Source organism: Magnolia sinica, chromosome 18 (genome assembly GCF_029962835.1).
Source record: "Magnolia sinica isolate HGM2019 chromosome 18, MsV1, whole genome shotgun sequence".
NCBI classification, from domain to species: Eukaryota; Viridiplantae; Streptophyta; class Magnoliopsida; order Magnoliales; family Magnoliaceae; genus Magnolia; species Magnolia sinica.
Genome location: NC_080590.1, coordinates 32,861,203 through 32,933,291, shown reverse-complemented (window position 1 = coordinate 32,933,291; position 72,089 = coordinate 32,861,203). Strand labels below are relative to the sequence as shown.

Below are 72,089 nucleotides of genomic sequence, written 5' to 3'. Positions count from 1 at the left end.
GGAAGATGGATCGATTGCTCTGGAGAAGATTCATACAAGTGAGAATCCTGCAGACATGTTGACCAAGGCGGTCACACGAGACAAGCTAAAGCTCTATTCAACTTTGATTGGTCTTCAGGCTTGAAGATGGGGAGGTGGTGCACTCCGGATGAAGAAGACAGGTTTATGGCGATGTGTCTCTGAGTGGGAGATTGTTGAGAAGTGGAGCCATATCTAGGGCCGCGCACGACCCGTCGTGGCCCCTGCTCGACCAGTCATGGAGCCCGCTCGACTGATCGTGACCAGTCGTGGATTGGCACGACTCGAACTCCAACGAGCATCAATTTTTTGGGTCTGAGGTGCTCAACTGATCATGGGCCATGCACAACCGGTCGTAGGGTCCGCTCGACCAGTTGTGCAGTCTGCTCGACCGGTCGTGGTTACGCAGATTCGTTTCCGAATCTGATGTGGACTGCGAATTTTTGTATCGTCTTTCGCAAGGGTGCGAAAGGGAAGTTGTCAAAACTATAAATTAGGGTCCCTGGGGCTATTCTAAGGTTAAGGTGAATATTGGGATATATTTTTAAAGTGTGGGTAAGGGATTTTCTCTGTACTTCTAAGGGAGAGGTTAGTATATTGCCTTGTAGTCTTCGTTCTTCATAGTGGAAGTTTGCATCTGTGGTTTTTTATCCTAGATTGTAGTTTTTCCACGAATATCTTGTCTTGTGGTTTGTTTTGGATTACTTTGATCTGTTTATAGTTTATATTTCTTCCTGTTTATCGTTTATGGGTGAGGCCTGAGATGGGACCCACCCTCATATATATATATACACAATAATATATATATATATATATATATATATATATATATATATATATATATATATATATATATAAAATGGGGCCTACCATCATGAGCATGGTTTTATTCTGTCTTATCATTTGTTCATTCCCGTGTTAGGTTGCAAGCCTAAAAATCGAGTTAATCTAAAACTTAAATGGGCCACACCACGAGAAGTGAGGTGGGGACACCCACATTGGACTATCAAGAGAGAAATGATTGGATAGACTAATTCTGTAGTCACTTTCTTTCTATTATGGATGTCAGTGAGCCCAAGCTTGGCCCATTTATTCATTGGTTAGAAATCCATGCCTAGGCCCATCTTCTTGCTGGGCCTATTATTTTAGGATCATCCTATCTACAGATTGGATGATGTTTACTCGTTCAACCTTTATTCTTTTTAATACCATCCACTTTTAATAGTCAAATGGATGGTTTGATGGGTACAGCTCAGAGATCAAATGGGACAAACTCTCTTTTTTGATATGTTTACATCAGATGGTTTTAGAGTTATGCTAAGCCCATGCACGTACAAGGTTGCTCATGCACACGCTACACAAATGCCCTCATGGCATGTGTGTGTGAGATCTAATCCATCCAGAGGAAGGGTACCACCACGTAGATTCGTTGGGCAAAACTTCAGGACGATCCACTTGTTCGGTTGGCCACAATTATCTGAACAACGTACGGTTGTGGGAAAAAAAATGGGTCCAAGTTTTCTAACCCATCCACCTATTTCTAATATTTGCACTCCTGTTGGGTGCACTACCTTCATCTTTTGGCAATAACATCTACACGACAAGGTCCACCTGGAGGATGGCTTGGATATTGCACCTATCTGCCATGTTGAGATGTGGAGCCACATCTGGGGCCGTCCTCGACCGGTCGTGATCCATTCTCGACCAGTCATGGGCCCGTTCGACTGGTCGTGGACCGGCTCGACTCAAAGTCCAGCGAGCATTGTTTTTTTGGTCCCGAGGTGCTCGACCGGTCGTGGCCCATTCACGACCGGTCATAGGGTTCACTCGACCAGTCGTGCAGGCTGCACGACCAGTCGTAGTTACGCAGATTCATTTCTGAATCCGATGTGGACTGCGGATTTTAGTGTCGCCTTTCGCAAGGGTGCGAAAGGGAAGTTGCCTAAACTATAAATAGGTGTTCCTAGGGCTATTCTAGGGTTAAGGTGAATATTGGGAAATATTTCTAAGGTGTGGGTATAGGATTTTCTATGTTCTTCCAAGGGAGAGGTTAGTGTATTACCTTGTAATCTTTGTTCTTCATAGTGAAAGTTTGCATCCGTGATTTTTTACCCTGGTTTGAGGTTTTTCCACGTATATCTTGTCTTGTGGTTTATTTGGATTGCTTTGATCTGTTTCTAGTTTATATTTTTTCCTGTTTATCATTTGTGGGTGAGGCCTAAGATTGGATCTAGGCTCACTGTGTTGTTGGCGTGCTGCGCAACAACTGGTATTAGAGCTATTGGTTTTAGTTCTATTGGGAGCGATGATAGAAGAAGGAAAAACTAGAATTGAGAAGTTTGATGGCTCAAACTTTGCCTTCTGGAAGATGCAGATGGAGGATTATCTGTATCAGAAGGACCTCTATATTCCTCTAGGAGGAAAAGAGAAGAAACCAGAAAAGATGACAGATGACGAATGGTTTTTACTAGATAGGAAGGCTTTAGGAACGATCCGACTTTCTTTGTCTAGGAGCGTCGCCTTCAACATATCCAAGGTAAAAACTACAAAAGAATTAATGGAAGCCCTAGCCACCATGTATGAAAAACCTTCTGCTTCCAACAAGGTTCATCTTATGAAACAGCTATTCAACATGAAGATGTCAGATGGTGGGAGCGTGGCTGAACATCTAAACAAGTTCAATACAATCACGAGCCAATTGGAATCCATTGGCATTGTTTTTTAAGACGAAGTTAGGGCGTTATTAATCTTGTCCAATTTGTCAAACAGTCGAGATGGTTTGGTGATTGCTGTAAGCAATTCTTCAGGGTCGACAAAGCTAAAATTTGATGATGTGGCCGGTCTAATTCTCAGTGAAGAATCTAGAAGAAATGCATCAGGAGTTTCAGGGGATTCAGGGAATGCTTTAAACGTTGAAGAAAGAGAAAGATCGCTGAACAAAGGAGGCAATAAACATGGTCGTTCTAAGTCAAGGAAGAAGTCCAAGGGACCGAAAGACAAAGACGGGTGTTGGCATTGCGGCAAGAAGGGGCATATGAAACGTGATTGCAGGGCACTCAAGAAATAAGAAGAAGCTTTCAAGACGGGAAGGATTCAGTGAATCTATCTGAAGAGAGTGATACAGAGGCGTTGATCTTGTCTCTTGATGCGAGGAATGAGTCTTGGGTTATAGACTCAGGTGTTTCGTTTCATGCCACTTCGTGTAAGGAAGTTCTGCGTAACTATGTATTAGGTGACTTCAGGAGAGTCTACCTGGGTGATGATAAGCCGTGCGGTAATGTTGGAGAGGGAGACGTTTATATGAATCAGAAAGACGGAACGGCGTTGAAATTAAAGGATGTCAGACATGTACCGAGTTTGAGAAGGAATCTGATCTCAGTGGGGCAGTTGGCCGATACCGGTTATGTGACAATATTCACCAGTGATTCCTGGAAGATCACAAAAGGTGCCTTGGTGATATCTCGAGGTAAAAAAGAAGGTACTTTGTACGTGACTTAAGGATTGTATAGTTCACTCGCAGTCGCATCAACTGTAGTGAATGGGCAGTTATGGCATCAGAGGTTGGGACATATGAGTGAGAAAGGGATGAAAGTGTTATTGTCAAAAGGAAAGCTACTAGGGTTGAAATCTATTGACTTAGATTCTGCGAGGACTGCGTGTATGGTAAGAAAAAGAGAGTAAGTTTCAAGAAGACGAGACGTGCTCCAAAGACACATCTGTTGGAACTTGTACACACTGATGTGTGGGGACCGGCACAAGTATTATCTCTTGGTGGCCCACGTTACTTTATTTCTTTTATTGATGATACTAATAGAAAACTGTGGGTCTATTTCTTAAAGCATAAATCTGATGTATTTGATATATTTAAGAAGTGGAAAGTTATTGTAGAAAACGAAACAGGTAAAACAGTAAAATGTCTCAGATCTGATAATGGGGGAGAGTACTGTTATAAGAGGTTTGAGGAGTATTGTACAACAAATGGAATCAAATATCAAAAAATGATTCCAAGGACACCGCAGCAGAATGGTGTGGCTGAGCGCATTAACAGGACCATCCTTGAGCACGCCAGGAGTATGAGGTTACATGCAGGGTTGTCCAAGATCTTTTAGGCGGATACTGTGAATACTGCCGCATATCTCATCAATAGAAGTCCCTCAGCACCATTGGATGGTGAGCTACCAGAAGAAGACTGAACTGGGAAAGAAGTAAACCTTGCACATCTCAGGGTGTTCGGTTGCACTTTATATGTTCACATTGATGCAAAGCACAGAAACAAGCTGGATGCGAAGTCCAAGAGGTGCACGTTTATAGGCTACGGGCAGCATGATTTTGGCTACAGGTTTTGGAATGCAGAAAACAGGAAAATCATCAGAAGCAAGGATGTAGTCTTCAATGAAAAAGTGATGCATAAGGACAGTGTGCAGGAAAATAAAGCCGATGAGAAAGAATTCATAGAGATGAAAGAGTTATAGGACACGGGCGTTACAGGGCCACAGAATGATCATGCACAGGAGCATTATGAGGTAGAGGCGAATACATCGGTTGTGAGGAAGTCTACTCGGGAGAGGAGACCCACGGTCCGATACTCACCCTCCTTATATTATCTACTGCTGACAGATAATGGTGAGCCAGAGTGTTTTAAAGAGGCGTTACAGTCAGATACACGGGTTAAGTGGGAGCAGGCCATGGATGAGGAGATGGAATCTCTTGAGTTTAATGGTACATGAGAGCTAGTCACTCTACCTAAGGGTAAGAAAGCTCTTCATAACAAGCGAGTTTACAGACTAAAGGAGGAGCACGATGGTTCAAAATGGTACAAGGCCAGATTAGTTGTGAAAGGGTTTCAACAAAAGGCAGGTATCGATTTCACTAAAATATTTTCACTTGTAGTGAAAATATCTACGATTCGCATGGTCTTAAGTATAGCGGCTTCAGAGGACTTACATCTAGAGCAGCTAGATGTTAAGACGGCCTTTCTTCATAGGGACCTTGAAGAAGAGATATATATACATCAGCCGACAGGATACGTGGCACCAGGAAAGGAGAACAAGGTGTGCAGACTGAAGTAGAGTCTATATGGCCTGAAGCAGGCCCCAAGGCAGTGGTACAAGAAGTTCGACAGTTTCATGCCGGGAAACGGTTATAGGAGATGTCATGCTGACCACTGTTGCTATTTGAAGAAGTTTGATACAGCATACATCATCCTTCTTCTGTACGTTGATAACATGCTTGTGGCTGGTTCAAGCATGAAGAACATCTCAGATCTCAAAAGACAACTGTCTATATAATTTGTCATGAAGGATTTAGGAGCTGCAAAATAAATCCTAGGCATGAGGATAAAGCGTGACAGGGAAAACAAAAAACTGGTTTTGTCACAGGCAGAGTACATAACTAAGGTACTTGATCAATTCAATATGGGAGGTGCTAAGCCGGTCAGCACTCCATTAGCCAACCACTTCAAGTTATCTAAGGAGCAAGGTGCAAAGATGCAGCAGGAACGGGACTACATGGCTAAAGTCCCATATGCGTCAGCTATTGGGAGTCTCATGTATGTTATGGTGAGCACGAGGCCAGACACTGCTCAAGCAGTGGGAGTTGTTAGCAGGTTCATGAACAACCCCGGGAAGGAACATTGGGAAGCTGTGAAGTGGATTCTTAGATACCTGGTAGGTACTAAGGATGTAGGGCTGTGCTATGGTGGATCGAAAATCAAGCTACAGGGCTACGTGGATTCAGATTTGGCAAGAGATATCGACAACAGAAGAAGCACTACAGGTTATGTCTTTACTCTGGGTAGTACTGCAGTCAGTTGGGTCTCTCAGTTATAGAAGATAGTATCTATCAGTACGACAGAAACAGAATATGTTGTAGTTATAGAAGCGTGTAAGGAGATGGTGTGGATGCAAGGTTTCATGGAAGAGTTGGATAAAAAACAAGCAGATTGCAAGATGTACAGTGACAATCAGAGTGCAATACACTTGGCTAAGAATTCAACCTTTCATTCAAGGACCAAGCATATTGCCATTAGATATCACTTTATACGTTCGTTACTAGAAGATGGATCGATTGCTCTGGAGAATATTTATACAAGTGAGAATCCTACGGATATATTGACCAAGGCGGTCACACGGGAGAAGCTGAATCTCTGTTCAGTTTTGATTGGTCTTCAGGCTTAAAGACAGGGAGGATGTGCACTCCAGATGAAGAAGACGAAGGTTTATGGTGATGTGTCTCCAAGTGGGAGATTGTTGAGATGTAGAGCCACATCTGGGGCCGTCTTCGACCGATCTTGAGCCATTCTCGACTGGTCGTGGGGCCCGCTTGACAAGTCGTGGACCAGCTCGACTCAAAGTCCAGCGAGCATCGTTTTTTTTGTCCCGAGGTGCTCGACCGGTCGTGGCTCATTCACAACTGGTCGTAGGGTTCACTCGACCGGTTGTGCAGGCTACACGATCAGTTGTAGTTACGCAGATTCGTTTCCGAATCCGATGCAGATTGCGGATTTTGGTGTTGCCTTTTGCAAGGGTGCCAAAGGGAAGTTGTCTAAACTATAAATAGGTATTCCTAGGGCTATTCTAGGGTTAAGGTGAATATTGAGAAATATTTCTAAGGTGTGGGCAAGGAATTTTCTATGTTCTTCCAAGGGAGAGGTTAGTATATTACCTTGTAATCTTTGTTCTTCATAATGGAAGTTTGCATCCGTGGTCTTTTACCCTAGTTTGGGGTTTTTCCACGTATATCTTGTCTTGTGGTTTGTTTGGATTGCTTTGATCTGTTTCTAGTTTATATTTCTTCCTGTTTATCGTTTATGGGTGAGGCCTGAGATTGAATCTAGGCTCACTGCATTGTTGGCGTGCTGCACAACATGCCAAGTGTACATTAGCTTACTTGTACACGTCCTATGGGGAAGCCCATTGCGTACTTGGTAACTCAGGATGGTAATTCTGTGGGACCCACCATGATGTATATGTCTTATCACGCCATCTATTAGTTTTATCAGCTTATTTTATGATGTCAACTCAAAATTGAAGCATATTCAAAGCTCAAGTGGACCACACCACTTGAAAATGTGCAGAAAATGGCATCCGCAGTTGAAACCTGTCCATAAGGTGACTCAGACATGGATGAAGGAGCTTGATCCAAAACTTTTGCTCCCCCAATAAGTTTTCAACGGTAGGCAATCAATTCACACTATTTCATGTGATGTGGTACACTCGAGCTTCGGATATGCTTTTATTTTTTGTTCATACCCTAAAATGAGCTGGTAAAATGAATAGACGGCGTGGATAAGACACATTCATCATGGTGGGCCCCACAGAGTTTACGCTACAACATACTCGTGTTGCCAAGGTACTGCAATAGGACGCATTGGGACTTTAGCCATTGAATGTGGGTCATATTCCAATGGCCTAAATCATTCCTACGATGACTCTCACCTTACATGTTAGAAAGTCAACAAGCGAAAGCTCTCATGGTCCATTGATAATCGAGCTTTCCCGAGGATGGCACTTCCATGGCTTAATCCAGCCCATTGCCAAAACCACATATATGCTTGATTGATGATTTTCTTCTATTGTTTTATGAACAGCCAACGGTCGTGGAGTCACAAGTCCAGATGCATCTGAAAATGAATAATGTCTTCTTGGGCTAATCTACACAAGGGGGCTAAGCTTGTTGATCAGGAGCATTGATCATATGAATGCATATTTGTTGATCTAGACCATCTATTATTTGGCCTTTTAAATTTATTTTGCTGTTTATCTGTAACCACCCATGAGGATCTTCTAATCTTTGACATTCACCAGAACCTGTGAAGCAAGACCTTATAATTCCTCCAAAATTATTGAGAATCTTATGAAAAGGAGTTGGTTTTAGAGTATGAAAATCATCGAAAGTAATTGACTCATCCTACAGACCAAATGCTTCATACAATGGGCTCAATTGCAATTTGATTCTCCGTTTGGGCGGGTGAATGTAACATTGTTGTGATTTTTTTATTGGATAGACCTCAATTGTTCACCTGTTTTCAGTAGCCTGGGAAATACTAACAATCCATGGGCCCATAAGGTATTATATGTAAATTCTACTCCGTTCATCAGGTGAAAACCCATGTGTGAACCTCATATTTAGAGGATTTTTCGGATTGAAAGCTCCATTGACCACAACAACGAAAGCAATGTTAAATTGCTCTTAGAAAAATCTAGTAGTTTGATAAAAAGCTTCATTGGCCACAACAATGAAAACGATGCTAAATTACTCTTAGAAAAATGTAAATTCATGTGGTGTGGCCTGCATGAGTTTTGTATTAGGCTAATTTTTGTATAATTCTTTTCGAACTGTAAGTCAAATTAAGATGTTTGATAAAAGATGCACAGCATAGCAATCATACACACAAACCTATAGTTGACACCCTAGGTGAAAACTAGATCGTTTAAAATGACATGCACAATCAATTGAGATGACAACAAAGATCAATGGCAACAATTGCAAATTGATATATGATAGTTTGATTCAGTAAGTGACTTGGTGATGATAAATTACCTTAAGTAGAGTCGTACTTTCACCCTACAACTTGACAACAGGCCAAGGGTAAGTAACAAGAAAATAATTATAAAAAATAAAAATAAAAATAAATGAGAATCGAATATAAAATCTTTTCTCTTCTCTTTCACATGGAAGAATAAGAATGAAGTTTCATAAAATTAATTAATTAAAAATTTACAATGCATTAATAGTATTTATACAAAATCTTAGACCTAATTAAACTAAACCATTTAATATTCCATATCCTAACTTCTAATATCAGCAATTTATTTCAATGATAAACTGAAAATAAAACAGGTATTCTTGATTCCAGATATGACCATGTACATCCCTTAGAAAGTTTACCATAACGGTGTTAAAATTTTAGATTCACAAAAAAAATAAAAAATAATGATAAAATAAAATTTAACAAGCTTTCAAAGGGGATCAATTTTATGTCACTTTGACATCCCTTGATTGCTTTAAAGTAGTCTACAAGAAAAGTTATGGAAATAATACTTAAAACATTTCCATATCCTAACTCTATTGAAATAAGAAAAACATTTTTAAAAGAAACTGTTGATTTAAGAGTCACTCAACCAGGTGACTTTTCATGTGGGAATTAAGTCCAAATATAGTGGAAACTTAGTATACTTCCATAATTCAATTCTCATTCGATGATCCCAAGAATTTATTTGTGATACATCGGATTTTCATGAAAAAAAAAACTCAAAAAGAGATGATTGAGATCTTACCTTAGCATAATCAAATTGCAAATACGATTTTTCAATGTTAAATTGCTGATGCAATGCTAAGAGATCTCTTTCCAATCTATCTCGAGTAAGAGAAGTGATAAAGTCGTTGCCTACACTTATGATAGGGATTGGGGACTGAAGGAGATGCATACCATCTATGAGGTCAACCCTTCATGATCACACATGTGATGTGGGAAAGGGAAGGGAGAAAGACAAATGAGCTCTCTCTCTCTCTCTCTCTCTCTCTCTCTCTCTCTCTCTCTCTTTTACCCCCCCCCCCCTTAGGGGATCTTTAGGGCTTTATCTATTCTAATTGTCCTCTCCTTTGAGATGGGATCTTATATAAAGAGAGATTAAGGTATCAAGGTGTAATAGGTATGATTCACCACCACCATATGAACTCCAATCTTTCCATTGTCTAAGTCATTCACCATAGATCTAAAACTTATGGTAATCAAGTAATAGACCATTAAATACAGGTCATTAGGTCATCATCAAGTGCGATCGAAACAGTTTTAACATTACAATAAAACTTCAATGATTAAAAACTCTTGAAAATTTGTTAAAATCTTTTAAGTGCCAAACCTAGTAAAAAAACCCACTTAATGAGTCCCTATTCTAATATAATCTAATCATAAAATTTATAGGTAAATCCAATGGATCTCATGTTGGCCCGAGTATGTAACAATAAACCTTGATTGACGTACCCAGCATTACCCACTTTCAATAGCTTCTATGCAACCTTATAAAGTGAGTCATAACTATCCAATCATTATTACCATCTTTTCATGTATTTTAGTATAAGGATTGACCTTTTTTTTCGTAACATCAAGTCATTGATTCAATCAATCATAACTTAGGCTAATGGACCATTAGATTATTGACTTGAACTCAATCCTCCAATGCAGGTATCTAAAGGTCCAATATTAGAACCATTTATCCAAAATACACTTGCACTCCCATGTAAAGTAAGGTCAAAAGTATAACCAACAGTAAGTCAGCCCCTAATGGATGAGACATTTCATCCTAACTCACGTAAGTTCCCTTACATAAGATGACCGTACATCTCATAGTATGATATCCACAGATGTGTTTATATACACCTTACCAGAGACAAAGAAACTATTTCATAGTGATCAAGTTGAGTTTCGAAATAAGACACCTGTTTGACTCATGATTTCACTTGAAAAACCCAATCCAATCAGTTAGAAGCCCCCTAATAGCCTTTAGAGTTAAGATTGATGAAAAATCAAGGGTGATGGTGTTAGTGGGAATCTGATTCTCTCTTGCCATTATTGAGGGTAAATATTGCATATTAAACCCCAGTTATTACTTGGTTTTATGTATATGCTTAACGCTTTGTTTTAATCATGTTTGTGTTGCAAGGTGAATTTAGGAGCTTGGACTGAAAAATGTACTAAAAAGTATAGATTTGAGGCCCAAGAATCACCAAGGCAAGGGACGGATCTTCAACGACTAAGATTGAAGAATTCAAATGTCAAAGATCCGAGAAAATCAAGTGATTGAAGACAAAGAAGCCTAAAAACTGTCCTGAATGTAAGATCACAGGTTCCCACCATCCGTTTGGTATAAGACTTTATATCCAGCCTGAGGATCATCAAGTAACCGTACACTAAAATTTCAGCCATTGGATCTTTGTGAAAGTAACCTAACGGAAAGATCAGCCACAAAACCACCGATTTGGAGCCCATCTAATCTCCGGATATGCCTCAGTTTTGGACTCAACCCCTTACACTATGAGGGAAGATGAATGTACGCTGTGGAATTCCCCAAATACATCTTAGTGGGTCCCATCTGGGAGACACGTGCACACCAGGCACGAGGTCTTAAGGCGCACCAAACCAAGGGAGTCGGTCAGTGTATGCTGACCCGACTCCCATTCAAAAAACAGAAGTTTTCATTTTCATGCTACTGCGAAACCGGATGCATGTCCTCCGTGCGGATTGCTTTGGGCCACCATCATGACCCACTTGGATAATCCAAGTCGTCCATCATGTTGAAGGGAAAAAAGGGTCAAACCCATGTTGAGCCCATGCATCCAAGGACGTGAAGAAGCAAAGAAAGAGAGAGAGAACGTGGAGAGCATCCAAGGATGTGGAGAAGCAAAGAAAGAGAGAGAGAGAGAGAGAGTGCGGCCGGCCAAGCTCCATCAAGAGTTCTTCCTTCCTCTTCCTTTATTTGTTTTGATGTTTTTAAGAGATTCTAGCTTAATCATGATTATGGTTAGCTAAACCTCTTAGCTTGGGCTAAGAGGTGAAGCTTGTAGCATGATGGGATACTTTCTATGACCTTGATTCATATTTATTGAACTCTCTTTAATTCTAGTTTGATTATAAGGAATGCTTTTAGTTTTTAATGGTTTATTATGACTTAAATTACAATAGATCTGTAATAGCTTTGAGCATGTTCTTTGCATTATTGTGATTATGAACATAGGAACCCTTGTTGTTCACCATCGTCTCATTGACACGGTTGGATGATGGAATCCTTCCTAACATTCGTAATTCTCTTAGATTGGTTGTGGATTAGTTAAATTTCATTATTTGTTTGTCTTATGGGCATGGTTTTGTGATGAAATTACTTCTAGTTCTCATACCTATCATTCATAGAAAACTAGATCAAAAGAAGTTCAGAATTAATTTTTAATGAATTATCTTCCAATTGGATGAAGATGGGACTCTGATTTCAGTTGTGTTCTTGAATCAAGCATAGATCTCCCTGATCTCTACAAGTGGATCCTTATAAACCTTAGCTTCCCACCTTTGAATTTTACAAGTTTTAGTTAAATAATTCACCATTATTCTCTTACATTCTCCTGATTTAGATTACATCTTCTTCTAATTCTATTTCTGGTTACTTTCAGAATACGTACAAGGTTCAGTCTCTGTGGATTCGACCTCAGTCTTACCGAGATTATTACTACATCGCGGCCTTATACTTGGGGTGGTGAACAAGTTTTTGGTACCATTGTTGAGGATTGATGGTTGCGTTTTTCTGAGATTAACTAGTTTTAGAATTAGATTAAGATTAGATTTTTTTTTTTTTTTTTTTTTAGAAGCTAACCTAACTTTCTTATGTTGTAGGATCCTGATATAGACTTTCTAAATTGGTAATCTCTTTCTAATTTTTCTATTTTTAGGATTAGGGTTTATTTTCTGTTTTTAGAAACTAACTTATTTTCTAATTTTAAGTTTAGAACTTTCCTAATTTATTTTTAAAAACTTTCTATTTTCTATTTTTTGAAATTTTCCTTTTTATAACTTAGTCTACTTTCTATTTTTTAGGAACTTTCTAATTTTATAATTTCTATTTTTAGAAACTGACTTGTTTTGTTTTGTTTTGCAGGATTTCAATTAGGAACATCTAATTTGGTAACTTCTTTCCAACTCTTCTCTCTTTCTATTTGTAGATTTCTATTTTCTTTCTCTTTTTAGGTTTAGGTTAGAATCTGGGATTGAAGGCTGAGAGTGTTTCATGCCTAAGGGGGTCCATGACAACACTCAACGTCTCTTGAGTGAAGGAAGATTGGTTGAGGGGTTAACTATCTATCGCAGGATTAGACACCACTCGAGATCCCCAGAGTTAATTAAGGTTATAGGTACAATTCAACTGGCCAATCAACCAGAGGGACAACCTCAACCTCAGGTTGGGGAAGTCCAGGATGAGAATGAGATGCATCAAGCACCCCCGCCTCGTACTTTATGAGATTATTTACAACCGGCAGGGGTGAGCACGCCCTCATACATGGTCTTTTCAGAAAATACGAGACACATGGATATCAAGCCAGGGGTGATCCAACTCCTTTTAAAATTTTATGGGCTTGAATCTGAAAATCTATATTTACACCTGAAGGAGTTTGATGAGATCATAGCCACTCTATACTTTCCTAATGTGTCAGACGACACGGTTAGGTTGAAACTCTTTCCTTTTTCTTTGAAAGAAAAGCTAAGATATGGTTACATTCACTACGTCCTCGATCTATTGGTAGATGGAATGACATGACAAGGGAGTTCATAAAGAAATTTTTTCATACCGTAAGACGAACACCCTTAGAAAGTCGATCATGAACTTCGCCCAAAAGGAAGATGAAACATTCTTCTAATGTTGGGAGTGGTTCAAGGATCTTGTCAGTTCATGCCCATAACACGGTTTTGAAACGTAGCGCATCATGAAATTTTTCTATGATGGACTGACATCCCCCATGTGCCAATTAGTCGAGACAATGTGAAATGGAGAATTTATGAATAAAAGTGTCAATGAGGTGTGGGACTATTTTGATAAGCTTGCTGAAAACACACAATCATGGGACATCTCCCCAAAACTAAGCACAATATCTAGGCCGACTCAATCCAAAGAAAGGGGTGGAATGTATCTCCTGAAAGAGGACAATGATATCAGTGTTAAAGTGACTAATCTTACCAAGAAACTCGAGGTCATGAAATTAAAGAAGGATAAGGCTAAGGAAACTATTTATGGTAATTGTGCTTGTAACATTCGCACAACTAAAAATTGTCCAACAATACTTGTCTTTTAAGAGGTGTTAAATGAGCAATCTAATGCCGTGGACAATTACCAAAGACCTTTCAATGGACCTACCTCCAATACATTCAATCCTAGTTGGAGAAATCATCCAAACTTTAATTGGAGGAATGGACAAACTGCTACCTCTCAAGGTTTCTTCAACCAAATTCCAAATCAAGAGAAACCTCAAGAAGACCCGGTTCTAAAGCATCTTCAAAAGCAAGAGCTTTTCAATCAGGGTATGCTACAAGCCTTTCAAGACCTCATAAAGGCCATACAAGGACTTGAGACTAAAAGTATGATTGGGAATAAGAGGAGCCTCCTAGCTCAACCTCTTCCTAATTTAAAACCACAATATGAAGTTAGCGACTCAAGCTCTTCAAATTAGATGGAGTAAGTTAAATCTATCACCACTCTTACTAGTGAGAAGACCATTGACAAGACCATTCCAGTTAGGTCTGAAAAGCCTAAGGACCTGGAAGAGGACAACAATAATAGATCTAGCCATGTCCCACAAGAACTAGAACCGGAACTTCAAGGCAAGCTAGTTGCTCCATTTCTCCAACGGTTGGTTGCACCAAAACCTCTCTCTAACTCTTAGAACATTCTACAAGTGTTGAAACAAGTGAAGGTCAATATTCCTCTACTAGATGCAGTTAAACAAATATCTTTATATGCCAAATTTCTGAAAGACTTATGTACGACCAAAAGATGGCAAAATATTCAAAAGAAAATCTTTTTAACTGAAAAAGTGAGTGTCATCCTAAAGTAAGATATGCCAAAAAAATTTAAAGATCCCGATAGCCTGACCATCGCTTGTGTAATTGAGAATTACCGTATTGAGCACACACTTCTTGATTTAGGAGCAACCGTAAATCTGCTTCCTTACTCGGTCTACAAACAGTTAGGTACCCACCCTAACCACATTACAACTTGTTGATCGCTCAGTTCATGTACCGAGGGGGATAATTGAGGATATGTTGGTTTAGGTTGACAGAATCTACTACCTTGTAGATTTTATCATCCTGGATACAGAACCCATCAGTAACATAAGCACTTAAATTCCTGTCATTCTTGGTCGTCCATTCCTTGCCACTTTAAATGCAATCATTAATTGCAGGAATGAAGTCATGAGTATGTCTTTTGAGAATATGACATTGGAGCTAAATATCTTTTTCAACACAGGTAGACGATTAGAGGATGATGACGATTCCATGACATTACCATGATTGACTTTTTCATGGAAGATAGAACACCTTTGACCTTATCCTCTAACCATCTAGAGATGTGCTTAGCCCACTCCCATAATTTTGATGATGACATGATTAGGGAGATGGTTATCATGCTTGATACTGTGCCGGTACTTGAAGTTAACCAGTGAAGGCCACAATTTGAAGAGTTGCCCCAAACTGATGAAGTGTCTCTACCGTCTAACCTCAAGGCACCGAAGCTTGACCTAAAACCTTTACCCGCTGGTTTGAAATGTGTTTATTTAGGTCAAGATGAGATATATCCGGTGGTGATTTCTTCCCACCTTAAACAAGAACAGGAGAGTATGCTCATATCTACTCTCATTGAGCATAAGGGAGCCCTTGGATGGATGATTACGGACCTCAAGGGAGTTGAACCTTCGATTTGTACTCACCGCATTTATCTCGAGGATAATGCGAAGACCTCTCGGCAATCATAACGTAGACTAAATCCAAACATGAAAGAAGTGGTTAAGGCCGAAGTTCATATACCCTATATCCGATAGTCAATGGGTGAGTCCAACTCAGGTGGTTCCTAAGAAGTCTGGAATCACCATCGTAGCCAATGCCAATAATGAACTCGTGCCAACTAGAGTTACCACTGGTTGGAGAATGTGCATTGACTACAGGAAGTTGAATACCGTCACGAGAAAGGACCACTTCCCTTTGCCCTTCATTGATCAAATCTTGGAAAGGCTGGCTGGTCACTCGTACTATTGTTTCCTTGAAGGATATTTGGGCTACAACCAAATAAAGATAACCCTTGAAGATTAGAAAAAGACCACGTTTACATGTCCCTACGACACCTTTGCTTACTGAAAGATGTCATTCGGACTGTGTAATGCCCCTGTTACTTTTCAGCGATGCATGATGATTATTTTTTCTAACATGGTGGGGCAATATCTAGAGGTCTTTGTGAAGAAAAGAATTTGGTATTCAATTGGAAGAAGTGTCATTTCATGGTTCGTAAGGGAATTGTCCTTGGACATATCATCTCGTTTAAAGGAATCGAGGTAAAAAAATTAATCTTATCTCTAACCTACCTCCACCTAAGAACATACGAGACATGCGATCCTTCTTAGGACATGCCGGATTTTACAGAAGATTTATAAAGGATTTTAGTCTCCTCTCTCGTCCTTTATGTAATCTACTTCAAAAGGATGCACCATACGAGTAGACTGAGCAATGCCAGGAAGCTTTCACTAAGCTTAAGGGCATGTTAACCACTTCACCTATCATGCAGTCACCGGCCCAATTGGAGCCTTCCTTTTGAACTTATGTGCGACACGTTTGATTATGCTTTTGGGGCGGTTTTAGGCCAGAGAAAAGAAAAGAAGCTCTATGTTATTCATTACACAAGTAGAACTCTAAATCCTGCCCAAGTGAACTACTTGACTACAGAAAATGAACTCTTAGTCGTAGTGTTCGCTTTGGACAAATTTAGGTCCTACTTGATCAGATCCAAAATCGTCGTTTACACAGATCATGCGACACTCAAGTATCTTCTTTCTAAGAACGATGCTAAGCCCCGCCTGATTAGATGGATCCTCCTACTCCAAGAATTTGATTTGGAAATAAAAGATAAAAAAAGAGTAGAGAACATAGTGACAGACCATCTTTCCCGCCTTGATCTCCCTAATTCCCTTGAGACGACACATATCAATGATATGTACCCTGATGAACAATTGTTCAAAGTCTCTCATTCACCTTGGTTTGTTGATATTGTTAATTATCTTACCACGGGTTTCCCACTGACACATTGGACTGCGCAAGATAAGAAGAAAATTTTCACTGAGGTGCGTAAATTCTTCTGGGATGATCCATATTTGTTTAAATATTGCCCATACCAAATCTTAAGGAGATATGTGCCAGATGATGAACATCAAAGTGTCATCTCCTTCTGTCACTCTCAGGCCTGTGGTGGTCACTTTTCTACTAAAAAGACCATGGCTAAGATTCTGGTTTTTACTGGCCCACTATGTTTAAGGACACTCATGAGTTTTACAAGGCTTGTGAGCGTTGTTAGAAGTTGGGATCATTGTCTCGTCGAAATATGATGCCCCTGAACCTCATTCTTATTATAGAAGCATTTGATTGTTGGGGCATCGATTTCATGGGACCATTCCTCTAATCTTTTGGTCATTTATATATTTTGCTCGTCATAGACTATGTCACTAAATGGGTCGAAGCGATTCCATGCTGGAACAATGACCATCAAACGGTCATTAAATTCTTAAAAGAGAACATCTTTTCTCAGTTTAGAACGCCTCGAACCATCATTAGTGACGGGGGCTCACATTTTTGTAATAGGTCATTCATAAATCTAATGAATAAATATGACATCTCTCATAAGGTGAGCACTCCATACCACCCACAAACAAGTGGGCAAGCTGAGATTTCCAATAAGGAAATTAAACATATATTGGAAAAGACGATTAACCCTGACTGTATGGATTGGTCAATCCGATTGACCCATGCCTTATGTGCTTACCGTACTACATTTAAGACTCTTATTGGAATGTCTCTCTTTAAACTTGTCTAGGAGAAGGCTTGCCACTTGCCTGTAGAGTTGGAACATAGAGCCTACTAGGCAATAAAAAATCTGAACTTCAATCTGGACAACGCTTACTCGCTACGTAAACTTCACTTGAATGAACTCGAAGAAATTTGGAATAATACATACGAGAACTCGAGAATTTACAAGGACAGGATGAAGGTGTTTCATGACCAATATATTCTTCGAAAATTATTCATGCCAGGTCAAAAGCTCCTTTTGTATAATTCTCAGTTGCATCTCTTTCCGGGTAAGCTTCGATTTCGTTGGACTAGCCCTTTCACTATTATCAATGTTTATCCTTATTGGGCTGTCGAGATTCAGAATCCAAACAATGGCAATGAGTTTAAAATAAATAGACATCGATTAAAACCATTTGTTGAGAAATTTGATTAAGAGGATATGTCCATGCCTCTGACTAATCCTGTGTACCAGGATTGATCTCCTAGTCTGATGGAGGTATAGGTAGGTTTACTGCTTTCATAGGACTAGGGTAGTTTACTTTATGTCATTCTAGGATAGTCGGCTTTATGCTGTTAGGATAGTTTGCTTTCCATTTTTATAGGATAGTTTGTTTTTTGTTGGTTTAATTCTTGGGCTGACCCACTTTCACGTTGAGATCCTTTTGGAAAAGGCTCTTGATTCCTTCTTCAGGTACTACCTTTCCATCACTTTTTCTTTATTTTCGTTGTCTCATGTGCATTGCATGCTTATATTTTTTACATTGAGGACAATGTAGATTTTAGGTTGGGGATGAGAGATTAGGTTACCTAATCAGTGCTTTCTCAATCTTGAGCAAAATTTGTGATTTTTTTTTAATTTTTTTAAAAAATTTTGTGAATTCGAGTGATTTTGAAGGATATTCTTGATTTAAGAAGTATAAGGTAGGTAATGTTGGTGATTTATGATTCTTGGGTTCAGTTACTTGTTAGATTTCACCGATAAGTTCGAATTATTAATCCATGACTAGAAGTTTTAAACATTAATTGAGTCATGATTACACATATTATATCTAGCTTACACATTAAGGTGTCAGATCGATATTGAATTGTTAACTTGGTAATCACTAAGCATGGAAGGAACCAACTTGGGGAATTTATCCATCACGTTCAATGAGTATATTACAAAAAGAAAAAGAAAAAGAAAAGAATACCCAGCTAAAAAATAGTGTCATAAAAAACGACTACCTATTAAAGATCTTTAAAAAGTTGACATAGCGTGAAGCCGTCGATAAAAACAAATCAAAAGCTAGAAGAATAAAAAAGGTTGAACTGTAAGGCAAGTTTCGGTTTAGGTTTGGTATCCGGAATGCCCCTTTTGATTGTCAAGGTTATCGTGAAAATTGAGAATTGAACCTTTAATTGTGATAAGTCGAGATTGCACTCTACACCCATGGAACTCAATGTTAAAAATTATTCTAATTGATGGATTAATACTTCGAACTTAACCATGAAGTTTACCGAGTACTCGAGTTTAGGAGAAAATACGACTCAACATTAATGTATTTTAAAATTCTATTATTTGGATTATTTTCTAAATAACAACTTGAATTTATAAAAATTGTCCTGTGGTTCTCGAAATATTTCTCACATACTTTGCTCGGGACTAACAAAATGCTGGTTGAGGATTGTGTTAAGGGTCAAATATTGCATATTAGACCCTAGTTATTACTTGGTTTTATGTACATGATAACGCTTAATGCTCTGTTTTAATCATGTTTGTGTTGCAATGTGAATTTAGGAGCTTGGACTGAAAAGGGTACTAAAAAGCATAGATTTGAGGCCCAAGAATTACCAAGGCAAAGGATGGATCTTCAGAGATCGAGATTGAAGAATTCACACGCTAAAGATTCGACAAAATTAAGTGATTGAAAATAAAAAAAAAAGCTTAAAAATCGTCCTGAATGCAAGATCACAGGGTTCCCACCATCCGTTTGGTACGAGACTTTATATCTAGCCTGAGGATTATGAAGTAACTATACACGTAAAATTTCAGCCATTGAATCTTTGTGGAAGTGAGCCAATGGAAAGATCAGTCACAAAACCACCAATTTGGGGCCCACCTGATCTCTGAATATGCCTCAGTTTTAGACTTAACCCCTTACACTATGAGGGAAGATAAATGTACGGTGTGGATTTCCCTAAATACGTCTAAGTGGGTCCCATCTGGGAGGCACGCGTGCACCAGGCACGAGGTCTTGAGGCGCACCAAACTAAGGGAGTTAGTCAGCGTGCGCTGATCCGACTCCCATTCAAAAAACGGAAGTTTTTGTTTTCACGTTGCTGCGAAACCGAACGTATGTCCTCCGTGCGGATTGCTTTGAGCCACCATCATGACCCACTTGGATAATCCAAGCCGTCCATCATGTAGAGAGAAAAAAACTGTCAAACCCATGTTGAGCCCATGCATCCAAGGTCGTGGAGAAGCAAAGAAAGAGAGAGAGAATGTGGAGGGCATCTAAAGACATGGAGAAGCAAAGAGAGAGAGAGAGAGAGAGAGAGAGAGAGAGAGAGAGAGAGCGGCCGGCCAAGCTCCATCAAGAGTTCTTCCTTCCTCTTCCTTTATTTGTTTTGATGTTTTTAAGAGATTCTAGCTTAATCATGATTATGGTTAGCTAAACCTCTTAGCTTGGGCTAATAGGTGAAGCTTGTAGCGTGATGTGATACTTTATATGGCCTTAATTCATGTTTATTGAACTCTCTTTGATTCTAGTTTGATTATAAGAAATGCTTTTAGTTTTTAATGGTTTTTTGTGACTTAAATTACAATGGATCTGCGATAGCTTTGAGCATGTTCTTTGCATTATTGTGATTATGAACGTAGGAACCCTTAGTGTTCACCATCGTCTCATGGACATGGTTGGATGATGGAATCCTTCCTAATATTCATAATTCTCTTAGATTGATTGTGGATTGGTTAAATTTCATTGTTTGCTTTGTCTCATAGGCATGGTTTTGTGATGGAATCACTTATAGTTCTCATACCTATCATTCATAGAAAACTAGATCAAAAAAAGTTCAAAATTGATTTTTAATGAATTATCTTCCAATTGGATGAAGATGGGACTCTGATTCCAGTTGTGTTCTTGAATCAAGCATAAATCTCCCTGATGTCTACAAGTGGATCCTTAGAAACCCTAGCTTCCCACCTTTGAATTTTACAAGTTTTAGTTAAATAATTCATCATTATTCTCCTACATTCTCCTAATTTAGATTATATCTTCTTCTAGTTCTAGTTCTAGTTACTTTCAGAATACATACAAGGTTCAGTCCCTGTGGATTCGACCTCGGTCTTACCGAGATTATTACTACATCGTGACCCTATACTTGGGGTAGTGAACAGCCACCATCCATCAATCATAGCCTAACACGCGGCATCCTATGTTGTCATGTGGCAAATGCACTTCAAAAAGTAAGTCTTGGCATGACATCAAGATTCCAATTCTTGATCACACCTGAAGTGAACTATATTGATCACACAATGGTCGAGGGAGGCCTCAGGATTCGTGATCAACCATGTATGTACCCGGTGGGAATCCGATTCCCACCAACCTTGCCTCCATAAGAAGATTATCCCCACTTATAAAAGAGGACTATTTAAAGGAGAGAGAGGTAATGAGGGGAGGTAGAAAACAATTTCGGAGCTGGTTTTTATTTTTCAATGAGAGAAGAGAAAACAAGAAAAAAAAAAAAAAAGAGAGGAGAAAATAGATAGAAAAACAAGAGCCTATGAAGCCAATGAGTTCTGTTGAAGAGTATCGAATCTCCATTTTTTCCTCTCACATATCGAAACAAGAAGTCGCATTTATTTTTCTACAATGTTTCTTTCATTTACTTATGCTAGACTATGATCAAAATCGACGTTAAATGCCATATCTCTGTGATTGTAGCCATTGTCCTTTATATTAGTCCTTTTCTTTTCTTATTTGGAGGCTTGGGCTAACATTGAGCGATTCATCTCTGCAATTCCAACTTCAGTTAAAATAATACTTTAGAGCTTAGTAAATCTCCAAAGTCCCGTAAAGTAAGACCACACATATAAGTGTGTGGCCAAAGAAGGGTTCCTAACCCCTTTCTTCTTTATCACCAAGGCCCTTATCTGGAATTCCTAGTCACAAACTAACCACAAGAGTAATTGAGGTTAGGGATTCTTTTGATTCCCCAACTCATAACGATTCTACAGTGTGTAACCGGTCATGGATTCTAAACTTCATTGGTTTGTGATAACTCCAAATTAATAACATCATTTTCTAAGCTTGCATCTCATTTGCACCTTGAAGGAAGTGGTGAGTGTTACCCCCGTGTATGTTTGAAGAGAGTTGTCCACAATGTCCTAGGTATCTATGATGGTTATGGCATATTAGGATACTAATATCCGTTGATTGCAACTCTCTCTGGTTAATAATTGTTGTATCCAATCTTCATATTTGAAGGATTATAGAGGAATCACTAATCACATAACCCGTATTCATGACAAGTTTAAAGTGACATTACAAATTTGTTAAAGCATATCACATTCTCTTAAAAAGGGCCCACTATCATCAAAATCAATAATTGAGATTGACTCTACCATATTTGGATAACTTGTGAGTATATGATGGGCATTGGTTTTTCAGGGCACAACTCCAACACGGACTTACACAATTATAATCATGGTAGGAATTGTCTTGGCCCAACTACTTCCTATATCACCATCCTCATTGTTCATTATGGTGTCTCTGACTTGAGTTGTAGATATGTTTAATTTTTTGTCCTAAGCCCTAGCATCGATGAGAGAACTTGATAAATAGGGTGGCTTTGACTTATACAAATATCACCATCCTCATTGTTCATTATGGTGTCGCTGACTTGAGTTGTAGATATGTTTAATTTTTTGTCCTAAGCCCTAGCATCGATGGGAGAACTTGATAAATAGGGTGGCTTTGACATATACGACATGGTGGCTCCCAAGAGTTTGGCTGTTTTATGCATTATGTAAAACAAGGTGTTGTAAAAGATTTGAGCTACTCCATGATAGGCCCTAGGTAAACTAATTAGTAGAAATCCGTTGAAGGAAAAAAAAAAGAGGTGTAAGATTTAATGTTTTCTTTTGTTTTATTTGTAAAAGAAATTATTGATTCTATAATTTAATTATCAAACTATGACACTTCCATAATTTTCAAGAACAAGATTAGAAGTCATTCTTATAAAATGAATTTAAAAATTTTCAATTGCAAATCAACATGCAACTTAAAATGGAATCCATTGAAATCCATTTTTCAATAGTACTTGAGAAAATAAGGATTATAGATTTCCTTATTTTGTCATGATTCCCACTTACCAAACATGCCCTTAATGCATACAGTTGTACATAATGCAATCATTTGACCAACTCATTTTAGGGCGTTAGCCAATCCAAAACTCAAGTGGTCCACACCTCAAATAAAGAATGGAGATTGGAATGCCCACCAATGGAACCTTTTAGGGCCCACCGAAGTTAGGGATGAAGCTGATATCCCTGTTCTTCTTCATCATGTTGAGTATTTAACTTTAAGAAAGGGTAACATGGCATATAAATATAACATAGGGTCCAAGAAGGCTTTAATGGTTGGTGTTCTATACCCACTATCACAAGGTACAATTGAGTTTTTTATTTACTTAATTTCTGATGCCACATCATCACATGAGCTATAGCAACTTATTGGCCAAGTGGATGCTAATGACATGGGGCGTGGCATTAGTGGATCCCTAGATTCACTGAAGTGGGTGGATCCTGACTGTGGGGCCCACTGAATGCATGTGCCTTACATCCATGCTGTCCATCCGTTTTTTTCAGGCTCATTTTAAGGAATGATCCCAAAAATGAAGCAGATTAAATTCTCAAGTGGACCACATCATCGGAAACAGTGGTGCTTGACCATTAAGAACTTATGAGCCACACAAGTTTTCGATCAAGCTAATATTTATGTGATCTCTTCATTCGGAACTTTGTAAACTAATCAATAGATTGGATGGAAAATAAACATTCTGGTGTCCCTAAAGAAGTTCTTAATGGTGGGTATTTAATCACCACTGTTTCTTGTGGTGTGGTCAACCTGAGATTTTGATATGCTTCATTTTTGGGATGATGCCCTAAAATGAGCTATAAAAACGGATGGATGGAGTGGATGTAAGGCACAAACTTATTGATGGGCCCCATAGTAAGGGATCCATGGAACCTGCACCTTAATAAGGGGCACGGATTGGGTGCTACCCCCACCAGGACCTAGCTAGAGGTGGGCGATCATGTCAGGGGTTCTATTGGCCCATCGTGATCTATATGTTTTATCCATATTGTCCATCTTTTTTAGATCATTTTAAGGCATGAGCCCAAAAAGGAGGTAGATCTGAGTCTCAAGTGGACTGCACCACATGGAGCAATTGGGATTAATCATTTACTGTTGAAAACTTTCTAGGGCCTATTGTGATGTTTATGTTCCATCTAACTTGTTCATATGTCACATAGACTTGTATATATGAAGGGAAAAAAATAAATAACAGCTTGATTCAAAAACTTTTGTGCCCCATAAGAAGTTTTCAATGGTAAGAGTTCAATTCTCACTGCTTCGTGTTATGTGGTTGACTTGAATCGTCCATATGCCTCTTTTTTGGACTCTTACATTAAAATGATATATCAAAATAGATGGATGACATGGATAAAACGTATTGATTGCGTTGGGCTTCATAATGCCATTGACATGGTCGTTCATCTCTAGCTAGGTCTTGGTAGAGGTAGTACCCAATCAGTGCCTCATAGTACCCAAGCCTACCAATCTATCTTACATGTTGCCCACTAATGATATCCCCAAATAATCAAATTATCAACTTTATCACTGAAATTACTTCACTAGATGATTTGAATACTCCAAACATTGCCCATGCAAATCAATAGTTAAAAATTGTTAATTGGTTGCTCAATTGTAATTCTATGCTTGTCGCCCATCCGAGGCTTAGAATTTTATCATTTTTGGCTAAAGTATATATTTCAACATGCTTATTACAATCATTGCATCAAACACTAGATACATACATTAGTAAGGATATTAAAATTAATTTAGTAATTAAATTCAAACTCATATAAATACACTATATAATGTACTTTTAGATGAATGTGGATCCCGAATCCAGTGTGCGAAACCCAATGGAAGGATTCTGAGGCCCTGATAACATCACGAGCCCAATAGGGCTTTTTCGTACACAGGCTCCTTACAACCGAGTGAAACCTTTGGAACACCTATTTCATTATCTAAAACACCCAAGCTTCATGGAGCCCACTGGTTCTTTATGTCAAATCCGTTCTGTCCATCGAGTTCTATTCTCTATTCTAATCTCCAATAATAAAAATCAGTCAAATCCACAAAATCAGACGAGCCACCACAAAAACAACAATTGAGATAGGATGCCAACCATAGGTTTGCATCTAATGTCAACAAAATGTGTATGATCATCAAACCTGTTAATCATGTGTAACTCATCGAAATGAAATAAAGATACAGGAATGAGCCTGATCCAAAACCCAAGCAGGCCACACCGTTCGAACTTAGAGGTCTTGGGAGTAGTTTTACATCGTTTCCTTGGCGTAGCCCATCAGGCTGATTTTATGTATGTACGGCTAAAATAAGAGTTCCCACCTGATAGACGAAGTGAATTTACAAACACACGGGTGTTCACCACAAAGCTTGGCCGTTAAGCAAGCTAGCTGACACATTACTCTATCCTTTCCAGTGAGGAAAGAGGAGTTATATGACTCTCCTCCGGCCGAGTATGATGCTTGGTGCGCAGGCTCTCAGAAACTCAAACAAAACATGCTACCTGGCCACAATTACAGCATCAGATTGGTCTATTGAAATATTTAAACCTCTGATTCATCGACACTTGTTTGTGGAAAAACGGTCGTTGAATATCCTTTTCAACTGTTCAAAAAAATCTACCAATTCAATGGTCAGATGATCAAATAAATTAAACTTTTTGATTCACGATATATCTGCACTGTTATCGTAATTTAAACGGTTTAATTCGACTAACAGTGTCCAATTAATTTTTAAGAGCCTGCGTGTCATCCATCTTACTCTCTGCGACAGACTATCAAAGTTACTGTCGTTTAGCCGCGTATGTACTATAGCTTCTAGGAAATCGCAATAGGCTGTGCGAGAGAAGCCGCGACTCACAGGGAAAGATTGGTTTATATGCTCTGCTAAAGTTGTCTCCGACACTAGATTTCGGTTCCTCTTTCTCTCTGTCGCTGGTCTATTACAGTCCGCGGACTACATGGCCCGCGGAGGAGGAAGACCACCACAACCAGCCCCCGATCCGGCACCTTCCAGCGGCCATTTCCTTCTTCAACTCCTGCAGAAGCATCCTTCCTCATCTCCTCCTTCCCCTTCCAATTCCATCTCTCCCCATCATCACGATCCAGCCGTCGCTGCCGTGGGCCCTAGCCACCCCTTCCCCCCATGGCCCACCGATCCATCCCCTCGCCCTGACCCCGCTCCGCCTCCTCTTTTCCCTCAATCTCATTTCCCTTTCCTCCCTCCACACGCCTTCTCTAACCTACCCTGGCCCCTCCCCTCTGGCTTCCCTCCACCGTCCATCTCCCCCATCAACGCCCTTGACTTCCCCAATTCCCACTTCTCCGCCAACCCTCCCTTCTTCCCTGATGCCCTCCAGCACCCCCCAGGGTTCCCGCCGCAGCATCGCCCTGGCCCGCCGCATCACCTTCTGCATCAGGATCGGATCCCGGCCGTTGACAAGACGTTAACGTTTGGGTCCTTGAAATGCGAGTTTCTGAACCATGATGGCTTGCCCAATGGCAATTCCGTCAGCTCGGGCGGTTCCAAGACCCATACGAGGTACGGTTCCGAGCAGAGCAGCGGCGGCAGTAGCAGCAGCTCCAAAGGCTCATCGGTTCAGGCCCCGGAACCAGTCCACTCTGGTCATGAGAGAGGAAGAGGTGGTCCAGGGTTGAAGCAGCCCCGCGGCACGTTTCAGCGGGTGTCTGGTGAGCCATGCAGGCCAAAGGGCCCTGGGCAGTGGGTTGCCATGAATGAAAGGCGGGATGGGGAGCGTGGTTTGGAGAAGGCTGATGAGCCGTTGCTGAGACAGCCGGTGAAGAATCTCGTGCACTATGGCAATGTCTTGTCTAAGTTACCGCTAAGTGTCCAGATCGATGATCCAGGCCCGTCTACTGGGAGCAGCCTGCATTCTGTCCCAGCTGCAGATATTGAAGAGTCACTGGCTAACTTGCAAGGTGAGCATGCAGGTAAACGCGGGCCCGCGCAGCAGAGGTTGGAAAAGATGAGTGATAGAGAAGGTGAGATTTCATCCGAACAACTTAAGGGCACTTTGATGATTAAGGACGAGCTTGGAGGCAAGAATTCTGTAAGACAATACAACGATTCTGCACGCAAGAAGGTATGCTCTCAATACTTCCATTTTGTACTTCCTTCTCTTTCCAAGGAAGAAGGGCCGGTTTCATCTTGTATTTTTACACACACACATATCATGACTACGATTTCTTTTTTCGAACTTGTAGTGGAAAAGATGCAAGCGTTATGTATTTTATAATATGGCCAATTAGTTTAGCGTATTTTACATTTTTGTATCACTGTGTATGTTTGAATTGCTGATACATGGCAAACTGAGGCTAATGAAATATTTTGTGTTTTTGAAAGATGGCTGCTGAATTTTGTTAGAAAAAAAAAGAAGAAAATACAGTTCTAACTTCTAAGTGGGGCCAGTGAGCTAGTCAAGGGTGACCCACTCACCACTCCCTCTTTTGCAAAGGAACCGACAACCTTGTTTAAGCCCTTTAAAATAAAACATCGGAAAAATACAACTCTCAACTGAGAAGATGAAGCTCTTATGACTAAGATAATCAGACATATATTTCAGGGAGAATCGCTGCCACAGCCCACTATATGGTGCTTGTGTGAGTCTCCGTTAATGATCATGGCCCCTGAAAAAGATATTATAACAAGTTGCATAACCCTCCAGCAGTGTCAGAAGCTCTCCCTCCCAAATTGTCAAATCTCCTTTTATCCTTAACGTTTCTCATCAACCCCACCATCCATCCAAAAAAAAGAAAGGAAAAAGAAAAAAGAACCCGTCTTGGATGTGTCAGGTTTATCAGCAGGCTTAGGCTGATAATGAATATGGCATATGGGAATGGACCATTCTTGCCTAAATTCTCACTACGTTGATTGGAAAAAGAGGTGTAGGTTTGTTCTGGGTTTTCTGTTGTTATCTCCAGCTAGAAAAGTGCCACATGCAATGCATGTGGAGGCAGGAGTTGATTCACAAATCATGGGAGAGAGGGGAAAGGAAGTGGTTGTTAAAAGTATGTTTCTTTTGGTGCACTAAATTATTATGATGGTTGACGAAACCATTTTAAAATTTGTGACCGCTTTTCAACTGTTCGCATGACATAGTTGTAGTCAAGCCCAGACCATCCAAATTGCCGACCTATTTGGGATGGAGCATAGGCAAAAAAGTATGTTAAGAACATGATATTTACCATATGCTTTTGCCTTAGGAATTGGGAACACTCACTATTTTACTTCTAACAATCCATTTAGTAGCTATCAATTGGATAGTTAGGATTCCTTGATTGATGTGGTTTTAGAGATATGCTTTGTCCATAATGCGCCCCATAATTTGGGTTTTTTGGATGGCCATATATGATTGCATGTGTAAGGAAATAAGAAAGAGTTCTATAAGTTGTGGGATAGTGGGGAAGGGAAGCAGTTTCTAAAGACAGGTTTATTTGGTAGAGAGATGCTATTACCTGATGGTCGCAGTATTACTTGGCACTTCTACTTTATAGAATTTTGTTGTGCCCACACTTGGGGACACTTGGATAGTTGGATGCTCCTGGACACAACATGAAACTTAAAAATTTCTTTGGACAAGTGTCCTGGTGATGTCAATGGAAAGTGTCAAGTGCTGAACACTTCAAGTGACGTGTCCAAACACATTCTCCACCAAGCTTTTCTTTCATCTTTCCTCCCTTTTTCTTTATTAATTCTTCAGTGAAGCCAAAGATATTTCAATCCCAGTCCTTGAGCTTGCCTTCACTCTTATCGTTGAAGAAACTACTCATGAGGACTGAGTCTCATTCTCTAGATTTTAGTTCATTTCTCATTATAGACACCATGATCCGTTTGACAAAATTCACAAGCTCCGTTGGTCCTGTTGTTCTTCTGTTGGCTGGCATGTTTGCATAACCAAAAGAAAAGAGAAGGAAATGGATAATTCCATGATTACCTAATGATTATTTCCTTTGCAAATTCAGACATGTGTATTCTAGAAATAGAGGGGTTGTTTGTTCAGCAAGGGGAAATCACAAATTTGTTAGACAAGGGTTACTAACCTTGTTTCTTGTGCCAAAGAAATTAAACTTGGATAAGTGTAATGATTACTTTGAGAAATCCTCCAGACCCAAACATGCTTTAACATCACATCAAGGGAAACCCATTTCCATTTCCATGGTTCTCCATGTAATCCCCCAATCCAAACATGGCCTAATGGTATTTATACAAAAAGCTATTATTGAGATGATTATGCATCACTTTTGATATTTTTTTAATTGATCATTTCTTAGTTTAGATCACACATAAATGGATTTTGTTGGAATTATGTGAATATTATTTATTTGTGTATGGAAATGTTTGTGTTTGGATTTTTGGAGTTTGCATGATGGTCACTTTAAGGCACTTTGACACTGGGCACCCCTTTAAGTGTCCAAGTAGCAAAGGATGGTGGGCTAAACTTAATAACCTAAATGCCCCATTTTTATTTTTATTTTTTGCCTAAAACCCCCTTCCCCATGTCCTTCAATAATGTTAAGTTTAAGCTGTTTGAAAAGCTAATTGCATGGAAAATTTTGCCAGGGTTGCTCGCTTCATATATAGTAGAGACTAGTGGATGTGGCATGTGCAATGCACAACGACACATGTTCACCGAATTAAGATAGGTATGGTGATAGAGTCGGTGTCTTAAATGGCTTTGAATGCCTTGCAAGTGACTCAAGCAATGGGATTTGACAGGCCTTGAAAAACATGACCTCTCTGAATGGCTCAGTATGACCGGTGATTTTCCTTCAGCACACATGCTGGAATAGAGAGAAGCACTCATATGGAGGAAAAACTCAATTCGTTAATAAAAATCTGAACATTACAATGTGAAGGGAGCTAGTGAAACCTTAACCTTTCAATTTAAACCACTCAATGTTAATACCAACGCTCGAACTAACATAATGTAAAAATACTAACATACCCCTAAACTTAATCAAATAACTAGTTCAAAGCAACTAGATTAAAAAGAGGACACATTGTGTGACGGACATTGAATCTTGCCATCCGATCAAGGCCAATAATTTTACATGGTCATTTTTTCATAATCCCACAACAATTAATAGTGTGACAATATTGATCCAAATGCCACCTGCATCATAGATGAAGAGAGGTTGCAGTTTACAAGATGTGGGAGAGAGTAAAGTAGTGGTAAAAAGCGGGCAGTGGGCTGCTCTTGTGATGGTTCACCACCATTTTGAGGTGGTGGCAATTCATCATCCTCACATGTGAAAATCTATATAGACTGTCCAAATTGTGATAAATATTGTGGATGGATCATATAAAGGCAAACTAATCAAGAAATCTTAACTATCCCATCGGTGGTTATCAAATGGATTGTTGGAAGTAGTGAGTGGTTGAAATTCTATGGGCAAAATGGATGGTTAATATTAGGGGCTGCAATGGGTTGGGTTGGCCCGCAGGTCAACTGGCCTGATCCTCTTTTGAGGTGGGTTTTAGGTCAAGCTAAATGGGTATTGGGTCAGGGTTGGGCTAGAAATGTGACCCGTTTAAGTAAATGGGCTGTGCTTGTTTGAACCTTGCCTGACCAGCCCTTACATGTTACCAATGGGTTGGCCAAACAACTTGACTCTACCGGACCCAAAACCCCAAACAAAATAAAGAAGTCAATACTTTAAAAAAATAAAATAAAATATGTTTGTACGTATCCACTGTCCGGGGTAGGTTGTGCATGGCCATAGTGTCATGATTCGTTCTTAAACCTGAGTTGGCTCATGCTCTTGTGGCGGGTTAGGTCAGCTACCCACAATGGGTTGGGTCAGGCTTAATGAGTTTTAAGTGGGTTGGGTTAGGTCAGGTCAGTGGGAAATGGATTGTGGGTTGGGTTTGGGAAAGAATTCTTGGCCCGTTTAGTAAATGGGATCAGGCTTGGGCTGACCGTCACCCAGCCCAAACCTGACCTATTGCCACCCCTAGTTAATAGCATCTTCTTAGTGCAAGTTTTACATTATGCTATGCGCACAATGGTTTCATTGATTTGGATAGTCTCAGTTGTGTATGGTTGAAGAGTTGGCACTCACCACCATTTTAAAAAATAGTGCGGAACCATCATAGTCTAGCCCTTAAAAATAGGTCTCCCAGATGGCTTCACCTCCAAATTATCTAGGTACATATTTTGGTTTTAAACCCTTCTTGTGTCCTTTGATAATGCATTCTTCTAGCAATTTGAAAAACTAATTGCGTGCAAATTCTTGCCCCCTAGTTATTTATACTAGAGATTACCAGCTAGGACTGTTTTTGTCCCGGTGAAGCGGCATTAGCCACTGAATTTGTTTCTTTCAAAGAGAAGTTTAATGCATCTTTCACACCCCCTAAAAAATAAAAAAAAATAAAACCCACAACTTTGTGCCCCCTTGTTTCCTACACAATTTTGGACTCAAGTAAGACATGTTATCTAGATGAGCTACATCAAGTCCCATGAGCTCATATGAGCTACATCTTTCACCTGGGCATGCAATGGATCTAGATCATGGTACTATTGCAAACCTGTTCAAGCCTAACATGCTGCATTTCCATCTTGATTCCACCCCTCTCTCTCTAATTGCTTCTTTATATCTACATTTTTGCTTTTATTGGAAGTGTTTTAAATAGCTTACACAGCAGAGCTTAGCCTTAATGCTAAGTAGCTTATGAAAATTGCTTAAGTCACATGTAGCCTCGCTACATGCTAATTTACACACACTACATAGTACATAGCTTACGCTGCATGCTACATAGTACATAGCTTACGCTGCATGCTACGTGCTACATCGCCTACTCTGCAAGCTACATAACCAACACTATAAGTTGTTTTTCATGAGAACAAAAATCAATTAATGCTTTCTATGATTTGTTACTTTTTTCTATTTTTCAATAAACATGAGTTATTTAGTGCATGTAACCTAGAAATCACAGCAACTTCTATGGACACCCTGTCCATGTAACCAAAAGTGACACATGGATGTCCATGTCCAGCAGTCTAGGTGGTATGAACAACATAGTGCCCAATTTAATATCAATGGTTTCATGTCGTTGCTTAGAAATTAATCCAATGCATTAGAACTATTTGCACCTATGGTTTTATTTATGATTGCTGTTCATATATTCTTTTTTTAGCTTTTCTTTGAAATTTCGTGACCAGGTTTGCATATGCCACAACCAATATTTACAGGATCTTTCTGCAAAAATGGAACATTAGCATGCTTTTATTATTCTTCTCCAACCAATGCTTCCTGAGAACTTTTCACTTGCCAGTTGCCACATTGACTAGAGCACTATGTTTTATTGAAGTTTAAGGGTGCTCTTCAGTATACCTCCAAATCATGGTTGGCAGGCTTCCCAGGCATACTTTTCTTGCTTGGGGTTTGGATTGGCACAGAAAACAGAAAACATGGATCATGCTTCTGTGTTCTCACTTTTACACCCTAAAACAGGATGGGGATGGCTACATTACTCCATGATTTGGCAGTAGCACATTATCATCTTCGCTTGTGGAGTTATGTTGATTACTTTATTTATTTAAAGTCGCATCAGAATCCTACTCTTTGCTTTCACATTTCATCCAGTTCTTTTGTGCTCAGGATCACAGATCAGAGTTCTCTAGAGGACTGCAAGTACCCAACCACCGAATGAGGAACCGTTTCAAAGGGATAGAATGCCGTAGTGACATAGAGAGACTCAGCCCATATTTCCTTTCAATTTATGAATCTCTGATACCACCAGAGGAAGAGAAGGCAAAGCAGAAGCAACTGCTAGCATCATTAGAAAAACTGGTCAACAAAGAATGGCCCAGTGCTCAGTTGTATCTTTATGGATCTTGTGCTAATTCATTTGGAGTTTCCAATAGTGACATTGATGTTTGCCTTGCAATAGATGATGATGATATTAGCAAGCCTGATATTTTGTTGAAATTGGCAGATATATTGCAGTCAGATAATCTCCAGAATGTGCAGGTGAGTATGGACTACTTTGCCTTTTGGGTGTTAGGATGCTCTATGTATTCATTTGATTGTGGTTTCTGTGCTTTTTAGGGTGTCTTTTTGGTGCACAACTGAAGTTGAACCGTGATTATTTAGTTCAATGAGATGGAACATGCTTCGGTCATTTCCACTATTTATTGCAATTCAAATCAATATTTCATCCAATGTTAGAAGTATCGGTATCGCTACAAGTTTCGCTAGCCAGGGATACGGAAACAATATCGATATCGCTGATAATATCGCTGATAACTGGAAATGCGTGGAAACATGGGAAAAACGGTGGAATTTTCAACAAAACTTCAGGAGATGTTAAAATGGACATGTTTGCATATTTTGAAATAAAAATTTTTGTAAAAAGGATGCATACATAACAAGTTTCCATTTAATGGGGCCTTAAAAGCATGTGCTGTAGTAAGAAATCAGTCCAACCATCCCATCCGACTTATTTAACCATCCAAACATTCATCGATATTGTAAAATATCAACAACACATGATATTTCACCAAGAAATCATCAACAATTAGAAAGGAAGTGAAGAATTGTGGTCTCAATATTGTGCATGTTGTGATATCAATAAGATCGAGATATTATCAATATTATCAATGACAAGTTGAACACTTTATACAACCATATGCCAATGAAAGAAAAAAATTGAAATAAAAATTTACTATTGAAATATCATCGATACACATGATACAAGCATTACTTAGAATTTTCATAGTTGAAAATATTGGCGATATTGATGCATTGACAATACAAGCGACACCTAGAATTTACTTAGTTGAAAATATTGGCGATTACATTAGTGATATTGATATGTTAGCGATACTTAGCAATACATTACTAATACCTGGAATTTCTGATACTATTAGCGTTATCGGTATCGTTACCAATGTTATCGGTATCGCTGAGCTGGAGATAAAGATAATATCGGAGATAATTCGAACACTGATTTCATCCAACCACATTCTTAGGGATATAAACATACAGTTTTAATTCTTAGATGGAGCATGTCCCTCTGACTTTGTTCATTTTTTATTTTTTTTTAACACACGCACACGCACCCCACACACTCAGGCTAGTGGAATTTCACCACCTATGGATACTCGAACCCTTGACCGGGTGTGGAAACTCCTGAGAGTCTACCACCCTAGCAAGAATAAGGATCCATGTCCCTCTGTTCATTTATTTAATGATCCAGATATTTTTAAGTGCTTTATATTGAGGTGATTCAATTATGTATTTCCAATTGCTAACGTTGCTTCTCAGGAGCATGTGACCTGGAGTTGCTTCCAAGAGGAACAACTGTGTGCAACATGAGTTTCCATTGGAACACCTGGAAAAAGATATGAAACTGCTTACTACCATGCCATTGGGCCAAAAATGGGCCATGTTCTTTTCCTCCCATCGAGCAGTTAGGGATTGGCCAACTGCTGTAATTTTTTGCTTTGGCAACGTTGTGAGGCTGGCGGATGAGTGCTTTAGACTTTTTTAGGCATTCTTCATGGGTTCCCATGTAGAAAAAAAAAAGTCATGTGTGATTGGCATTCCTCTTCTTTTGGACATACAGTCATGCCATGTTATTGTAATCATGTGAATGATTTTGCACTCAATGATAGCTAATTATAAAATGATTCAATTGGTAGTGTATTCATCCACTAGCAAAGATTGGTTGGATTAAAATTCAGTGTCTGGAAGGATGAGTTTGAGCGGCTAAATATAGTCATATTTAAACCTAGGGATTTTTGGTGGTCCGGACGGAATAGTCTAGCAATTGCATTTCATAGACAATGAAACCTTTCAAGTCTGTTTAATTAATCCTAGAAGAAGAACTGTGGATGCCTGTTTAAAATTTTTCCACAGATAATAAAACACCTTGAATCATTGTGAAAGTTACCCTGTTGTATCTTCTTTCTCATTAGTCATTACCTCTTGCTTTTAAAATACCTGTTGGCTCACAACTCACAAGTTTCACCTTAGCAAATGGGAGGATTTTCAAAAGATGAAGAGTGAGGAGGGCACATGTATAGAGAGGATCAAGGAGAAAATAATGAGAATTGCTTGCTAGGTGGTGGTATCACACATGAAGTGCTTTTGAGGACAGTCGATGCGTCTAAGCATGGATAAAAGGAGTGGGTTGGAGTTGGAGTTTGCACATCATAAAGGAATTTTTGGAACTTTGAAGTTGACTACATGGGAAATCTCTTTGAAGTGCTCGTTGAGGTGCATGAGGACTTGCATATCTCGGCCCATGCATCATGTGGGAGTTTCTTGCAAAGGAATTTCATACAGTGTTATGTTCTGGGGATAGTGCCAAGACCCTTGTGCTAATGTTTTGGGGTCTAGTGCTCCTCCAAGAGTGAAAGCTTTCTGTTATCTGTAAAAAAAGTGGAAGCTTTCTGTTGGACAACTATATCAAATATGGTCCTCATGTAGAGGAATTTTTCCCTTCCTAATATACGTTTCATGTGATGGAAACTCCAGGTGTTGGACCATATTTTTCTCCATGACGATATGGCTTGGGAAATTTGGATCTTTCTCTAGTATATCATGGGTGCTGGGTCGTAATGACCAATCGTCCAGTGCAGTTATTCAGGGAGCTGCTTATGTCATGAGAAGTTTTCCTGGCTCCGCCCTTCTCTTGATTGGTGGGTGGGAGGCTATACGCTGCACGGGATTGCATCAAACAACTGAACACGCTTCCCAAACGCTAGAAGAAAGAGGATCACATACAAATCACCACAACTTCACACGTAGGACATCATAGAGGCTGACACACCTAAAGAAGACAAACAGAACCCTAGGTTTCTTAAGAAACCCTCGGCACATAGGAATGATGAATAGCAAGAAAGGGGAGAAACAAAGGGTTTAGAGGAGAGAGGAAAGTTGAAAGCCCTAACTTGATCAATTAGAGCTTTGATTCCATGTAGTCTGATATAGAGAATAAGAGAAGAAGAGAGAACATAAAGAGAAGAAGAGTTGAGAACAGAAGAAAAGAAGAGTTAGGGATCCCTACCTCCGTTGCCAATACGATGAGATAAGTACACATTAAGGGCACTAGATACTATTAGCAGATTTTATGAACAAAAATAAAGATAGCGCATCATAAATTGTATGACCCCTTGTACCATTTATCTAGGTGGGTTGTACAATTGTACAAAACCATATTCGTCATCATTAACATAACTATTTAATTACTTAAGACCTCTCTTCACAGATAGTTTAGGAAAATTCTCTGTGGATCAGTAATGATTTATTTAACTTGCAATCGTGATTTTCAAACCTATGGACCTATTTCAACAAAATATACACTCAGATTCTATGAAAATAGGTACATCTTACTAGGTTCATGTGGTGAGTAGGTTTCATATTTCTGTAAATTGTGGGTAGAGCAGAGATGATAAATGATGTGAGGAGCATAGGCGTCCCATATAGTGCGGCTTGTGTTTATGGTGGCTACCTAATTTTGGAAAATGAATGAAGACAGCTTGCTTTCACAGTAAAAAATATTGAGGGTGAGTTCATGGAGGATGGAATGTATATTTAAGAGGTGTTGGCTACGCTAATCAAATATCATTGAGGCCTACATTTTATATGAATGATAAATTTTTATTGCAAAACAAACGGAAAAGAAATAATATACAGAAATGGGGATGATGACGAATCATCGCTCTTCGAACATTAAGGTGTCTAGGCCCCAAGAAGCTCCAGATGGCAATCTACAAACGGCCTTAAGACTTGGCTAAAGCAACCTCTACTGGGCCACTTGGCACATAATGAGAAGTTCCTTTGTTGCTATCAGCCCGTACCGACCATATGCCTACGAGAAGGGACAACTTCCACAAGATTTACACTTTTAGCCAGCAATATCCCTCAGGCAAAGCCAGAAAGAATACCCCGATCAAAGGAGGCATTTACACAAATGTTTTGAAGGATTAAAAAAAAAGACCTCCACCAGATGGATCTCTCGAATTGCAATGCATGAATAAATGGTCCACATGTTTTCTGAAGGCATAGGATGCAAATGTTTGGAATGATCATTTTGTTCTTCCTTAGATGATCAATAGTTAGGACTTCATTTTTTCCGCGATAGCCCTTGGTGGCCTGAAGTAAGACCATGCTCGGCGGATCCTTGTCTAACCGTTTGCCATCTTTGGAAAAAAAAGAAAGAAATGCTCCAATAGGTCATGAAATATTCAGTAATAAAAGAAAGAATGGAACAAAAGTGCCAAAGACGTTTGTGAAAAGGTTCACTTTTTAAGTCTCCCCTTTTATACTTCAAAATGAAGTCATGTGGGTTTACTACTTTACTTGCTTAACTCCCCCACAGACACTACACCTATGTGACTGCAAAATGACAGAGAGTTGCCTTTACGTTAGAGTCAACTTATAATTGCAGAAGATGCCATGTCCACTGTAGCAGGAAGCAGATGCCTGCCCATCTAAATATGCTCCATTCTGATTTCAGCAAGTCAATATTTTCCTGAATGCTATCAGTGTGTTAACTTGCCCTTTCTAATGTCGTGATAAGAAGTCATGGATTAACCAGGAATTTGTTTTGGGGAGAGTGCATTTGTTGTTTGTTTCTGTAATATTATTTACTGGTTATAGAATATGGCAATTGGAATGCAGAAAAAATGGTAAGCATGTCCCCTGCTTGGTTTCTCATTGAATTTTGTTCTCACTGGTTACAGGCATTAACACGTGCGAGGGTGCCTATAGTGAAACTTATGGATCCAATTACTGAAATTTCCTGTGACATATGCATAAATAATGTTTTGGCTGTCGTTAATACGAAGCTCCTTCGAGACTATGCACAAATAGATGCAAGATTGCAACAACTGGCTTTTATTGTGAAGCACTGGGCTAAGTCACGAGGTGTCAATGAGACATACCGCGGAACCCTATCTAGTTATGCGTGAGTTAGACGAGCTCATATTTTACCTATCATCCTATCTGTTACCATTGTCAATATGCACCTGCCTGCCTCAGTCAAATCATGATTCTGATGTTAATACTTAAAGTTACAACTGCTTTTCAGGTATGTGCTAATGTGCATTCACTTCTTACAGCTGCGCAAGCCTGCCATTCTTCCTTGCTTACAGGTCTGTAGTTTCATTATTTATTTATTTATATACTGTAAATAATTTGAATCTTAGTACTCTAGGGCCATTTACTCCACACCTAAACTGTCAGTGGGACAAGAATGGCTTTGAGCTGTTCTTATCCAACTTGTAATTTGGGGGTGAAAAAGCAGGGAAAAGGGATCCCATGAAATGTGGTTCTTGTACTCTGCCCCAGATGCAGGCAGATTGGTTCTCCTGAAAAAGTGGAGCTAACCTCTATTGGGGTGGACTTGGACGTTTTCTTTTGATGCTCTGCATGTTAATTTATTCAGTACTATAAGTGGTAGTGTTTACTATGTTCTAGTTGTAGATGTTGTGTTGCAGACTTCCCCTACTGTTCTCTATAAATTGTTTGTTATTTTTTGTTTTCAATATGGATACAATACGGCCATATCGGCCGATGCAATACTGATATTCATATCCATGGTAAGGTTGCAAGTTTGATTTTGGTTTATGTTTTTACTTGTGAAAGTGGCTTCGGGCTTCTCTTATATTGATTGAATGGGTGGGTCTTTTTTAATTTTTTACTGAACAAGTGTTCAAAAACTGGTGGGAATTATTTTATTTTATTTTTCTTTTTAAAGGTAAGTGCAGGGACAATTGCTCCTGTATAAAACTTCATGTTTTATCTTTGTTTAACCACAAATGTATAAAATTTTGATTTTTTAATATGTATATATAAATTATTGGTATCTTTAAAACAAAAAACCCCCAATGTATAAAAAACCAAAATTTACAAACAAAAGCCCATATTACAAAAATGGTGATGATGGATCATCTTAGATTTGACAGATATCCAAACCCCGTCCTTCTTCTATTTGCTTCCTTGGACACCTATTGAATTTGACAGGCCACGATGTCCAGCTCAAAGTCCTCTTTGCCCTTAGAAAACAACCTCCATCTATTCTGCTATGTTTCTAAAAGGTTCTGTTATTACGTTCCTTCCAAATCAACTATATAACCTATAAAATTTCTAGTTTCCAAATATTCGACCTTCTCTTTTCCAATCGAATACTATCTGTGCTTGGAAGAATTCTTGAATCTGCCTATGCATCACCATTCCATCCTGAAAAGGCCCAAAAACTTACACGTCATTGCTCGAGTGAACTCACAATGCATGACTATGGGTCCACCTCCTCGCTTTGGAGAAGGATAAAAACATTGGTGGTAACCATGCTTCTCTTCTTCAAATGATCTATGGTGAGAATTTTGTTCATGCCAATGACCCAACTGGAAGTGACAAACCTGGGAGTACTGGGGTACTTCACGCTAATGCTGTTGATGCATTTCCTTGTTTGTAAGAATCTCCTGCAAGGGGTTCAAGACTGTAACTCAGTGGTAGGAGGGTTGAGTTTCAGCATTGAGATCTCTTGTTCAAGCCCGGCTTACCTACTAAAAAAATGATTTGACTGTAAAGACTCCACCATTTTCTCCAGCCCAGTGCCATTTGTCCCTTCTTTTATGAATAGGTGTGATATGTCAGTTGTCCCTTTCTCGCAACCTCGGATTGCACCTTTCAACGTCCTACTTATGCATTCCACAATTTCTTCAGCAGTTAGATCTTCTAAATTTTGTCAACTGATCACTCATCCTTAAAAAAACCTTGGCAACACTTATTTTCTGTCTTCCTTTCTTTCTTTTTCATTTTTTCAATCGGTTAGAGAGATTTTATTCAGCCAAAACCAATGAGTGGAGAAAACAAACCGGGCAAAAGGCGAACTTACAACCATTATTTTCTCTTCACTGGTAGCTTGATAATACAACCTGGTAAAGGTCTGACTGATGAGCAATGTCATTGCACCAACCTTAGCTGGTCTCCAACCCTGAGGATCCTTGCTATCACCTTAGGGAACATTTCTTCCACTTGAAGCACCACTCTCCATATATTCGATGCCCTATATAGAGTAGTTCACAAACAACCCTTGGATAAGGCCTGTATTTGCATGAAATGACTTGTTTCCATAGGCTGCCTCTATTCCTAATCACCATAACCATTTACTGAGTAAAGCGACATTCTTATATCTGAGTGATCTAGTCCCGTCCTCCCTTGATCTAATTGATCTAATTCTTTTACTTTTTTTAATTTTTTAATTTTTTTAATAACAAAATCTAATTTTTGTGTTACCCCCTCCCTTTTAAAGAATCTGAACTCTAATGGGACTCGATCAAGCTTCTGAAGTTGACTTGTCAACTGAATCTCCAGTTGAACCACTTTCAAATGGACTTAGTTGACTCGGTAGAGTTCTGATTCATTCATTTTTTTTTAAACAATGTTTTGGTCATATTTAATGCTTTGTAAACTCTATCTGGGATTCTGGATGTATCGTGCTAGCCAGTCCCCAGCTTGGGTAAAAAAGGGCTGATGTCAGAGACTTAGATTGTAAGTCAGTTTTCAAACCTTGCCAATCAACCATGGGAATGACTGGTTGGTGAAAAATGATTCACAAAGCCAAGTCTGAAATCTGAATAGGTCCCATAGTGAAAAATGATTCATAAAGCCAAGTCTGAAATCTAAATAGCTGGGACAAGGTGGTAGTGGTGGACAGATACAACAGTGGTTCACATTTCAATTGAAAAGAAAAAAAAAACTAAATTTTAGTGAATAGAATCTTGTACTAGGGGATATTTTTGGAAAATGGTTCATCCACGGAGGGAGCAACAGATGGGTGGGCTAGAATTGTATGGTACTAAACCATGGTATTCGGGACTCAGGATCCTACGATTCCTATTTGGAGAATTGTGATATCTACTCGCTGATGAATGAGTTCAGATCAAACTCTCCCATGCATGCTAATGTGGAAAGTGTTCACAAGGTGGCCACATTGTTTGTGTAACGGACTAGAAATCAGGACCTTCTAATCATTAGGAAGGACACGTGTATGCCAAATGTGGACCATGCCATTGGTATGCGTTTGCAAGATAATGGCTGTTCATCAAATGGGTCACATTGTGTAGGCGTGATGGCCATAAAATCAGGCCAATCTGACCATCAAGTGGGCTATAGTGTAAGACAAATGTGAACTCTGACATGGCAGGTGTGTTCAATATGGATTTCTTGTCGAACTATTGAATAATGGTTTGACAAAAGAATGTGGCTAAGGATTTAGCGCTTACGGGTGCGAAAGTGATAGAACAAAATGTTTTGCCAGGCTACACTAGGTGGATAAACAATTTGGATATTAAATGCATCTCAGAATGGGTGATGGTATCATGGACATGTTCGGTATCATGGACATGTTCAAAAAAAGGTTTGAGTGTTGGGAATGCCTTTCTTTCAGCATATTCAAATTCTTTTCTTTATAATATCATGAACTTTTGATACATTCTCATTAGGACCGGCAGATATTGAACAGGTGTCTATGCAAGAGCCTTCTGGTTTCTCTTCAAATTTCTTTTAATGCCACAGGCTGTTCTACTTTTGTTGAAGTTATCAGTAGCTTGAGCAGTTTCTAACTCTTTTGTTTATATTTCATGTCAGGAAATGAAAGCTACTTATGTAGTAACTGTAGATGATATTGAGTGTGCTTACTTTGATCAAGTTGAGGATCTCCGTGACTTTGGGGCACAAAACAGGGAAAGTATTGCTCGGTTGCTGTGGGCATTCTTTGATTATTGGGCTTATCGCCATGATTATGCAAATGCCGTCATATCTGTTCGAACCGGGAGTATTATTAGGTGAGTTGTCATTTTCTACTTTATAATTTGAATTCCACCGAATTAGCTTGGCCAATCCAGCTGCTCATTCCTTTAAGTTCAGGTAGTCTGGTATTTTGTTCCCTTGTTGATAGGATTATGCATGTGAAAGTCTCATAGATCTCAAACTCTCTTAATATCAGAAAGCACATGTAGCTAATATATAAAATCTTACCAAGAACTTCTAAATTCCAAAAAATGCTTTGTTTTAATGGAACCTTGTTTTGTGGATATCCATGTTGTTTATGAATAGCCTCCTTGTTCTATTGCTTCTTTCTAACCCGCTTTCTATTTGTGAATGAGGAAAGCTATTAGCACCCATACTCATATAGATGTGCCAAACAGAAGCACTGCACACATTGATCTGGCACATTTCCATGTGATCTGAGCCTTATCAATGTTGAATGCTCTTTTAGCTCAAAAACTGGCTGTCTCACTTAATAGGTGGGTAACAGTTACACAATTATTAAAAAAAAATGTACATTTAAAAATGGATAGCCAACAGTCCACATTCGACTTATGTTAAGTCTACATGATGAGTGGACCAATCTGATTTTTACGATAGGATATATTGACCAAGCCAACACCTGTCGGGCCAGGTTTACCAATAGTCAGGAACAGTAGAGGGGGGCCTGTGGATTCTTCTTTTTTCTGAAGCCACAGAAGTGCGATATGGTCTTAGGATTCTGATTGATTGAAATCTCAACCTGATCATTATAGAGGACTCCATCATTGTGATAAGTTTGATTGTGATGGGCAGATACCTGTGGAGACTAGCTAACATCTTAGTTGAAGCTAGATGCTTTTCTATGGATGTTTCATTCGTCCATGCCCTCCTTTCAGCTATTGGTCGTGCTGACAATCTGGCTATGGAAGGTGCAACACATGATGCATTTTGGATTCAGATTTCAGTTAGTTGTGGCTAAGGGGGACAATTGCAGTATTTGTTTTCTTTCTTTAAATCTGTCTCGTATGTATCCTGCTGCCTGTTTGTAATATTTCGAGGTGCTCTCTTGATCTTCTCAGAAGTTTAGTATTTTATTTCTTAATAAAATCCTCCCATTCATCAAAAGAAGAAGAAGAAGAAGAAGAAGAAGAAAGAAAGAAAGAAAGAAAGAAATAAAAAAGATATGATATATTCACCAAGGGGCCCACCTCATGAACGTCCCAGATACTGGATGTCCACATCAGTGCATGTTTGATGCTCGTGTTCAGAGTGTGAAGAGAGGGAGCAATGTAGCACAACTTGAAAGAATTGAACAAGTCAACAAGGATCAATTGTTTTTTCTGAATGGCAAAGGTGATTTTTATTCAACCTAGCTGAAAGCACAACAGCAAAAGCAAAACTGAAAGAAATGGTAAGGAAAACCTGAAGATCCGTGGCTTATCTGAAGGCGCAACTGCTAGCACTTCCAATATTTCCTCCATAGTACACCTCTTGATCTGGGGAACCCTGATGCCAAAATAACACTCCCTTTTGCCCTATGAAAGATTGCTGTCGAGGATTCCATCTTGTTTTTATACACTTTCTGGTTGTTCTCTTTCCAAAGTGTCTAATCACTGGATTATGAGACACATTTGCCTAAGTATCTTCTTTTTCGGGAAAGATCTATCTCTCCATGCAAAGAATAAGGCTTCAAACGATCCTAGTGCCACCCACTTCTTGTTGAACATTGCTAGGATCTTAACCAAAGAAGAATCACCATTTCAAAATGGATGAATATGTGGTTTGTTGATTCTACATCTTGGAGACATTAGGGGCACCCATTTGTGATGTCTATGCTTCTTTTGGTTAGTTTGTTGATCATCAGGACCTTATTATTTGCAGCCAGCCAAGTGCCAGCATTCTGACGCCCTATGTGTGCCAATGGAGCAATCTGATGCAGTCTTCTTCTATGTTTTAGCATAAGATAGAAGGGTTGAAATGTAAAAGTTCCTGAGTCCCCTTTCCATATCCACCCCATCTGCTTCATCAGTGAGAAGAGTTTCTGCCAGATGAACTCTTCCAATTCTTTGTCGTTTAAATTTGTACAAAAAACTGGGGCCTATATGGTTTCATTTCCACTCCTGTCAAATGCCTCTACTACAAATATATCTTTCCTTTGGAATTCATTTTATAGGACTGGAAGATCATGTTGTAATGATGACTCTCCAATCCAAACATCTTCCCTGAACATAAGTTCCATCTCTCACTCCATGGGATAATTCCTTCCATGGACTCTTCTGACACACCCCGCCTTCCACATTCATGGGGATCCGTATAAAGAGGAACTAGGGGTGCCCCATCTGCTGTGTCATTCCATATTTGGATGAAATGATTTGCTTCCACAAGGGATCATTTTCGACACTGAATCTCCATAATACTTTCCTTGTAAGGCATGGTTCATCACGGAGAGATCTTTTATTCCCATACCTCCGTCAATCTGTGGCTTGTATACTGTGTCCCATCCAACTAAATGAAACTTCCTTTTCTATTCCATTAATCTCCGTAAGAAATCCTCTTGAATTTTTTCAATTATTTGAATCACGATTTTGGGGCATTGGAATAGTGATGTGAAATACACTGGCATGTTTGATAATGTAGCTTTGATTAGGTTGATTCGACCACCAAGAGATAAGTATTTACTCTTCCAGGCTGACAATTTCTTCTCAATTCTTTCAATCACCATGTTCCACCACTATTTCACTGGTTCACCAATGCATAGTGCCAAACCAAGGTAAGTCATAGGAAAGTTTCCCATCTTGCAACTGAACTCCATTGTGAGGTTCCCAAACCCCTCATCTGAGACATGAAGATCTCACTTTTTTTGTGCACTAATCTTTTGGCCCGAGACGATTTCAAAGCACCTTAGGATGTGATGGAGATTTGCACCCTGCTCTTTGCCTTCCCCATGTAACAGCAGGGTGTCATCTGCACACCGAAGATATTAGACCCTCTCTCTCTGATCACTGCAAACTCAAGCACTTTATTGACCATCCTACTTAACGCTTCTGCAACAAAAGAGGTGATAAAATAGCATGAGGGAACACGTGCCAGAGAATTATCCCTCTGCACTGAAATGGCCACAGACTAGCTAGAGAAAAGTGCCTCCCATGGAGGAAGGGAAACCCAAGCTGTATGGAAAATTTCCAAGGATGCTTGCCCAATGCAAGAAAGTGTCATCCATGGATTCTTTAGATTTCCAACAAAAATAACTAATGTTGGGAAATGACTCAATTCCTTTTCTTCAAGTTGTCGATGATCAAAGTTCTATTAGAAGCCGCTGTCCAACAGAAAGCCTGTACTCTAGGTGGAATGGAAGTTCCCCACACCTTTGTGTGAGGGGGAGGAGCTAAGTCCAGGAGAAGAGGTTTCTGTAAGGCTTAGTTGAAAAAATAAACAAGACGGGTAGGAGTCCATAACCTTTCATCAGTCTTGCCTATGGGAAGGAACACATTCTCAACAATGCCAAGAAATTGGCTAACATCGGAATCTCCTTGTCAATTAGATTCCTATGCAGTGATCGTTCAAAAAAAAAGAAAAAAAGAAAAAGAAAAGATTCCTATGTAATGGAATTCGGCACCACTCTATCACCCACACTATCATAGCAGTCACAAATAAGGATAACACTTCTTGAGATGCGAAATATCCTTGGAAAAAATTCTGCTAAAATTGTATCCCTCATCCACAAATCCCCACCCAAATTTGATGAACTCCCAACCTCAACCCTGAGTCTGATCCCTTCGTTAAAAAATTGTGAATTTTGATGTTCTTCCAGACTGCTGTCCCTCTGTGCCTCTCCTAAGTTTACCCAGGATTCATTCCCTCTGGCCATATCTGCTGGCTATCTTCCTCCAAAGCACTTCCTGCTGGCTGCCAAAATGCCACTACTATTTGGAGAGGAGAGCCCAATTTCTGTCTTTGATTCGTCCAATACCAATGCCCTCAACTGCTTTGATTTCTCAAGCTCTTCCATCTTCATCAAATGGTATTTCATGGCCTCTATTTATTCCTTCCCATGGAAAATTGGGCTGAATCTTCTTGATTTTCTTGGCCACTTCGTTGAAAATAGAAAGTAAGTAGGAAGATTAACAAGGGCTGCCTTCACAAGAATAATGAGGCCACTAAAAGAAATGTATGGCCTCTTCCAAGATGATGGACTTTCTTCCAATCTTTTGAGAATGGGATCCCGTTTAGAAAGACCCTGAGGATTGGCTGCAAGAGGGAGCCCCAAGTATTCCAAAAGGAGGACCAGCAACATCCAAGGGCCCTTGCCATGGCCTCCACGTCTACTGACGATGCGGCAATACCTGCACTGGCACTTTTGGGAAGATTAATTCAGAGTCTGGAAACTGCCTTAAGGCAACAAAGGATGCCTTTTATTGTGAAAGCTTGGGGTAGATCAGCCTCTCAAAACAATGATGTTGTTGTTTGCGAACTAGAGGTGTGGAATATCAATAGGGTGAGAGCCAATATGAAAATGTCTAAGCAGCACTCTATCCATAGCAGGGTGTCCCGTATCCGTTACGATATGTATCGGCCGATACGTAACAGTATCGGCCGACACCGTTACGCGATACGGGGTTGAAACGGGCAACCCCCCCCCCCCCCCAATTCTCTGACCGTAACGGCTGTTACGGGCCTAAAGAAAAAAAGAAAAAAAGAAAAAAACGTACCTTTTTTTCTTTCTTTTCTTCTTCTCCTCCTTCTTGGACTGCTACGGCTGCGGCCGCAGTTGCGGATTCTTCTCCTCTTCTTCTTCTTCTCTCTCTCTCTCTCTCTCTCTCTCTCTCTCTCTCTCTCTCTCTCTTCTTTCCCTCTTTTCTTTTCGGTTTCCCCCTCTTCTTTTTCATTTCCGGCTTCAAAAACGTTCACAGCCACGCACTTTATTTATTTATTTATTTTTTTTATTGTGTTTTGCGGTGCACGCTGAATAGTGCACTTGCATTGTTTTGTTACACGGTCCGCTGTAATGTTTATTTTCCATCTAACGTGTTAATTGGGTCACATTGACGTGGATGAAGGGAAAACACACATGTCAGCTTGATCTAAAACTTTTGTAGCCCCCAATAAATTTTTAATGGTGGACGTTTAATTATTGTTGTTTCTTATGGTGAGGTCCACCTGAGCTTTGGATCCACCTCATTTTTGGGCTCATGCCCCAAAATTATTTGGCAAAATGGATGGACGGTGTGGATATAATACATTCATCACGGTGGGGCCCAAAAAACTTTGCACTCGTGTGCTACACTTCACAATCCGAGTCCCGCCGAATTCGGGTCCTTAAAAAATTGTACACGAGACATGTATTAACTTAAAATTTACCAATTAAATTATGAACTGTAGTTGCTAACTCACAATGCCAAAATCAAATTGTTTGAATAGTTTTAATTGTTAATTTGTGGACGCTTATTTTTTAAAATAGGGCCTTTTGATTTTTTTCATGATTCACTATCCAATAAATGTCCACCAATTCATAAGTGGGATAACGCCAATAAATTGCATGAATTTGAGGCTGATTTGGGGCATGGATTGGTCCTCCAATTCAGCCCCAAATTGGCAACGCCATCTATCTGAATTTAATTTTATTTTTTTAAAGAACTATTGGGAGAAATGATATCAAATTGTTAAGTATATAAATTATATATTTAGAAAATTAAATATATGAATTTTGTAGTCGAATTCAAGTTATCTAGTTCATAAATTCATCAGACAGTTCGATACAACTTCTCATCAAAGAGTAGACCGTTACACCACCATAAACATGTTCCAATTTATAAATGAATGCATATTTGAAATGTTTATAATATTCCGGATTTAATCCATATTTTTTTGGCAAAAAATAAAATAAAATTTGCACCGTTACGGGCCGTTACACCCCCGTATCGCACCCCCGCATCTGTATCGGTATCGGAGGGCACCGTTACGCCAACCGATACCGATACGGGATACCTTGATCCATAGCCCCATCGAACCAACTGACTTAAGCTTTAAGCCCCAATCTGCTAAAAAGGAATGGTGAAAGAAGACCCACATGCCTTAACCCTCTGAAGCTTTTTGAAAAAACTGTGAAGATAATAGAGAAATGATTGGACAAGGTTCACCCCTCAATCCATCTGCAACCAAAGTTCATTCTTGCAAGCAAATTATAGTTGTAAGTCCCAATCATCATGTTCTATGTCTGATCCAAATCCACCTTACTAAGATGCTAGGAGGCCCACTTATTTCCTTAAATCAATGCATTCACCACTTATTGGTAAAGCTCTGTATGGTTGCCAGGTTTATGCTGTTTTTCTTTTAATTTTACATTATACATTTATGTTAAGAGAAGGAACTCTGATGCAGACTCATGAAGTCACTTATCTTTCCATGCTTGTTTTCTTAGCGGCCTTCTATAATTCCAATTAGCAGCTGTCATCTATAATCTTTTGATTCTTGCTTACAGAAGATGCATTATCCTTTTGCCAGTTAGGATTTCATTGCTTATTTAAAATTCATCTATGAGATTCTGATGTAAGCCCACTTAGGCCCACTGTAGGGCGTAACAATAAACTAGTCCCATGGCCCACCATAGGGCCCAATATGTACTGATTTTTGGACTTTCTTCATAGATTTGGTAGTATAAATCAGTGGTTGTAATTTACTATTTTTGGAAGATATGGGGGGCTGATTTAAGATGTGATTGAAGATATAGGGCTGATTTAGAGATGTAATTAGGAATTTCTATATTTAATTTTACTAGTGTTAGGATTTTACCATCTTAGGTAAATTAGATTGATTTGAAGTCGACTATGAATTTGAAGTCAATCTCTTAGCTAGGGGGATTTTCACTAGAGATTCACTTGGAGTCTATAAAAGGGGGGTGGTGTAGGAAGTAATTATTCTAAATTTTTTCCTAGTGTGAGTTCTTTTCGGTAAGTGTTGTATATTTTTTGAGAAGTGATAATTTCATTAAAGGGCACAAAGCCAATATGAACAAAAGAATAATAGAACCTTGAAAAACCTTGTACTACTTGCACCCCGACGAAGTTGAAAACTACTTGACCCCATCTCCCATTCTATTACAAAAGATTTGGCCCTCCTTAAAAAAAAAAAAAAAAAGAAGCTTTCTCGCTCTTGTTCTTGAAATATCAACCATTTCTTTCTAACCATAATGCCCAAAGCCCCGCTAGACAAGTTAATCTCCATGACTTTTTCTCTGAATTCCCAATAACCCTTCCATGCCAGGATAGCAAAAAATTATCTATAGTAGGCGGGAAGCACCCAAATAACCCAAAAGAGCTTGAAGAAACAATTCCAAACCTCGCTTGCAAAAGGACAGAAGGAACAAATGATTCACTGATTCTGCATCTTGGAGACGAAGACAAACATTCGGAAGAACCATATTTCTCTTACGAAGATTGTCAATCGTTAGCACCTTGTTCCTTCCAACTAACCAACCAAAAACTGCTTCCTTCAAAGGAGCCTGGTATTGCCAAATATATGTCATCGAAGATATCCCCACATTTCCTTCACCATCGGTTAGAGACCAGTATAACGATTTAACTGAAAAATTACCTGCTTTATCTTTTAACCATCTTAAGCATTGTGAGGAGAAGTTTGATATTAATAAAGTTATTTTTCCCTCTCTACTCAAATATTCTTGTGGGCGTTATTCTTGTCTATTGCTTTGCGATTTGGTTTCAATATCTCATTGATTCGATAACCGGGTTGCACCAAATTCTTGTATCCTTTAACATTTAGAACAGAAAAATCTCATGTTTCACCCCTTGATATCTTGTGACATTTGAGATCATTAGAAGTGAAATCATAGCAAAAGGTATCGTTCAAGTTCATGGATCTGGATTGCTTGTAACCGGAGGTTGGGGGGATTCCTGTAACCCTTGACGTGGCCCAATGATAATGCACCTCATGCACTTTTTAGATGTGGGCCCTACAGTGAAAATAAAAGATTCCTGTCTGAAATGATGATTTTGCCCTTTTTCACTGTATGGCCTGCATCCAGCAAGTGCAGGTGGCGTGTTATAATTTAGTCATGTCATGGATTAGAGGAATCCCCGTTATCATTTGGTCATCTCATGGATTAGAGGAATCCTCAGTACAGGTAATCCACGTCCTAAGTCCATTGGTAATTCTTATGGGTGCGTTTATTTATTTATTTATTTCAGAAGTTCTGATTGAAGAATGAATTGTTATGCTTTATTACCATTTGCATTGTGATGAATGCTGATTTATTGCTGCTAACTCAATATAACCATTTTCACACACAGCAAGCGTGCGAAGGAATGGACAACAAGAGTTGGGAATGACCGCCATTTGATATGCATAGAAGACCCCTTTGAGATCAACCATGATTTGGGCCGTGTTGTTGACAAGCACAGTATAAAAACTCTCAGGGTGGAATTTGAACGGGCTGCCAATATACTGCAATATGATCCAAACCCTAACGTCACGCTCTTTGAGCTGTACGTTCCTGACTGATTTGGGGTGGGGTTTAGCTGTAATTATGGCCACCCAGCTTGTAAAGCTTTTCTCTCATTTCTGTCCATAGATATGTATTTATGGTGTGAGGCTTTTCTAGTAATTATCCCTGTAAAGGAAGTCTTCAATAATTTTGTGCAACTGCAGTAGCCTTCTCTACTGTGTGAGAACTAATGTTTGAGGTCATTTTCGAATTCATTGAAATGTGTGGGTCTCATAAGATGAGCAGTTGAGGGCTCGTCTGGCTCTTGCTCGGGCTTAAATATTTTGGGTTGGTGTGCCTTGATAGAGCCTCCCAAATGAATGGCTCGAATGGTGCGACTATGGTGGACCATGAAATGAGAACGCCTGTTTTCCCTCCTTTTATGGCCGTTGTCATCTCCCACAAAGATTGGATGCATGGTGTACGGTTTCTCTGTGATCAGGAACTTAAGCAGCCACACTGTCTAGATGGGCCAAAAAAATCAATCAGATTTCTCCGTGAGGCGGGCCACACATGTTTGTTGAATGTGAACCGATGGTCGCTTTTCTTTAACCATCCTCTCTATTTCATACATCTGGCCCACCTGATGAATCCTCCTTATTTCGTGGAGGACATTATGAGTACACTCTTTGGGTACTAACACTTGGCAAGGTGGCATACTTGAGCAGTTCCAAGCGACTTATTATGTGGATTCCTGTTTGTAGATTTCTTGGCCAGCATATCAGGCCTGTATGCTCATTGGATATGGGCCACACATATAAACGACACCGTTTGTTAAGAGTAACTTGATCGATGCTCCATGCCCAATGTGTTCATGTGGCCCACCTGATGGACGGATCTGCCTGATTTGGGCCAGGGCGTGTTCTGATGGGCCGCACTTGATTAACGTCCTGTAGTTGGCAGACACGCTCCATGTTTGCCCGTGTCCTCGGGGAAGCCCTTTCCTCATCTCTGCCGCCAATACGCTGGCATGGCACACATGTAACGATCTGGGCCACTCATCTGGTCGAGACGATTGTGAGTGTGCTTGGGCACAAAAGCCAAGCCGTTGATTCGTCAGGTGGGCCACAATGCTGTGGGAACATGGATGGACAGGAAACAAAGTGACAAATTCCACCTTCAATGTACACGTGGCCTACCTGATGAGGAATCCTGCCTTGATTTATACACAGGCCATCTTCACCGCAGGTCCACTTGATGATGTCATACGTGCGCGCGCGTGTCAAGGTGGCTCTTGTGGGGTTGGAGGCTGAATTTAAATTCGTCCGCTGCATCTTCTCCTCTCATTTTCTCGTTTAAAAATATCATTCGGCCAAAGAAGAATTTCCCGAAGCGCTCCCAAATCTCAGGTCGTCGCACGATTCCAAACGAATTCTTGCCTTTCGATTCGTCGAGTTCGATCTCCAAAGCCTCGAATTAGGTCCTTTCCCATTCGAAATCCGTCACATTTTTCCGGACTTTTGGATATAGTTCGATTGAGAAATTGGCGTTTTCTTGTTCTAGGCCTCTTTAAAATCTCAAAGAAATACGCGATTGATGGAAATCTTAGATTTACCTGTTATTTGTTTTTTTTTTCTAATTGTTGGGATTTTTGTTGTTGTTGATGTTTTTTTTTTTTCCCTGAATTTGTGGAAATTCAACCTATTAACATGTTGTTGATTTTGTTCAAACGTTGTGGAAATTGACTTTTTAAAAAAAATAAAAATCTTTGGATTCAAAAAAGAAATTGAAGCTATTGAGAATTGAGATGTTGCATTGTCTGAAATTTCTTTTATTTCTTTGGTTCTAATTCTGAATTTTCGTTTGCTTTGGCCATCCACGGATGGACCCACATGGTGGCATTGTTGAGTAATCCGAAATCTTCATCTTTTGGGCCCTATCATGGCAATTGCATTCTAGAAAGCATGTCAATGTGACAATCTTATGTTAGGGTATTTCAAAAAAAAAAAAAAAAAAAGGAGAGAAAAAATGGTTTTGAAAAAGTGGCTCTTTCACATTTATTGTGCAGAAGTTCAGTCCCCTATCCGATGGGAGAAGTATCGAATAGGAAGAAGGATTGTGAAGGGTTTATAAGGGTTTACTCACCTTAGCCTTTTGAAAAAGTGCTACATAGCCCGGTCGGGCAAGCCTCAGGCGTGCTCAGTGTACGCATGAATACTCACATGCAGGGGGTGATCGGTATTATTTATGCAACTAAAAATATGCTTGACACAGATTTATTGCACCCAATCTCTAGAACTCACCATCAGCATAGACCATCATGTCCACTGATCAGTCCCGTTGCTACTATTGGCATTTTCAGGTGTTATTGTTATTGTTGTTTTCTCTATTATCTTCATCGTTTTTACTTAGTGATTGTTGAAGGATCAATTTAGCAGGATGCTTGAAGATGCCCATTTTAGGCTGAGTTTGGATGCACAAGCAAACTGAATGGCGAACCTTTAGTCTAATGAAAGAGGAGATACAAAAAAACTAATGATGTTTCCCAGTACTCATAATGAACAAGCAACCATCAAATTGCAGTTGCATTCCTTTCCAGCCCAAGTAACATAATTGCAATTTTGAGCCCAAATATGAATGCTAATGTAATCACTAATTGGTTATTTCTACTTTGTGCGACCAGTAATTTCAATTCATATTGGTAGTGCATCCAAACACATCTTTTGTGAGTATCTATTTTGTCACGGGTTGGAGCGACGCCAAATAGATTTCTTGTAGTGGGAAGGGAATCACAAATTGGTTTGTTCAACTTTCTGAGACTAGTAATTGCAATTCATTTTGGTAGTGCATCCAAAACGCACCTTAACATAGTTATCTCTGTTGTCACAACTCATTGGTTGGAGCAAATCCAAAGAGATCTCTTTTGTTATGACTCATTAGTTGAAGCAAATCCAAAGAGATTTCTTGTAGTGAGAATATGGAAATGGTAGGTTGTACTTGTAGGAGTGGCCAAAGTTGCAACATAAAGGTCCAATGTTGAATGGTTAGCAATTAGCACCGAGAAGAAAAATAGTCAATTGACAGTTTAAAAAAATAGGGTCAATGGTGTACACACTAACTTAACATGCAGCCCCACCTTTCCCACCAAAGTGCCACTCCTACCGGAATTCTGGGCTGTTAAATGGTGGGCCCTATCATAAAGAATTCCTGTCTCAAATATCATGCCCATCCACTCATTAGGTGGGCCACACCTATATGTTGAGTCAGACCATTGGCCCTCCGCTGACTTTAATGATTTGGCCTGCCTGATCAATGGATTGGCTTGGTTTTCACGCTAGGTGATCTTCATGTTGGTCCCCGCAGTGTACATGGATCATTTCTGAAGCAAGGGACACATTGGCTGGAATGATGGGCTTGCACTGAAGGTGATCAATTCTCCATGTTTGGACTTCATATTCCGTGTCAATGAATGTTAGATCATTGGGAGCCCATTAGGGATGTTGAATGAATTAATCGTGAATGGGGCACTTTTCTATTTCAATTTAAACCAACCCCCGAACAAACTGCTGTAGCCCTTGAGATCCAGTTGAATTTGATACTTCCTTTCTGTTACAGAAGTGCCCTCCTGATTTCAACCTGGCGAAGCCTAGGCCCCTGCTGGTTTGGGTTGAGTTTCCCTTTGTTACATCATGTCCGCTGTTGCCATCATTGCTGTCTTTATCCTACCACACAACTGATGTGGGACTTTTAAATGGGTAAGTTTGTCAATGACACATGTAAGACAGTAGGAAAAATACGAAACATTGCTTCCAAAGGAATATGACAAACACCCTATTTCTGATAATTATGAAAATGCCATTAAAAACAAGGTTTAACCTATAATAAATGCTAATTAATTTGCAAAACACTAACTACTGCTAGAAGAAGTGTGTGGAGTCGAAGTCAATTACTTGTACGAGGAGGAGGATTGCGTCCAGCAAGGCGCTGGATGCACTCCCATCCAGCGCCAGTGAAAAAGTGCCGTATGTGCACATCATGTGTGGAACCCACTGAAAAAGTAAAGATTCCCTACAAGAAATGATGATTTTTCCTTTTTCTGGATGGGTCCCACAACTGTACATGCTCAGATGGTGCTTTTTCACTGGCACTTGATGTAGTGCATCTAGCAGTCTGCTGGGCACAATCCGCTTCCCATGTATGGGATGTAAAGTAGCAGGACCAGACCTGGCTAGATCCCTCAGATCTGATGTGAAGATGCCATCATGTTCATAGTTTTGGTGATCCAGGTAGTTTCATTTGGAGATGAACTAAGTTGCAGAGGTGGACATGGTCATTGTTGTTTGGAGGTCCAAGAGGGAACAAGTGTCAAGAGTAGTTCTAAAACTCAGTGACTCGACTTGAAACTAGGCTGAGTCAACTCGACTCGGCAAGAAACCAAGCCAAGTCACTGTGAAACACACTGAGGAGTTTGACTTGTTGAGCTGGCTCCCCTACTTGGTTGACTTGACACGACTCGGCATGACTCAAATTGAGTCACTTGCTCGAGTCAAGATGCTTTTAATAAATAAAAAGAAAACTCAGTGGGAATCAAACTTACAACCTCCAACAAGCTTGTGAATGCCATCTACAAGCTAACCACACTGTTTTTGTGCTTTGGATGCATATTTTATATTCATATTGTTCTGATTGTCTATTATTGCTGTTGTCATATCTCTATTTTAATTGTTAAATATCGAGTCGAGTCGAATTGAATCTTTGAGTCAACCCAACCTGGACGGATATTGACTTGATTCGAGTTTTTGAGTTTTTCAAGCTATGATGTTGAGACATCATGGTTACTCTTTTGCTGAAATCGATTACAAATGCAAGCGGATCAGCAATAGAATAACATAGTAAGCCTTTAAGCCAACAAATGTGAAAGATGAATGCAGCAGACTTTTCCTTTGGGGTTGGTGGTTTGTGGGCTCTGTATATCTTCTTCATTAGTCTAGCTTTACCTTTTCTCTTAGCAAGTTCTGTTTTGTTCACATGGATTTTAGCAATGCAGTATCACAGATCGGCTCAAGCCTTTTCTACTAAGCTGCATTAGTTACCAGAAACATTTTTCTGTAGCGCACTGCATAGATTTCTAGATTTGATAGGACGTGCTATAACTCTTTTTGACTCTTAACACTCATATAACTCTAGATGGTTGCCATGTTTATGCTTTTTTATTTTTATTTTTTTTATTTTAATACATTTATGTTATGAGAAAGTTTTGATACGCAAAGAGTGAAGGATGATACACAGGCACATAGAATTACTTAAAAATTGCATACGTGGCATGCAAGTAATTTGGATTTAACTGTCCAAATAATAGGTCCTAGTTCAGATGTATCATTAACCAAAAATTAAGATTATTTGATTTTCTGACTATCAGATTGGTGGATATTGATTGGATGGTTAAAAATGAAAAATATCCCATGGTCCTGTTTCAACAAACGTGTCCACAAATCAGTGAGTATTGTTGAAGCAATCTGATTTTTGGGACTCCGACAATTTTATTGGTTTAGTTTGAGTTAATCTATGCTGCGTGTACAATTTCAGGATGCCTCTGTATCAAGTGTCAAATATGCTGGAGTATCAAATAACTCCCCTTATATTATATAGATGGAATTTTGATGTAGATCATGAAGTTATTTAGTATTCCATGATTCTTTTCTTATTTTCTTGTTATTTTTGGTGCTGATCCTGGTGCAAAAAAGTCTTTACTGTAAATTCCTAACTGATCATCTTCATTTCAAATTCATCCATGGGAGTCTTTCAATCTTAAACATTTAGAAAAGAACATCTCATGTTTCACCCTCTTCTCAATTTCTGGTGACATTTGAGATCCCTGGAGAAATCATGCCTTCCGGAAGGTCTTTACAAGTTCAGTGATTTATCCTGATGTGCACGTTTATTTTTATATCACTAGTTCTAATTGAAGAGATGAAACATCATGTCTTATTACCATTAGTACGTCCATTATCATTGTGATTCTTTCAAATTGGTCTTGTAGTTCCCATGTATGTCTTACTCAGTATAACCATGTTCATACATGCAGCAAGCATGCCAAGGAATAACACAGTTCAACCATGTTCATGCATACACCAAGCATGCCAAGGAATAACACACTTCAACCATGTTCATGCATGCAGCAGTCATGCCGTGGAATAATGCAAATTGGGAACTACCATCATCTGATATATATATAAAATAACCTTGGAGATCAATCACGATATGGACCCCTTCTTTGATGAAGAGTATTTAAAAATTCTGAGGAATTCAGATGGGATGCGGATATCTCGTTGATCCTTATGTTCTTAGTTGATATTGGTGGGGTTAGCTGAAATTATGGCTACCCACCTTGTAAGCCTTTTACCTTCTTTTATGTCCATAATATGTATTTATGGTGTGAGGCTTTCCTAGTAATTATTCCTACTCGTGATTTTGTACAACAGCAGTAGCTCCTTACTGTGTGCTGTAAGTGTTCAAGATCAGGGCTGTTTCTCACATGGTGGGGTTTCTTTAAAACTTGGTGGGACCAATAAACTTGGGTCTGATCACAAGCGGGGATCATTCTGATAGCGGATAGCTTTATTATGCTTACATCTCAAAGGAACCATCTGCAGCCGCATTCCAAGATTACCATCCAAAGTGACTTTATATGCCTCCAGTTATATTTTACATGGTATCTGGGTCATCACGCTGGAGCATCTTTGATAATCTCTTAGGTTTTCTTTTTTTTAATGGTGGTTACCATCTCTCAACTTACCTTGTACAACTGCAAAATACTCAGGATGTGTGTGGGATTTGGGATGTAGACCCCACTGGGAAAACCTGATCAGTCCAGTTATCATGTGGGCCATGTATGTAGAACTGCGGGTACATTCAATGTGCATGTATCATGCACCTAATAAGCAAGCCAGCCCGTTATGTTTGGACAGAACACATTTAGTGAGTGGGCCACCCTGTCTACGCCCCTGATCCCACAGGCATGCAAGGTTGGCAGGCATGGTGTATTTATGTTCTGCATTTGAAGTCGGGGACATCTGGAAATTACCTTCCTCCAGGTAAATATAAGACTGTCGCATGTTTTATGATTTTGATCATGTATATTATTATCAGAGACATACGGATGGGCCCTTCCAGAATCATGTTAATGCATGATTTGTATGTCATTTTAACTGAAGATTTCAAATATCTATATGGGTTTCTTTTATTAAATGAAAATTTGCGGCCAAATTAAAAAAAATAAATTGATTTAGGTTCTATGAGAATGATGAAAAATCCGCCGAAAGTGGCAGTTATGCTCAATTTCTTGGTGAAGCTTTGCTGTTGTAAATCTCCATGATGATTGTGGGAGTATTATCTGTCACATGGCTTAAAGACTCGAAAACTCGACTGGATGTTCATCTGGGTTGGGTCGACTCGAAGACTTGATCTGACTCAACTCAATTATAAATAAAAAATAGGAATGCTAAAAAATATTTGTAGTTAGATTTTGGATCAAGTAACTAAAAGATAAGATGGTAAGAGCTAAAGTGTTGAGTAGCTCGATGGCTGAGACCATCTGCTGTTACCTGGAGGTTGTCACTTCAATGGAGTTTTCACTTGGCTTGAAATCTCACCGAGTCAAAGTTGATTCGGCCTGGTTTGGCTGAGATTTGAGTCAAGTCAGCGAGTTTTTGAACTATGGTCCGTTGACAAGGATTCTTCATTGATTCATTGTCATTTGATATACCTTGCATTCATTTTTTTGATTAAGCCAGAAGCAGAACAACCCTTAAGAAAATTCATTTTGGGTGAGCTTTAGATAGAATTATGGTGAAAGGTGGTTCAACCACCTCCAAAATCATCAAAGAAAATAGGACCAACTTGCCATCAATGGGCGATGGTTTGGGCCCATATATAAGGCATTCAATCTGTTATCTTAAGATCATTTTGATTAAGATATTGCTGGGATTTTGAAAAGTTGTGATATTATTGTGGAATTTTGATCAAATGATGTTACACAATAATCATGAGATTTGTGAAATCTTGGTAGTTACTCATTTCTTCACTTTTTATCAAAAAATTATTGCGATTTTAATGGAAAAATTATTTAGAAGTTAAAATAATTCAGTTTACACTTTTATATTAAAATTTTAAATTATTTAGTAACTTATAACAAACATTTTTAACTATTTTATTTCCTGCAAGATTTTCTTGATATTATTGCAAGAAAAACATCAAAATCTAAAATACTCGAGAAATTGATGAAATAATCAAGTATAGCATGTGTGATGCGCCTGGAGTGAGGAGAGGATGTTAGAGAGAAAAGAGAGGGAAATGTGGGACTACAAGTAAGTGTGTGTATATAGAAAGAGTACGAAAGGAACAGTGAGCAATCCATCCTCACTTTTTCTACTGTAGTAACCTACTTAGGTCCTTGATTTGGCTATTTGGTTGGGCTGATATCCTAAAATGAAACAACACAACAAATATACAGAACGGATGTTGTATGGTAATCAAGGTGGGTAACATAAAGCCTTTTTTTCTAATAGCCTCCTCAATTAGACGCACAAAGAAAGCAGGTGGAATTTATATCATCCCGTGTGTGGTTTTAGATTGGGGGTAAATGATTAAAAGTAAAGTTAAGGTAAAGTATTGATATAAATAAAAGAAAATGCGACATCACTTGTGAGGAAATCAAGCCCTTTGCACTTGCTTGCCTAAACACACACCACACCACCCCCCCCCCCCCCCCCCCCCCCCCACAAAAAAACGAAGAAGAAGAAGAAGAAGAAGAAGAGGGAGAAGAAGAAGAAGAAGAAGAAGAAGAAGAGGGAGTAAGTTTGTGAAAGCATTATAATGCTTCATGACAAGGTTACATACAACTAATAATTTCCAATAACGATTGTGGCACCAATGGATGGTTCTATGCATCAGACCAGTTGTCGAGTAGGACCTAGTGATTTTATAGGTGCACATTGGATCCTGATTAGTGACATTATAAACTTCCCATAATTGTAATCCTATACAAGAATCCTGATTAGTGATATGGCAAATTTCCAGAATTGTAATCCTGTACAACACTTGTCACAAGTTGTGCATGCAACAACATGTTACATGGGGCCCACAATGTATTGTTCTGATTCTTTCCATTCCGTGATTGATTCTATTCAATTTGGCCCATGATGGTCTGCATAGTGCAAGAAGTGGATCGAGCTTCTAATTGACAGATGTTGACCACACGTTGTTATAAAAGCCGATATACATGTACATACATTATCACGCAATGATCACATCCATACATATAATTCAAACATAGAAATCTCAATATAATTTAATAAATAAATATCTACACATGCCAATAAGGATTTAATGGATAGTACAAAGTCTAAGTGCATATGAGTATCCCATGTCCACTACATATATATTCTTATAACAAATTTGTGTTATTTTATGAGATTTAATTCTCCCCAATGTATTATAATAGAGGATACAATGTTAATGTTATTGTAATAAAGTAGTTACCGTCTGAATAATAAATCATCTCTCGGATGTGATAGCAATCTTTAAGATGTGTGTATCTGATGCCGACCTTTCCCATCCAGCTAGTATATATACAGAATTTAAATTGAAATTGTAAGAAATTAATATATTATATGACACTCTTTTGAACAGGAAACACTGCTTATTGAATGAATAATATATGAGTAGGTATGTATATGCCATCAAGCACTCTAATATAACATTGATTTAAGGTAAGAATTATTGTCAAAAGTGACACTAATAATCCTAACTTTTGGTCATCAGATCATCATTAAGTGCGATAAAAACGGTTTTAATGATTAAAGTAAAACTTTAACAGTTGAAAACTTTCTCAAGGTCGATTAAAACCTTTTAATTACTGAAAAACAACATGACGAGTCATTAATCTAATCAAATCTTGTCCTAAACAAAATCCATGGTAAATCCAATGCATTCTTTGTTGACATGTATAAGAATCAATTAACCTTTATAGACGTACTCAACATCATCCACTTTCAATATCCTATAAGAAACTTTGTGCCGTGAACTAAAGCCACCTAGCCAAGATCTAAGACCTTCACATGTCCTCAGGTATAAGGATCGATAAACTAATATGCACCATCAAGTCCTTGATCACATTACTACAATCTAGGTTAATGGGCCCAAAACTAATTGTTAATACAACGAGTGCAGCCAGAAATCGGCTGAGAAGTGTGCCAAGCTAGGCAGTGGTGGGCCCACTGGACCCATTGCCAGCCCAAGCTGAGGATCATCTCTACCGTAGAACGCAAGCAATAAACAATTCTTACCGACGCTATTAATTTTCAAGGAGTCTATGAACTGTGGGTTTCACAAGGACATGGGATGGCATGTATTTTAAAGAATTTGAAGGTATTTAAGTAAATCAGACTCATATGGGTGCTCTCTCTCTCTCTCTCTCTCTCTCTCTCTCTCTCACAAAGTTAGCACTTTTCCTGGAGCCCAACCGAGGTGCACAACTTAAAATTGGCCCAATTCAACCGAAAATTTCATTCTCAATATGACTTAACCCTCTTTAAATTTTCTCGACCCAAACCCAATCCCATTTCAAATTAAGAGTTTCCAAACCCTAACCTGACCTGAAGACCTGATACCTCCACCCAACCTTACCCATCATGTATTTTTGGTGTTTCAAAATAAATAAATAAATAAATTTAAATGATTTGAAAAAAAAAATCCCTCTAAACTTTCAAAAAAGCAACAAAGGCATTTTGTCTTATAGTTGTGTGGGTTTAGTCCCACATTGGATAGGCAATAAGAAAATTTTGGGTTTATAATAAAAAGATTTTGTATAAGGCTTGAGCTCTTTTCTGGAGGTATGTAAATTTAGTTATTTGGAGGCTATGCTATCACGCCAAATTTATGCCATGAACCACACGCGCATCGGGCCGGGTCATGGTCATGGACATGACACGGTGCGCCGTGGTGTGATACTTGCAAGCTTAAAAGTTTTTATTGCCTTTTAAAATTTTGATTTACAACGGTTATTTCCCTATAAGACCCGTAACTTCACAAGACTTGTCATACGCTTCTACTTAAACAACGGCCTATTCTCGGTGTACCAGATCAACGAGTTTTGATTATTACCCTATTTTTGTATCCCAATACTCCGAGACTTGTACCCTAGCGATAGCGCGGGTGTTACAATTCTAATGCCGTACAACATGCCCCATTTTGACCCCTAGATTAGAAGTGACAAATTTTGCACAATCTAAGGTGGGCCACACACCACTCGCATAAATTTTTATGTTGTTAAATCAATCAATTCATCAATTAACCCATCCATCACTCATGTCACTCTCTCTCCATTAGTCAAATAAGCCCATACCTTTCTCATGCAACCTATACCCCTACCTATGCTAGCCATCATTCTTTCCTTCTTTTTCTTCCTATTTTATTTCTCTATCTTCCCCTTATTCCCTCCCTATCCTAAAATCTCTACTACAAAAACTCCCTAATTCTCTCTCATTTCTACTATTTTCTAGCAAAAGTAGAGAGGGATTAATATAGAGAGAAAAATATTAGAAAAATTAAGAAGATATTGAGAGAGAGAGAGAGAGAGAGAGAGAGAGAGAGAGAGAGAGATTAAGAGAAAAGAGAGTTTGACAGAGGGTTATGAGGGATCAAGAGAGTAAGTAAAAGAGAAAAGTTAGATTAAAAAAGATTATGGTTCAAGAGGAGCTTGGTGGGTCATCCGATCGCCGATCCGAGACGATCCAACCGATCATCCGTTATTGTGAGTGCATGGGAGGGTCAAACCCTCCTCTTCTTTGTGATTTTTTTATATTTTTGTGAGCCCATAAGGGTAGGACCCACCTTGATCATGTATTGAGTATGTGGTGGACCCCATATTGACAAGGGGCCAACCCGATGGCCCGATCTCTTTCCCTTCCTTTTCCCTTTATTTTCTTACTTTCATAGTGTTGTGGGGCCCACAAGTGGGTCATGCTATTGGAAAGTGTGCTTTGCATGCTAGCATGATGTAGACTACCTTGTGTGGCCCAAAGTGATGTATATTTTCCATCTAACTCATGACTTAGGACACATATTTTGGATGGTGGAAAAGGGCATCAAAATCAATTGATCCAAAGATCCTTGTGGCCATCTTGAGCTGGCCAACTTGTTGGATGGTTCTGATCTTTAGTATGGACCCAACTACATGACCAATTTCAAAAATAAAAAATAAAAAATGTATATATAAAAAGTTGCAGATGCTGGACGTTCTCAGCGTTGGAACTGTCCAGCGTCCAAACACATAGAGGTTACAAGGGAAGGGTGGAGCTTCCACTCGTGGGTCTCATCATAACTTATATGTTTGATCTATGCCTTCTATCCATTTTTTCAACTTGTTTTGGTTGTTGGTCCCAAAAAAGAAGTAATCCTGTATCTCAAGTGGGCCACACCACAAGCATAAGGGTTAGGAGCACCCGCATGTAACTGATGCCATTTGCATGAGCTGTGGAGTGGGTTTCCACTCGTGGGACTCAGATTGATTTATTTCTTAGATCCACACCATATATCCATCACTTGGCTCATTTTATTCATGGATCCTGAGAATCAAGCCGATCCAACCATCGGGTGGAACACACCACAGCCCACGGTGGGCTGGGTCCTCACGTCAATAGACATGGGGTGGGGGTGTCCAAGCCGTGGACCCCACCTTAATGTATATGTTTAATCCACTCTGTTTACCACCTTCTCCATATCATTTTAGGCTAAGACTTGAAACATGAGATAGATCTGAGTCCCGAGTGGACCATAACGAGGGAAACAAAGTCCCACTGTAGGAACTTTTTAAGGCCGTGATAGAACCTACCTAACATTGGACTCCGTTGGTTCATAGAGAGTTGACCGACATAATGGACGAAATTAATTATCTAATCATGGACCTCACATTGCATTAAAAAAAAAAAAAAAAGAAGAAGAAGAAAAGAAAGTGTCACTGGGGTGTTACTGCCCAGTAACGTGAGGGCCAAAGCCTCCTTGGGCTGCCCCCACTCATGAACCCCACCATGATGTATGTGTTTAATCCACACCATTCACCATCTCTTCTAGATAATTTTAATCCATGGGCCAAAATTTAAGACAGATCTGAGTCTCAAGTGGGCCGTACTAAGGGGGATATTGCTCATCTGTCGAAACTTTCTAGGGCCCTCTATACAGTCCCTGATCATCTAAATCAGCCGAAACTAGAGTCTATTGGATCCCACTCGATCTGACCAAGACGGTGGATGGATTAGATCATCCACTTGGGGCCCACCTTAATAATGTATGTAAAACATAAAACAAATAATAATAATAATAATAATAAATTTAATGAATGTCATGCACGTCGGCATGAACCATTCTTATCAAATTTTGGATCTCATATGAGGGACCCATCTTGATGTATATATCTAATCTGATCCATCCACCGACTTCTCCAAATCATTTTAGGACATGGGCTAAAAGATGAGACAAATTCGAGTATCAAGTGGGCCACATGGAGGGAAACAAAATCCTACTATTAAAACCTTCCAAGGCCGGTGTGGGGTCCTTGTTTATCCAAACTAGTCTCAGTCAGGCCCATTGGGCTCTGCTCGAGTTGGCCTACGTGGTGAATAGAGTATGTCATCCTTGCAGGGGGCCACTTTGATGATGTGACGAAAACCAAACATATATATAATAAAGGAATTTGAGACCTTCAGTCAGCATATTGGGTGGGTGGACGCCCACTTGGGGTGTGGAGTGGGGCCCTCACATTATGAGACAGCGCCACACCACTAGAAACAGTGGGGACAATGATATCCACCGTTGTAACCTTTATGTGGTCCATCGTGTGGATTGTATGCCATTTAATGGTGGCACGAGCAACACATGACTTATACTCTAGCCAAGTGTCACTACGCCAAAACTGCGAAAAAAGGACGGTCCAAAACCGTCTCAAATGACCAAAAAGGACGGTCATGGACCGTCGCAAGGGCCGTCAAATTTTGACGTGTCGTATTACTTAAAGGACGGTTGAAAATCGTCATTTTTATTGACGAAAAAAGGACGGTCATGGACCGTCCTAAAAAAGGACAGTCGTAAACCGTCCTTAAAAAGGACGGTCTTGGACAGTCTCTTACGAGCCTTTACAAGACGGTCATGGACAGTCCTTAAAAAAGACTGTTTACAGGACGGTCATGGACCGTCCTTAAAAAAGACTGTCGTAGACCGTCCTTTAAAAGGACGGTCATGGACCGTCCTTAAAAAGGACTGTCATGGTCCGTCTCTTATGGGCCTTCAAAGGACGGCCATAGACCGTCCTTTAAAAGGACGGTCATGAACCGTCCTTAAAAAGGACTGTCATGGTCCGTCTCTTATGGGCCTTTAAAGGACAGCCACGGACCGTCCTTAAAAAAGACTGTCATGGACCGTCCCTTATAAGAGGGTCAATATACACCTGTTACATCATCATATTCTTCCTGATATACACCTGTTATATAATATATTTCATCATATTCACATTCACATCCATCTAAACCTAAACTATGTAAATCCAGCATAAACTACATTCATCCAAACAAATACTACATCCATCTAAACCCAAACTACGTAAATCCAACATAAACTACATTCATCCAAACATAAACTACATCCATCCAAACACAAGCAATCTTATCCACATTGCATTCATCCACACATAAATACATATAAGTTTAACATCATAAATTAAAAAAGAAAAAAAATCAGCAACAATTTTCTTTTTGTCTTTCACCTGAAAAAAAAAAAAATTCAACATCATATATAAGTATTAGAAGGGTTGGATATCACATGCACATGATAAAATAGAAGTTATTTGCTAGCTAAACTATATATATAGCCCAATTCATCACATGTGATTGTCATCCCAAAATCTGAATGGTCCATGTAATTCAGCACCTTATGAAACCTCTTACGGCCTAACTTTTACCTTGATCCAAAACTTTGGTGGCCATGGCCAAAGAAAATAATTTCTTCCCTTAATTTGCATTTCTCTTTGCTATGGCCCACCAAAGTTTTGGATCAAGATGAAAATTGGTCCCTAAGAGTTATCATGGAGTGTTGCATCCCATCGACCATTTAGAGTTTAGGCCCATAACACATGTGCAAAGGTGGACAGGTGGGCATGCTTCTCTGTCTCTCAACAGAGATGGACTTAGACTAAAATACTTGGTTTACCGGACAAATATCTTCTATTCTATCACATGCATGGTACATTCAACCCTTCCAATAGGTTTGGGATCGGGTTTAGGTTTAGGTTAGGGGGTTGAGATTAGGATTATGTGTAGGTTTAGGTTTAGGAATTTGAGAATACATTTAGGTTTTAGGTTTAGGTTAAGGTATAGGTTTAGGTTATAAGTAATAGGTTTAGGGAATTGAGAATAGGTTAAGGTTTAGGTTTAGGAATTCGGGTTCGGGTTCAGGATAGGGTTTAGGTTTTGGTTTTCATGTTTAGGTTTAGATTTAGGTTAGTGAGTTGAGATTAGGATTAGGTGTAGGTTTAAGTTTAGAGATTTGAGAATACATTAATGTTTAGGTTTAGGAAATCGGTTTTGGGTTCGGGATCGGGTTTAGGTTTGAGTTTTCAAGTTTAGGTTTAGGTTTAGGTTAGGGAGTTGAGATTAGGATTATGTGTAGGTTTGGGTTTAGGGATTTGAGAATACATTTAGGTTTTAGGTTTAGGTTTAGGTTATAGGTTATAGGTATAGGTTTAAGTTTAGGTTTAGGTATAGGTTTAGGTTTCGGTTTAGGTTATAAGCAATAGGTTTAGGGAATTGAGAATAGGTTAAGGTTTAGGTTTAGAAAATCGAGTTCGGGTTCGGGATCGGGTTTAGGTTTGGGTTATCAAGTTTAGATTTAGGTTTAGGTTAGGGAGTTTAGATTAGGATTAGGTGTAGGTTTAGGTTTAGGGATTTGAGAATACATTTTTAGGTTTTAGGTTTATGTTTAGGTTATAGGTTATAGGTTTAGGTTTAGGTATAAGTTTAGGTTTCGGTTTAGGTTATAAGCAATAGGTTTAGGGAATTGAGAATAGTATAAGGTTTACGTTTAGGAAATCGGGTTCGGATTCAGGATCGGGTTTAGGTTTGAATTTTCAAGTTTAGGTTTAGGTCTAGGTTAGGGAGTTGAGATTAGGATTAGGTATAGGTTTAGGTTTAGGGATTTGAGAATACATTTAGGTTTTAGGTTTAGGTTTAGGTTATAGGTTATAGGTTTAGGTTAAGGCTATAGGTTATAGGTTTAGGTTAAGATTTAGGTTTAGGTTTAAGGATTTGAGAATACATTTAGGTTTTAGGTTTAGGTTATAGGTTACAGGTTTAGGTCTAGGTTTAGGTTTATGCTATAGGTTATAGGTTTAGGTTAAGGTTTAGGTTTAGGAAATCGGGTTCGGGTTCGGGATCGGGTTTAGGATTTAGTTTTCAAGTTTAGGTTTAGGTTTAGGTTAGGGAGTTGAGATTAGGATTAGGTGTAGGTTTAAGTTTAAGGATTTGAGAATACATTTAGGTTTTAGGTTTATATTTAGGTTATAGGTTACAGGTTTAGGTTAAGGCTATAGGTCATAGGTTTAGGTTAAGGTTTATGTTTAGGTTTAAGTTTAGGTTATAAGCTATAGGTTTAGGGAATTGAGAATAGGTTAAGGTTTAGGTTTAGGAAATCGAGTTCGGGTTCGGGATCGGGTTTAGGTTTTAGTTTTCAAGTTTAGGTTTAGGTTTAGATTAGGGAATTGAGATTAGGATTACGTGTAGGTTTAGGTTTAGGGATTTGAGAATACATTTAGGTTTTAGGTTTATATTTAGGTTATAGGTTACAGGTTTAGGTTAAGGCTATAGGTTATAGGTTTAGGTTAAGGTTTAGATTTAGGTTTAAGGATTTGAGAATACATTAAGGTTTTGGGTTTAGGTTTATGTTATAGGTTACAGGTTTAGGTTTAGGTTTAAGTTTATGCTATAGGTTATAGGTTTAGGTTAAGGTTTAGGTTAAGGTTTAGGTTTAAGTTTAGGTTTTAAGCTATAGGTTTAAGGATATGAGAATATGTTAAGGTTTAGGTTTAGGAAATCGGGTTCGGGTTCGGGATCGGGTTGAGGTTTGAGTTTTCAAGTTTAGGTTTAGGTTTAGGTTAGGGAGTTGAGATTAGGATTAGGTGTAGGTTTAGGTTTAAGGATTCGAGAATACATTTAGGTTTTAGGTTTAGGTTTAGGTTATAGGTTACGGGTTTAGGTTAAGGCTATAGGTTATAGGTTTAGGTTAAGGTTTATGTTTAGGTTTAAGTTTAGGTTATAAGCTATAGGTTTAGGGAATTGAGAATAGGTTAAGGTTTAGGTTTAGGAAATCGAGTTCGGGTTCGGGATCGGGTTTAGGTTTGGGTTATTAAGTTTAGGTTTAGGTTTAGGTTTAGGAGTTGAGATTAGGATTAGGTGTAGGTTTAGGTTTAGGGATTTGAGAATACATTTAGGTTTTAGGTTTATATTTAGGTTATAGGTTACAGGTTTAGGTTAAGGCTATAGGTTATAGGTTTAGGTTAAGGTTTAGATTTAGGTTTAAGGATTTGAGAATACATTTAGGTTTTGGGTTTAGGTTTTGGTTATAGGTTATAGTTTTAGGTTTAGGTTTAGGTTTATGGTATAGGTTATAGGTTTAGGTTAAGGTTTAGGTTAAGGTTTAAGTTTAAGTTTAGGTTTTAAGCTATAGGTTTAGGGAATTGAGAATAGGTTAAGGTTTAGGTTTAGGAAATCGGGTTCGGGTTCGGGATCACGTTTAGGTTTGAGTTTTTAAGTTTAGGTTTAGGTTTAGGTTAGGGAGTTGAGATTAGGATTAGGTGTAGGTTTAAGTTTAGGGATTTGAGAATACATTTACGTTTTAGGTTTATATTTAGGTTATAGGTTACAGGTTTAGGTTAAGGCTATAGGTTATAGGTTTAGGTTTAGGTTTAGGTTTAGGTTTAAGTTTAGGTTATAAGCTATAGGTTTAGGGAATTGAGAATAGGTTAAGGTTTAGGTTTAGGAAATCAGGTTCGGGTTCGGGATCAGGTTTAGGTTTGAATTTTTAAGTTTAGGTTTAGGTTTAGATTAGGGAATTGAGATTAGGATTAAGTGTAAGGAAAAGGGTTTAGGGATTTGAGAATACATTTAGGTTTTAGGTTTATATTTAGGTTATAGGTTCGGGTTTAGGTTAAGGCTATAGGTTATAGGTTTAAGTTAAGGTTTAGATTTAGGTTTAAGGATTTGAGAATACATTTAGGTTTTGGGTTTAGGTTTTGGTTATAGGTTATAGTTTTAGGTTTAGGTTTAGGTTTATGTTATAGGTTATAGGTTTAGGTTAAGGTTTAGGTTAAGGTTTAAGTTTAAGTTTAGGTTTTAAGCAATAGGTTTAGAGAATTGAGAATAGTATAAGGTTTACGTTTAGGAAATCGGGTTCGGGTTCGGGATCGGGTTTAGGTTTTAGTTTTCAAGTTTAGGTTTAGGTTTAGGTTAGGGAGTTGAGATTAGGATTAGGTGTAGGTTTAAGTTTAGGGATTTGAGAATACATTTACGTTTTAGGTTTATATTTAGGTTATAGGTTACAGGTTTAGGTTAAGGCTATAGGTTATAGGTTTAAGTTAAGGTTTATGTTTAGGTTTAAGTTTAGGTTATAAGCTATAGGTTTAGGGAATTGAGAATAGGTTAAGGTTTAGGTTTATGAAATCATTTTTGGGTTCTGTATCGTGTTTAGGTATTGTTTTTTAAGTTTAGGTTTAGGTTTAGATTAGGGAGTTGAGATTAGGATTAGGTGTAGGTTTAGGTTTAGGGATTTGAGAATACATTTAGGTTTTAGGTTTATATTTAGGTTATAGGTTACAGGTTTAGGTTAAGGCTATAGGTTATAGGTTTAGGTTAAGGTTTAGATTTAGGTTTAAGAATTTGAGAATACATTTAGGTTTTGGGTTTAGGTTTAGGTTATAGGTTACAGTTTTAGGTTTAGGTTTAGGTTTATGGTATAGGTTATAGGTTTAGGTTAAGGTTTAGGTTAAGGTTTAGGTTTAAGTTTAGGTCTGAAGCTATAGGTTTAGGGAATTGAGAATAGGTTAAGGTTTAGGTTTAGGAAATCGGGTTCGGGTTCGGGATCACGTTTAGGTTTGGGTTTTTAAGTTTAGGTTTAGGTTTAGGTTAGGGAGTTTAGATTAGGATTAGGTGTAGGTTTAGGTTTAGGGATTTGAGAATACATTTAGGTTTTAGGTTTAGGTTTAGGTTATAGGTTACGAGTTTAGGTTAAGGCTATAGGTTATAGGTTTAGGTTAAGGTTTATGTTTAGGTTTAAGTTTAGGTTATAAGCTATAGGTTTAGGGAATTGAGAATAGGTTAAGGTTTAGGTTTAGGAAATCAGGTTCGGGTTCGGGATCAGGTTTAGGTTTTGTTTTTTAAGTTTAGGTTTAGGTTTAGATTAGGGAGTTGAGATTAGGATTAGGTGTAGGTTTAGGTTTAGGGATTTGAGAATACATTTAGGTTTTAGGTTTATATTTAGGTTATAGGTTACAGTTTTAGGTTAAGGCTATAGGTTATAGGTTTAGGTTAAGGTTTAGATTTATGTTTAAGGATTTGAGAATACATTTAGGTTTTGGGTTTAGGTTTTGGTTATAGGTTACAGGTTTAGGTTTAGGTTTAGGTTTATGCTATAGGTTATAGCTTTAAGTTAAGGTTTAGGTTAAGGTTTAGGTTTAAGTTTAGGTTTTAAGCTATAGGTTTAGGGAATTGAGAATAGGTTAAGGTTTAGGTTTAGGAAATCGGGTTCGGGTTCGAGATCGGGTTTAGGTTTGGGTTATCAAGTTTAGGTTTAGGTTTAGGTTAGGGAGTTGAGATTAGGATTAGGTGTAGGTTTAGGTTTAGGGATTTGAGAATACATTTAGGTTTTAGGTTTATATTTAGGTTATAGGTTACAGGTTTAGGTTAAGGCTATAGGTTATAGGTTTAGGTTAAGGTTTAGTTTAGGTTTAAGTTTAGTATAGTTTAGGTTTGGGTTAGTTTAGGTATAGGTTAAGGTTTAGGTTTAGGTTTGGTTAGGTAGTTGAGATGGTTTAGGTTAGGTTTGTTAAGGTTTAGGTTTAAGTTTAGGTTAGGAGTTGAGATTAGAATTGAGATAGGTTAAGGTTTAGGTTTGAAATACGATTTAGGTTTTAGGTTTATAGTTTAGGTTATAGGTTACAGTTTAGGTTAAGGCTATAGGTTAGAGTTAGATTAGGTTAAGGTTTAGATTTAGGTTTAAGGATTTGAGAATACATTTAGGTTTTGGGTTTAGGTTTAGGTTATAGGTTACGAGTTGTTAGGTTTAGGTTTAGGTTGTTAGTTGGTATAGGTTTATGCTATAGGTTATAGGTTTAGGTTAAAGTTTAGGTTAGGTTATAGGCTATAGGTTAAGGTGTAGGTTTAGGTTTAGGGAATTAAGAATAGGTAAAGGTTTAGGTTTAGGAAATCAGGTTCGGGTTCGGGATCAGGTTTGGGTTTTAGTTTTCAAGTTTAGGTTTAGGTTTAGGTTAGGGAGTTTAGATTAGGATTAGGTGTAGGTTTAGGTTTAGGGATTTGAGAATACATTTAGGTTTTAGGTTTAGGTTTAGGTTATAGGTTACGAGTTTAGGTTAAGGCTATAGGTTATAGGTTTAGGTTAAGGTTTATGTTTAGGTTTAAGTTTAGGTTATAAGCTATAGGTTTAGGGAATTGAGAATAGGTTAAGGTTTAGGTTTAGGAAATCAGGTTCGGGTTCGGGATCAGGTTTAGGTTTTGTTTTTTAAGTTTAGGTTTAGGTTTAGATTAGGGAGTTGAGATTAGGATTAGGTGTAGGTTTAGGTTTAGGGATTTGAGAATACATTTAGGTTTTAGGTTTATATTTAGGTTATAGGTTACAGGTTTAGGTTAAGGCTATAGGTTATAGGTTTAGGTTAAGGTTTAGATTTAGGTTTAAGGATTTGAGAATACATTTAGGTTTTGGGTTTAGGTTTTGGTTATAGGTTACAGTTTTAGGTTTAGGTTTAGGTTTATGGTATAGGTTATAGGTTTAGGTTAAGGTTTAGGTTAAGGTTTAGGTTTAAGTTTAGGTTTTAAGCTATAGGTTTAGGGAATTGAGAATAGGTTAAGGTTTAGGTTTAGGAAATCGGGTTCGGGTTCGGGTTCGGGATCAGGTTTAGGTTTGTTTTTTAAGTTTAGGTTTAGGTTTAGATTAGGGAGTTGAGATTAGGATTAGGTGTAGGTTTAGGTTTAGGGATTTGAGAATACATTTAGGTTTTAGGTTTATATTTAGGTTATAGGTTACAGGTTTAGGTTAAGGCTATAGGTTATAGGTTTAGGTTAAGGTTTAGATTTAGGTTTAAGGATTTGAGAATACATTTAGGTTTTGGGTTTAGGTTTAGGTTATAGGTTACAGGTTTAGGTTTAGGTTTAGGTTTATGCTATAGGTTATAGGTTTAGGTTTAGGTTTAGGTTAAGGTTTAGGTTTAAGTTTAGGTCTTAAGCTATAGGTTTAGGGAATTGAGAATAGGTTAAGGTTTAGGTTTAGAAAATCGGATTCGGGTTCGGGATCGGGTTTAGGTTTGGGTTATCAAGTTTAGGTTTAGGTTTAGGTTAGGGAGTTTAAATTAGGATTAGGTGTAGGTTTAGGTTTAGGGATTTGAGAATACATTTAGGTTTTAGGTTTAGGTTTAGGTTATAGGTTACGAGTTTAGGTTAAGGCTATAGGTTAAGGTTTAGGTTAAGGTTTGGGTTAGGTTATAGGTTAAGGTTTAGGGATTTGAGTTTAGGCTATAGATTTAGGTTTAGGTCTAGGTTTAGGTTTAGGGGATTGAGTTTAGGTTATAG

At 38.8% G+C, this 72,089-nt stretch overlaps 1 protein-coding gene and 1 non-coding gene across 2 annotated transcripts; one reads left to right on the top strand and one right to left on the bottom strand.

Annotated features, from left to right (window-relative positions):
- Positions 1 to 13,362: 13,362 nt before the first annotated feature.
- LOC131234182 (small nucleolar RNA R71) lies at positions 13,363 to 13,469 on the bottom strand. Its single transcript, XR_009165590.1, has one exon. It is a non-coding gene; the product is annotated as a small nucleolar RNA R71 (small nucleolar RNA).
- Positions 13,470 to 25,790: 12,321 nt separating this feature from the next.
- LOC131233796 (UTP:RNA uridylyltransferase 1) lies at positions 25,791 to 50,465 on the top strand. The gene is made up of 6 exons (XM_058230593.1): positions 25,791 to 27,070; positions 32,589 to 32,960; positions 37,682 to 37,905; positions 38,029 to 38,092; positions 41,592 to 41,788; positions 50,057 to 50,465. Exons 1-6 carry the CDS (start codon positions 25,928 to 25,930, stop codon positions 50,265 to 50,267), a joined length of 2,211 nt encoding a protein of 736 aa, XP_058086576.1. The 5' UTR covers positions 25,791 to 25,927; the 3' UTR covers positions 50,268 to 50,465.
- The last annotated feature ends 21,624 nt before the right edge of the window (positions 50,466 to 72,089 follow it).

Excerpts from the sequence above, each read along its gene's own strand:
- LOC131233796 (XM_058230593.1), top strand. The coding sequence starts at position 25,928 with ATGGCCCGCGGAGGAGGAAGACCACCACAACCAGCCCCCGATCCGGCA. Across the intron at positions 32,961-37,681 it reads ATAATCTCCAGAATGTGCAG|GCATTAACACGTGCGAGGGT; the intron begins GTGAGTATGGAC and ends CACTGGTTACAG. Across the intron at positions 41,789-50,056 it reads CGAACCGGGAGTATTATTAG|CAAGCGTGCGAAGGAATGGA; the intron begins GTGAGTTGTCAT and ends TTTCACACACAG.